Source organism: Phocoena phocoena, chromosome 19 (genome assembly GCF_963924675.1).
Source record: "Phocoena phocoena chromosome 19, mPhoPho1.1, whole genome shotgun sequence".
NCBI classification, from domain to species: domain Eukaryota; kingdom Metazoa; phylum Chordata; class Mammalia; order Artiodactyla; family Phocoenidae; genus Phocoena; species Phocoena phocoena.
In genome coordinates this window covers 59,981,407-60,053,495 of record NC_089237.1, presented here as the reverse complement: position 1 = coordinate 60,053,495, position 72,089 = coordinate 59,981,407, and positions in this window count along the sequence as shown.

The window sequence follows — 72,089 nt, the reverse complement described above, 5'->3', positions numbered from 1 at the left end:
TACGCTCACCCTAAACCATTGTCGTACCCTAACCTGTCCCCTAAACCGTCCCCGTCCCCGTCCCCTAACCCTAACCCTAACCCTAACACTTACCCGAAGCCTTACCCTAACCCGTCCCCTAATCCTAACCCGTACGCTACCACTAACCCATACCCTAACACGTACGCTCACCCTAAACCGTTGTCCTACTCTAACCTGTCCCCTAAACCGTCCCCGTCACCTAACACTAACCCTAACCCTAACCCTAAACCTAACCCTTACCCGAAGCCTTACCCTAACCCGTAACCTAATCCTAACACGTACGCAAACACTAACCCGTACCCTAAAACGTACGCTCATCCTAAACCGTTGTTGTACCCTAACCTGTCCCCTAAACCGATCCCGTCCCCTAACCCTAACCCTAACCCTAACCCTTACCCGAAGCCTTACCTTAACCTGTCCCCTAATCTTAACCCGTACGCTAACACTAACCCGTACCCTAACACGTACACTCACCCTAAACCGTTGCCGTACCCTAAACTGTGCCCTAAACCATCCCCGTCCCCTAACCCTAACCCTAACCCTAACCCTAACCCTAACCCTAATCCTTACCCGAAGCCTTACCCTAACCCCTCCCTAATCCTAACACATAACCTAACACTAACCCGTACCCTAACACGTACGCTCACCCTAAACCGTTGTCATACCCTAACATGTCCCCTAAACTGTCCCCGTCCCCTAACCCTAACCCTAACCCTAACCCTAACCCTTACCCGAAGCCTTACACTAACCCGTACCCTAATGCTAACCCGTAAGCTAACACTATCCCGTACACTAACACGTACGCTCACCCTAAACAATTGTCGTACACTAAACTGTCCCTTAAACCTTCCCCGTCCCGTAACCCTAACCCTAAACCTAACCCTAACCCTAACCCTAAACCTAACCCTTACCCGAAGCCTTACACTAACCCGTCCCCTAATCCTAACCCATACTCTAACACTAACCCGTACCCTAACACGTATGCTCACCCTAAAGAGTTGTCGTACCCTAACCTGTCCCCTAAACCGTCCCGGTCCCCTAACCCTAACCCTAACCCTAACCCTAAACCTAACGCTTACCCGAAGCCTTACCCTAACCCGTCCCTTAATCCTAACCCGTACGCTAACACTAATCCGTACCCTTACACGTACGCTTACCCTAAACCTTTGTCATACCCTAATCTGTCCCCTAAACCATCCCCGTCCACTAACCCTAACCCTAAACCTAGCCCTAAACCTAACCCTAACCCTAACCCTTACCCGAAGCCTTACCCTAACCCGTCCCCTAATCCTAAACCGTACGCTAACACTAACCCGTACCCTAACACATATGCTCACCCTAAACAGTTGTCGTACCCTAACCTGTCCCCTAAACCGTCCCGGTCCCCTAACACTAACCCTAACCCTTACCCTAAACCTAACCCTTACCCGAAGCCTTACACTAACCCGTCCCCTAATCCTAACCCGTACGCTAACACTAATCCGTACCCTAACACGTACGCTCAACGTAAACCGTTGTCGAACCCTAAACTGTCCCCTAAACCGTCCCCGTCCCCTAACCCTAACCCTAACCCTAACCCTAACCCTAAACCTAACCCTTACCCGAAGCCTTACCCTAACACGTCCCCTAACCCTAACCCATACGCTAATACTAACCCATACCCTAACACGTACGCTCACCCTAATCCGTTGTCGTACCATAACCTGTCCCCTAAACCGTCCCCGTCCCCGTCCCCTAACCCTAACCCTAAACCTAACACTAACCAGAAGCCTTACCCTAACCCGTCCCCTAATCCTAACCCGTACGCTACCACTAACCCATACCCTAACACGTACGCTTACCCTAAACCGTTGTCCTACCCTAACCTGTCCCCTAAACCGTCCCCGTCCCCTAACATTAACCCTAACCCTAACCCTAAACCTAACCCATACCAGAAGCCTTACCCTAACCCGTAACCTAATCCTAACACGTACGCTAACACTAACCCGTACCCTAACACGTACGCTCACCCTAAACCGTTGTTGTACCCTAACCTGTCCCCTAAACCGTCCCCGTCCCTAACCCTAACCTTAACCCTAACCCTAACCCTAACCCTTACCCGAAGCCTTACACTAAACCGTACCCTAATCCTAACCCATACTCTAACACTAACCCGTACCCTAACACATACGCTCACCCTAAACTGTTGTCGTACCCTAAACTGTCCCCTAAAACGTCCCCGTCCCCTAACCCTAACCCTAAACCTAACCCTAACCCTAAACATAACCCTTACCCGAAGACTTACACTAACCCGTCCCCTAATCCTAACCCGTACGCTAACACTAACCCGTACCCTAACATGTACCCTCACCCTAAACCGTTGTCGTACCCTAACGTGTCCCCTAAACTGACCCCGTCCCCTGCCCCGTCCCCTAACACTAACCCTAACCCTTACCCGTAGCCTTACCCTATACCGTCCCCTAATCCTAACCCGTACGCTAACACTAACCCGTACCCTAATATGTACGCTCACCCTAAAACGTTGTTGTACCCTAACCTGTCCCCTAAACCGTCCCCGTCCCCTAACCCAAACCCTAACTCTAACCCTAACCCTAACCCTTACCCGAAGCCTTACCTTTACCCGTCCCCTAATACTAACCCGTACGCTAACACTAACCCTTACCCTAACACGTACGCTCACCCTAAACCGTTGTTGTACACTAACCTCTCCCCTAAACTGTCCACGGCCCCTAACCCTAAACCTAACCCTAACCCTAACCCTAACCCTTACCCGAAGCCTTACCCTAACCCGTCCCCTAATCCTAACCCGTACTCTAACACTAACCCATACCCTAACACGTACGCTCACCCTAAACCGTTGTCGTACCCTAACCTGTCCCCTAAAGCGTCCCCGTCCTCTAACCCTAACCCTAACCCTAACACTAAAACTTACCCGAAGCCTTACCCCGTACCCTAACACGTATGCTCAGCCTAAACAGTTGTCGTACGCTAACCTGTCCCCTAAACCGTCCCGGTCCCCTAACCCTAACCCTAACCCTAAACCTAAACCTAACACTTACCCGAATCCTTACCCTAACCCGTCCCCTAATCCTAACCCGTACGCTAACACAAACCCGTACCCTAACACGTACGCTCACCCTAAACCGTTGTCGTACCTTAACCTGTCCCCTAAAACGTCCCCGTCCCCTAACCCTAACCCTAACCCTAAAACTAAACCTAACCCTTACCCGAAGCCTTACCCTAACCCGTCCCCTAATCCTAACCCGTACGCTAACACTAACCCATACCCTAACACGTACGCTCACCCTAAACCGTTGTCGAACCCTAACCTGTCCCCTAAACCGTCCCCGTAACCTAACCCTAACCCTAACCCTAACCCTAACCCTAAGCCTTACCCGAAGGCTTACCCTAACCCGTCCCCTAATCCTAATCCGTACGCTAACACTAACCCGTACCCTAACACGTACGCTCACGCTAAACGGTTGTGGTACCCTAACCTGTCCCCTAAACCGACACCGTCCCCGTCCCCGTCCCCTAACCCTAACCCTAACCCTAACCCTTACCCGAAGCCTTACCCTAACCCGTCCCCTAATCCTAACCCGTACGCTAACACTAACCCGTACCCTAATACGTACGCTCACACTAAACCATTGTCGTTCTCTAACCTGTCCCCTAAACCGTCCCCGTCCCCTAACACCAACCCTAACCCTAATCCTAACCCTAACGTGTCCCCTAAATCGTCCCCGTCCCCTAACCCTAACCCTAAACCTTACCCGAAGCCTTACCCTAACCCGTCCCCTAATCCTAACGCGTAGGCTAACACTAAACCGTACCCTAACAGGTAGGCTCACCCTAAACAGTTGTCGTACCCTAACCTGTTCCCTAAACCGTCCCGGTACCCTAACCCTAACCCTAACCCTAACCCTAATCCTATCCCTTACCCGAATCCTTACGCTAAACCGTCCCCTAATCCTAACCCGTACGCTAACACTAACCCATACCCTAACACGTACGCTCACCCTAAACCGTTGTCGTAACCTAACCTGTCCCCTAAGCCGTCCCCGTCCCCTAACCCTAAGCCTAACCAAAACCCTAACCCTAACCTTTACCCGAAGCCTTATCCTAAACCGTCCCCTAATCATAACCCGTACGGTAACACTAACCCGTACCCTAACACGTACGCTCACCCTAAACCGTTGTCATATGCTAACCTGTCCCCTAAACCGTCCCCGTCCCCTAACCCTAAACCTAAACCTAACCCTAAACCTAACCCTTACCCGAAGCCTTACCCTAACCCGTCCCCTAATCCTAACACGTACGCTAACACTAAACCGTACCCTAACACGTACGCTCACCCTAAACCGTTGTTGTACACTAACCTGTCCACTAAACCATCCCAGTCCCCTAAACCTAACCTTAACCCTAACCCTAAACCTATACCTTACCCGAAGACTTAATCTAAACCGTCCCGTAATCCTAACCCATACGCTAATACTAACCCTTACCCTAACACATACGCTCACCCTAAAGTGTTGTCGTACCCTAACCTGTCCCCTAAAACGTCCCCATCCCCTAACCCTAACCCTAACCCTAACCCTAAGCCTTACCCGAAGGCTGACCCTAACCCGTCCCCTAATCCTAACCCGTACGCTAACACTAACCCGTACCCTAACACGTACGCTCACCCTAAATCTTTGTCGTACCCTAATCTGTCCCCTAAACCGTCCCCGTCCACTAACCCTAACCCTAACCCTAACCCTAACCCTAACCCTAACCCTTACCCGAAGCCTTACCCTAACCCGTCCCCTAATCCTAAACCGTACGCTAACACTAACCCATACCCTAACACGTATGCTCACCCTAAACAGTTGTCGTACCCTAACCTGTCCCCTAAACTGTCCCGGTCCCCTAACCCTAACCCTAACCCTTACCCTAAACCTAAACCTAACCCTTACCCGAAGCCTTACACTAACCCGTCCCCTAATCCTAACCCGTACGCTAACACTAACCCGTACCCTAATATGTACGCGCAGCCTAAACCGTTGTTGTACCCTAACCTGTCCCCTAAACCGTCCCCGTCCCCTAACCCAAACCCTAACACTAAACCTAACCCTAACACTTACCCGAAGCCTTACCCTAACCCGTCCTCTAATCCTAACCCGTACGCTAACACTAACCCGTACCCTAACACGTACGCTCACCCTAAACCGTTGTTGTAAACTAACCTCTCCACTAAACTGTCCCCGTCACCTAACCCTAACCCTAACCCTAACCCTAACCCTAACCCTAACCCTTACCCGAAGCCTTACCCTAACCCGTCCCCTAATCCTAACCCGTACGCTAACACTAACCCATACCCTAACACGTACGCTCACCCTAAACCGTTGTCGTACCCTAACCTGTCCCCTAAATCGTCCCCGTCCCCTAACCCTAACCCTAACCCTAACCCTAACCCTAACCCTAAACCTAACCCTTACCCGAATCCTTACCCTAACACGTCCCCTAATCCTAACCCGTACGCTAACACTAACCCGTACCCTAACACGTACGTTCAACCTAAACCATTGTCGTACACTAACCTGTCCCCTAAACCGTCCCCGTCCCCTAACCCTAACCCTAACCCAAACCCTAACCCTAACCCTTACCCGAAGCCTTACCCTAACCCGACCCCTAATCCTAACCCGTATGCTAACACTAACCTGTACCATAATACGTACGATCAACCTAAACCGTTGTTGTACCCTAACCTGTCCCCTAAACCGTCCCCGTATCATAACCCTAACCCTAACGCTAACCCTAACCCTAACCCTTACCCGAAGCCTTACCCTAACCCGTCCCCTAAACCTAACCCGTACCCTAACTCTAACCCGTACCCTAACACGTACGCTCAGCCTAAATCATTGTTGTACCCTAACATGTCCCCTAAACTGGCCCCGTCCCCTAACCCTAAGCCTAACCCTAACCCTAACCCTTACTCGAAGCCTTACCCTAACCCGTCCCCTAATCTTAACCCGTACGATAACACTAACCCATACCCTAACACGTACGCTCACCCTAAACTTTTGTCTTACACTAACCTGTCCCCTAAAAAGTCCCCGTCCCCTAACCCTAACTCTAACCCTAACCTAACCCTAAACCTTACCCGAAGCCTTACACTAACCCGTCCCTTAATCCTAAACCGTACTTTAACACTAACATATACCCTAACACGTACGCTCACCCTAAACCGTTTTCGTACCCTAAACTGTCCCGTAAACCGTCCCCGTCTCCTAACCCTAACCCTAATCCTAACCCTAACCCTAACCCTTACCCGAAGCCTTACCCTAACACGTCCCCTAATCCTAAACCGTACGCTAACACTAACCCGTGCCCTACCATGTAGGCTCACCCTAAACCGTTGTCTTACCCTAACCTGTCCCCTAAACAGTCCCCATTCCCTAACCTTAACCCTAACCCTAACCCTAACCATAACCCTTACCCGAAGCCTTACCCTAAACCGTCCCCTAATCCTAACCCGTACGCTTACACTAACCCGTACCCTAACACGTACGCTCACCCTAAACCTATGTCGTACACTAACCTGTCCCCTAAACCGTCCCCGTTCTCTAACCCAAACCCTAACACTAACCCTTACCCTAACACGTACCCAAAGCCTTACCCTAACCCGTCCCCTAAACCGTCCCCGTCACCGTCTCCTATCCTTAACCTTAACCCTAACCCTAACCCTAACCCTTACCCGAAGACTTACACTAACCCGTCCCATAATCCTAACCTGTACACTAACACTAATCCTTACCCTAACACGTACGCTTACCCTAAACCGTTGTCATACACTTACCTGTCCCCTAAACCATCCCGGTCCCCTAACACTAACTCTAAACCTAACCCTAACCCTAACATTTACCGTAAGCGTTACCCTAACCCGTCCCCTAATCCTAAGCCGTAACCTAACACTAACCAGTACCCTAACACGTACGCTCACCCTAAATCGTTGTCGTACCCTAACCAGTCCCCTAAACCGTCCCCATCCCGTAACCCTAACCCTAACCGTAACCCTAACCCTTACCCGAAGCCTTACCCTAACCCGTCCCCTATTCCTAACCCGTACGCTAACACTAAATCATACCCTAACACGTACGCTTACCCTAAAACTTTGTCATACCCTAACCAGTGCCCTAAACCGTCCCCATCCCCTAACCCTAACCCTAAATCTTACCCGAATCCTTACCCTAACCCGTCCCCTAATCCTAACCCGTACGCTAACACTAACCCATACCCTAACACATACGCTCACCCTAAACTGTTGTCGTACCCTAACCTGTCCCCTAAATCGTCCCCGTCCCCTAACCCTAACCCTAAACCTAACCCTAACCCTAACCCGAAGCCTTACCCTAACCCGTCCCCTAATCCTAACCCGTAACCTAACACTACACCGTACCGTAACACGTACGCTCACCCTAAACCGTTGTCGTACCCTAACATGTCCCCTAAACCGTCCCCGTCCCCTAACCCAAATCCTAAACCTAACCCTAACCCTAACCCTTACCCGAAGACTTACCCTATCCCGTCCCCTAATCCTAACGCATACGCTAACACTAACCCGTACCCTAACACGTACGCTCACCCTAAACCGATGTTGTAACCTAACCTCGCCCCTAAACTGTCCCCGTCCCCTAACCCTAACCCTAACCCTAACCCTAACACTTACCCGAAGCCTTACCCTAACTCGTCCCCTAATCCTAACACGTACACTAACTCTAACCCGTACCCTAACACGTACGCTCACCCTAAACCGATGTTGTAACCTAACCTCGCCCCTAAACTGTCCCCGTCCCCTAACCCTAACCCTAACCCTAACCCTAACACTTACCCGAAGCCTTACCCTAACTCGTCCCCTAATCCTAACACGTACACTAACTCTAACCCGTACCATAATACGTATGATCAACCTAAACCGTTGTTGTAACCTAACCTGTCCCCTAAACCGTCCCCGTATCATAACCCTAACCCTAACGCTAACCCTAACCCTAACCCTTACCCGAAGCCTTACCCTAACCCGTCCCCTAAACCTACACCGTACCCTAACTCTAACCCATACCCTAACACGTACGCTCAGCCTAAATCATTGTTGTACCCTAACATGTCCCCTAAACTGGCCCCGTCCCCTAACCCTAAGCCTAACCCTAACCCTAACCCTTACTCGAAGCCTTACCCTAACCCGTCCCCTAATCCTAACCCGTACGCTAACACTAACCCGTACCCTAACACGTAAACTCACCCTAAACCGTTGCCGTACCCTAACCTGTGCCCTAAACCATCCCCGTCCCCTAACCCTAACCCTAACCCTAACCCTAACCCTAACCCTAATCCTTACCCGAAGCCTTACCCTAACCCCTCCCTAATCCTAACACGTAACCTAACACTAACCCGTACCCTAACACGTACGCTCACCCTAAACCGTTGTCATACCCTAACATGTCCCCTAAACTGTCCCCGTCCCCTAACCCTAACCCTAACCCTAACCCTAACCCTTACCCGAAGCCTTACACTAACCCGTCCCCTAATGCTAACCCGTAAGCTAACACTAACCCGTACACTAACACGTACACTCACCCTAAACAATTGTCGTACACTAACCTGTCCCCTAAACCGTCCCCGTCCACTAACCCTAACCCTAACCCTAACCCTAACCCTAACCCTAACCCTAAACCTAACCCTTACCCGAAGCCTTACACTAACCCGTCCCCTAATCCTAACCCGTACGCTAACACTAACCCGTACCCTAACACGTACGCTCACCTTAAACTGTTATCGTACCCTAACCTGTCCCCTAAACCGTCCCCGTCCCCATCCCCTAACCCTAACCCTAAACCTAACCCTAACCCTTACCCGAAGCCTTATTCTTACCCGTCCCCTAATCCTACTCCATATGTTAACACTAACCCGTACCCTAACACGTACGCTCAACCTAAACCGTTGTTGTACCCTAAACTGTCCCCTAAACTGTCCCCGTCCGCTAACCCTAACACTAACACTAACCCTAATCCTTACCCGAAGCCTTACCGTAACCCGTCCCCTAATACTAACCCGTACGCTAACAATAACACGTACCCTAACATGTACGCTCACACTAAACCATTATCGTACCCTAACCTGTCCCCTAAACCGTCCCCGTCCCCTAACCCTAAACCTAACCCTTACCCGAAGCCTTACCCAAAGCCTTACCCTAACCCGTCCCCTAATCATAACGCGTACACTAACACTAACCAGTACCCTAACACGTACGCTCACCCTATACCGTTGTCGTACCCTAACCTGTCCTCTAAAACGTCCCCATACCCTAACCCTAACCCTAGCCCTAAACCTAACACTTACCCGAAGCCTTACCTTAACCCGTCCCCTAATCCTAACCCGTACGCTAACACTAATCCGTACCCTAACACGTACGCTCACCGTAAACCGTTGTCGAACCCTAACCTGTCCCCAAACCGTCCCCGTCCCCTAACCCTAACCCTAACCCTAACCCTAAACCTAACCCTTACCCGAAGCCTTACACTAACACGTCCCCTAACCCTAACCCATACGCTAACACTAACCCGTACCCTAACACGTACGCTCACCCTAATCCGTTGTCGTACCATAACCTGTCCCCTAAACCGTCCCCGTCCCCGTCCCCTAACCCTAACCCTAACCCTAACACTAACCCGAAGCCTTACCCTAACCCGTCCCCTAATCCTAACACGTACGCTACCACTAACCCATACCCTAACACGTACGCTCACCCTAAACCGTTGATCTACCCTAACCTGTCCCCTAAACCGTCCCCGTCCCCTAACACTAACCCTAACCCTAACCCTAAACCTAACACTTACCCGAAGGCTTACACTAACCCGTCCCCTAATCCTAACCTGTACGCTAACACTAACCCGTACCCTAATATGTACGCTCACCCTAAACCGTTGTCGTACCCTAACGTGTCCCCTAAACCGACCCCGTCCCCTGCCCCGTCCCCTAACCCTAACCCTAACCCTTACCCGTAGCCTTACCCTAAACCGTCCCCTAATCCTAACCCGTACGCTAACACTAACCCGTACCCTAATATGTACGCTCACCCTAAAACGTTGTTGTACCCTAACCTCTCCCCTAAACCGTCCCCGTCCCCTAACCCTAAACCTAAACCTAACCCTAAACCTAACCCTTACCCGAAGCCTTACCCTAACCCGTCCCCTAATCCTAACACGTACGCTAACACTAAACCGTACCCTAACACGTACGCTCAACCTAAACCGTTGTTTTACACTAACCTGTCCCCTAAACCATCCCAGTCCCCTAAACCTAACCTTAACCCTAACCCTAAACCTAAACCTTACCCGAAGCCTTAATCTAAACCGTCCCGTAATCCTAACCCATACGCTAACACTAACACTTACCCTAACACATACGCTCACGCAAAACTGTTGTCGTACCCTAACCTGTCCACTAAAACGTCCCCGTCCCCTAACCCTAACCCTAACCATAACCCTAAGCCTTACCCGAAGGCTGACCCTAACCCGTCCCCTAATCCTAACCCGTACGCTAACACTAACCCGTACCCTAACACGTACGCTCACCCTAAACCGTTGTCGTACCCTAACCTGTCCCCTAAACTGTCCCGGTCCCCTAACCCTAACCCTAACCCTAAACCTAAACTTAACCCTTACCCGAAGCCTTACCCTAACCCGTCCCTTAATCCTAAACCGTACGCTAACACTAATCCGTACCCTTACACGTACGCTCACCCTAAATCTTTGTCGTACCCTAATCTGTCCCCTAAACCGTACCCGTCCACTAACCCTAACCCTAACCCTAACCCTAACCCTAACCCTTAACCGAAGCCTTACCCTAACCCGTCCCCTAATCCTAAACCGTACGCTAACACTAACCCATACCCTAACACGTATGCTCACCCTAAACAGTTGTCGTACCCTAACCTGTCCCCTAAACCGTCCCGGTCCCCTAACCCTAACCCTAACCCTTACCCTAAACCTAACCCTTACCCGAAGCCTTACACTAACCCGTCCCCTAATCCTAACCCGTACGCTAACACTAATCCGTACCCTAAAACGTACGCTCACCCTAAACCGTTGTCGAACACTAACCTGTCCCCTAAACCGTCCCCATCCCCTAACCCTAACCCTAACCCTTACCCTAACCCTAACCCTAACCCTTACCCGAAGACTTACCATAACCCGTCCCCTAATCCTAAACCGTACGCTAACACTAACCCGTACCCTAGCACGTACGCTCACCCTAAACCGTTGTCGTACCCTAACGTGTCCCCTAAACCGACCCCGTCACCTGCCCCGTCCCCTAACCCTAACCCTAACCCTAACCCTTACCCGAAGCCTTACCCTAACCCGTCCCCTAATCCTAACCCGTACGCTAACCCTAACCCGTACCCTAACACGTACGCTCACCCTAAACCGTTGTCGTATCCTAACCTGTCCCCTAAATCGTCCCCGTCCCCTAACCCTAACCCTAACCCTAACCCTAAATCTTACCCGAAGCCTTACCCTAACCCGTCCCCTATTCCTAACACGTACGCTAACACTAACCCGTACCCTAACACGTACGCTCACCTTAAAACATTGTCGTACACTAACCTGTCCCCTAAACCCACCCCGTCCCCTAACCCTAACCCTAACCCTAACCCTAACCCTAACCCTTACCCGAAGCCTTACCCTAACCCGTCACGGGATCCTAAACCGTACACTACCACTAACCCGTACCCTAACACGTACGCACACCATAAACGGTTGTCGTACCCTAACCTGTCCCCTAAACCGTCCCCGACCCCTAACACTAACCCTAACCCTAACCCTAACCCTAACCCTTACCCGAAGCCTTACACTAACCCGTGCCCTAATCCTAACCCGTACGCTAACACTAACCCATACCCTAACACGTACGCTCACCCTAAACTGTTGTCGTACCCTAACCTGTCCCCTAAACCGTCACCGTCCCCTAACCCTAACCCTAACCCTAACCCTAACCCTAACCCTTACCCGAAACCTTACGCTAACCCGTCCCCAATCCTAACCCGTATGCTAACACTAACCTGTACCCTAACACGTACGCTCAACCTAAACCATTTTCGTACCATAACCTCTCCCCTAAACCGTCCCCGTCCCTGTCCCCTAACCCTAACCCTAACCCTAACCCTGACCCGAAACCTTACACTAACCCGTACCCTAATCCTAACACGTACCCTAACACTAACCGGTACCCTAACACTTACGCTCACCCTAAACCTTTGTCGTACCCTAACATGTCCCCTAAAATGTCCCCGTCCCGTAACCCTAACCCTAACCCTAACCCTAAACCTTACCCGAAGCCTTACACTAACCCGTCCCATAATCCTAACCCGTACGCTAACACTAACGCGTACCCTAACACGTATGCTCACCCTAAACAGTTGTCGTACCCTAACCTGTCCCCTAAACCGTCCTGGTCCCCTAACCCTTACCCTAACTTAACCCTAAACCTAACCCTTACCCGAAGCCTTACCCTAACCCGTCCCTTAATCCTAACCCATACGTTAACACTAATCCGTACCCTAACACGTACGCTCACCCTAAACCTTTGTCGTACCCTAACCTGTCCCCTAAGCTGTCTCCGTCCCCTAACCCTAACCCTAACCCTAACCCTAACCCTAACCCTAACCCTTACCCGAAGCCTTACACTAACCCGTCCCCTAATCCTAAACCGTACGCTAACACTAACCCGTACCCTAACACGTATGCTCAACCTAAACAGTTGTCGTAACCTAACATGTCCCTTAAACCTTCCCGGTCTCCTAACCCTAACCCTAACCCTTACCCTAAACCTAACGCTTATCCGAAGCCTTACACTAACCCGTCCCCTAATCCTAACCCGTACTCTAACACTAATCCGGACCCTATCACGTACGCTCACCCTAAACCGTTTTCGTACCATAACCTGTCCCCTAAATCGTCCCCGTCCCCATCCCCTAGCCCTAACCCCAACCCTAAGCCTAACCCTTACCCGAAGCCTTACCCTAACCCGTCCCATAATCCTAACCCGTACGCTAACACTAACCCGTACCGTAATACGTACATTCACCCTAAACCGTTGTTGTACCCTAACCAGTCCCCTAAACCGTCCCCGTAACCTAACCCTAACCATAACCCTAACCCTAACCCTAACCCTTACCAGAAGCCTTACACTAACCCGTCCCCTAATGCTAACCAGTACCCTAACACTAACCCGTACGCTAACACGTACGCTCACCCTAAACCATTGTCGTACCCTAACATGTCCCCTAAACTGTCCCCGTCACCTAACCCTAACCCTAACCCTAAACCTAACCCTTACCCGAAGCCTTACACTAACCCGTCCCGTAATCCTAAACCGTACGCTAACACTAACCTGTACCCTAACACGTATGCTCAACCTAAACAGTTGTCGTAACCTAACATGTCCCTTAAACCTTCCCGGTCTCCTAACCCTAACCCTTACCCTAAACCTAACGCTTATCCGAAGCCTTACACTAACCCGTCCCCTAATCCTAACCCGTACACTAACACTAATCCGGACCCTATCACGTACGCTCACCCTAAACCGTTTTCGTACCATAACCTGTCCCCTAAATCGTCCCCGTCCCCATCCCCTAGCCCTAACCCCAACCCTAAGCCTAACCCTTACCCGAAGCCTTACCCTAACCCGTCCCATAATCCTAACCCGTACGCTAACACTAACCCGTACCGTAATACGTACATTCACCCTAAACCGTTGTTGTACCCTAACCTGTCCCCTAAACCGTCCCCGTAACCTAACCCTAACCATAACCCTAACCCTAACCCTAACCCTTACCCGAAGCCTTACACTAACCCGTCCCCTAATGCTAACCAGTACCCTAACACTAACCCGTACCCTAACACGTACGCTCACCCTAAACCGTTGTCGTATTCTAACCTGTCCCCTAAACAGTCCCCGTCTCCTAACCCTAACCCTAATCCTAAACCTAACCCTAACCCTTACCTGAAGCCTTAACCTAACCTGTCCCCTAATCCTAACCCGTATGCTAACACTAACACGTACCCTAACACGTACGCTCACCCTAAACCGTTGTCGTACACTAACCTGTCCGCTAAACCTTCCCCATCCCCTAACCCTAACCCTAACCCTAACCCTAAACCTAATCCTTACCCGAAGCCTTACCCTAACCCGTACCCTATTCCTAATCCGTACGCTAACACTAACCCGTACCCTAACACTTATGCTCACCCTAAACCGTTGTTGTACCCTAACCTGTCCCCTAAACCGTCCCCGTCCCCTAACCCTAACCCTAACCCTAACCCTAACCCTAACGCGAAGCCTTACCCTAACCCGTCCCCTAATCCTAACACGTACGCTAACACTAACCCGTACCCTAACACGTACACTCACCTTAAAAGGTTGTGGTACCCTAACCTGTCCCCTAAACCCACCACGTCCCCCAACCTTAACACTAACCCTAACCCTAACCCTAACCCTTACCCGAAGCCTTACCCTAACCCGTCCCCGGATCATAAACCGTACGCTACCACTAACCCGTACCCTAACACGTACGCACACCCTAAACGGTTGTCGTACCCTAACCTGTCCCCTAAACCGTCCCCGACCCCTAACACTAACCCTAACCCTAACCCTAACCCTAACCCTTACCCGAAGCCTTACACTAACCCATCCCCTAATCCTAACCCGTACGCTAACACTAACCCATACCCTAACACGTACGCTCACACTAAACTGTTGTCGTACCCTAACCTGTCCCCTAAACCGTCCCCGTAACCTAACCGTAAACCTAACCCTAACCCTAACCCTAAACCTTACCTGAAGCCTTACCCTAACCCGTCCCCTAATCCTAACCCATACCCTAACACTACTCCGTACCCTAACACGTACGCTCACCCTAAACCGTTGTCATACCCTAACATGTCCCCTAAACCGTCCCCGTCCCCTAACCCTAACCCTAACCCTAACCCTAACCCTAACTCTTACCCGAAGCCTTACCCTAACCCGTCCCCAATCCTAACCCGTATGCTAAAACTAACCCGTACCCTAACACGTACGCTCACCCTAAACCGTTTACGTACCATAACCTGTCCCCTAAACCGTCTCCATCCCCGTCCCCTAACCCTAACCCTAACCCTAACCCTTACCCGAAGCCTTACACTAACCCGTACCCTAATCCTAACACGTACCGTAACACTAACCGGTACCCTAACACGTACGCTCACCCTAAACCGTTGTCGTACCCTAACATGTCCCCTAAAATGTCCCCGTCCCGTAACCCTAACCCTAACCCTAAACCTTACCCGAAGCCTTACACTAACCCGTCCCATAATCCTAACCCGTACGCTAACACTAACCTGTACCCTAACACGTATGCTCACCCTAAACAGTTGTCGAACCCTAACCTGTCCACTAAACCGTCCCGGTCCCCTAACCCTTACCCTAACCTTAACCCTAAACCTAACCCTTACCCGAAGCCTTACCCTAACCCGTCCCTTAATCCTAACCCGTACGCTAACACTAATCCGTACCCTAACACGTACGCTCACACTAAAACTTTGTCATACCCTAACCTGTCCCCTAAACTGTCTCCGTCCCCTAACCCTAACCCTAACCCTAACACTAACCCTAACCCTAACCCTTACCCGAAGCCTTACCCTAACCCGTCCCCTAATCCTAAACCGTACGCTAACACTAACCCGTACCCTAACACGTATGCTCACCCTAAACAGTTGTCATACCCTAACCTGTCCCCTAACCGTCCCGGTCCCCTAACCCTAACCCTAACCCTTACCCTAAACCTAACGCTTACCCGAAGCCTTACACTAACCCGTCCCCTAATCCTACCCCGTACGCTAACACTAATCCGGACCCTATCACGTACGCTCACCCTAAACCGTTGTCGAACCCTAACCTGTCCCCTAAACCGTCCCCGTCCCCGTCTCCTAACCCTAACCCTAACCCTAACCCTTACTCAAAGACTTACCCTAACCCGTCCCCAATCCTAAACCGTACGCTATCACTAACCCGTACCCTAACACGTACGCTCACCCTAAACCGTTTTCGTACCATAACCTGTCCCCTAAACCGTCCCCGTCCCCGTCCCCTAACTCTAACCCTAACCCTAACCCTTACCCGAAGCCTTACCCTAACCCGTCCCCTAATCCTAACCCGTACGCTACCACTAACCCATACCCTAACACGCACGCTCACCCTAAACCGTTGTCCTACCCTAACCTGTCCCCTAAACCTTTCCCGTCCCCTAACCTTAACCCTAACCGTAACCCTAAACCGAACCCTTACCCGAAGCCTTACCCTAACCCGTCCCCTAATCCTAACACCTACGCTAACACTAACCCGTACCCTAACACATACGCTCACCCTAAATCGTTGTCGTATCCTAACCTGTCCCCTAAAACGTCCCTGTCCCCTAAACCTAACCCTAACCCTAACCTAAACCTAACCCTTTCCCGAAGGCTTACCCTAACCCATCCCCTAATCCTAAACCGTACACTAACACTAACCCGTACGCTAACACGTACGCTCACCCTAAACCATTGTCGTACCCTAACATGTCCCCTAAACTGTCCCCGTCACCTAACCCTAACCCTAACCCTAAACCTAACCCTTACCCAAAGCCTTACACTAACCCGTCCCGTAATCCTAAACCGTACGCTAACACTAAACCGTACCCTAACACGTACGCTCACCCTAAACCTTTGTCGTATTCTAACCTGTCCCCTAAACAGTCCCCGTCTCCTAACCCTAACCCTAACCCTAACCCTAACCCTAAACCTTACCCGAAGCCTTAACCTAACCAGTCCCCTAATCCTAACCCGTATGCTAACACTAACCCGTACCCTAACACGTACGCTCAGCCTAAACCGTTATCGAACCCTATCCTGTCCGCTAAACCTTCCCCATCCCCTAATCCTAACCCTAACCCTAACCCTAAACCTAATCCTTACCCGAAGCCTTACCCTTACCCGTACCCTAAACCTAATCCGTACGCTAAAACTAACCCATACCCTAACACTTATGCTCACCCTAAACCGTTGTTGTACCCTAACCTGTCCCCTAAACCGTCCCCGTCCCCGTCCCCTAACCGTAACCCTAACCCTAAACCTTACCCGAAGTCTTACCCTAATCCGTCCCCTAATCCTAACCCGTACGCTAACACTAACACGTACCCTAACACGTACGCTCACCCTAAACCGTTGTCGTACCGTCACCTGTCCCCTAAACCGTCCCCATCCCCTAACCCTAACCCTAACCCTAACCCTAACCCTTACCCGAAGCCTTACCCTAACCCGACCCCTAATCCTAACCCGTACGCTAACACTAACCCGTACCCTAACATGTACGCTCACCCTAAACCGTTGTCGTACCCTAACCTGTCCCCTAAACCGTCCCAGACCCCTAACCCAAACCCTAACCCTAACCCTAACCCTAACCCTTACCCGAAGCCTTAAACTAACACGTCCCCTAATCCTAAACCGTACGCTAACACTAACCCGTACACTAACACGTACGCTCACTCTAAACCGTTGTTGTACCCTTACCTCACCCCTAAACGGTCCCCGTCCCCTAACCCTAACCCTAACCATAACCCTAACCCTTACCCGAAGCCTTACCCTAACCCGTCCCCTAATCCTAACCCGTTCGCTAACACTAACCCGTACCCTAACATGAACGCTCACCCTAAACAGTTGTCGTACACTAACCTGTCCCTGAAACCGTCCCGGTCCCCTAACCCTAACCCTAACCCTAACCCTAAACCTAACTCTTACCCGAATACTTACCCTAACCCGTCCCCTAATCCTAACCCGTACGCTAACACTAACACGTACCCTAACACGTACGCTCACCCTAAACCGTTGTCGTACCCTAACCTGTACCCTAAAACGACCCCGTCCCCTAACCCTAACCCTAACCCTAACCCTAACCCTAACCCTTATCCGAAGCCTTACCCTAACCCGTCCCCTGATCCTAAACCGTACGCTACCACTAACCCGTACCCTAACACGTACGCACACCCTAAACCATTGTCGTACCGTAACCTGTCCCCTAAACCGTCCCCGACCCCTAACACTAACCCTAACCCTAACCCTAACCCTTACCCGAAGCCTTACCCTAAACCGTCCCCTAATCCTAACCCGTATGCTAACACTAACCCGTACCCTAACACGTACGCTCACACTAAACCGTTGGTATACACTAACCTGTCCCCTAAACCGTCCCCTTCCCCTAACCCTAACCCTAACCCTAACCTTAATCCATACTCGAAACCTTACACTAACCCGTACCTTAATCCTAACCCGTACGCTAACACTAACACGTACCCCAACACGTACGCTCACCCTAAATCGTTGTCGTACCCTAACCTGTCACCTAAACCATCCCCATCCCCTAACACTAACCCTAACCCTAACCCTAACCATAACACTTACCTGAAGCCTTACACTAACCCGTCCCGTAATCATAACACTTACGCTAACACTAAACCGTACCCTAACACGTACGCTCACCCTAAACCGTTGTCGCACACTAACCTGTCCCCTAAACCGTCCCCGTCCCCTAACCCTAACCCTAACCTGACCCTAACCCTTACCCGAAGCCTTACCCTAACCCGTCCCCTAATCCTAACCCGTACGCTACCACTAAACCGTACCCTAACACGTACGCTAACCCTAAACCGTTGTCCTACCATAACCTTGCCCCTAAACCGTCCCCGTCCCCTAACCCTAACCCTAACCCTAACCCTAACCCTAACAATTACCCGAAGCCTTACCCTAACCCGTACCCTAATCCTAACCCGTACGCTAACACTAACCCGTACCCTAACACGTACGCTCACCCTAAACAGTTGTCGTACCCTAATCTCTCCCCTAAACCGTCGCCTTCACCTAACACTCACCCTAACCCTAACCCTAACCCTTACCCGAAGCCTTAACCTAACCCGTCCCCTAATCCTAACCCGTATGCTAACACTAACCCGTACCCTAACACGTACGCTCACCCTAAACCGTTGTCGTACACTAACCTGTCTGCTAAACCTTCCCCATCCCCTAACCCTAACCCTAACCCTAACCCTAATCCTTACCCGAAGCCTTACCCTAACCCGTACCCTAATCCTAATCCGTACGCTAACACTAACCCGTACCCTAACACGTATGCTCACCCCAAACCGTTGTTGTACCCTAACCTGTCCCCTAAACCGTCCCCGTCCCCTAACCTTAAACCTAACCCTAACCCTAACCCTTACCCGAAGCCTTACGTTAACCCGTCCCCTAATCCTAACCCGTACGCTAACACTAACACGTACCCTAACACGTACGCTCACCATAAACCGTTGTCGTACCCTAACCTGTGCCCTAAACCGTCCCCATCCCCTAACCCTAACCCTAACCCTAACCCTAACCCTTACCCGAAGCCTTACCCTAACACGACCCCTAATACTAACCTGTACGCTAACACTAACCCATACCCTAACATGTACGCTCACCCTAAACCGTTGTCGTACCCTAACCTGTCCCCTAAACCGTCCCCTAACCCTAACCCTAAGCCTAACCCTAACACTAACCCTTACACAGAGCCTTACACTAACCCGTCCCCTAATCCTAAACCGTACGCTAACACTAACCCGTACCCTAACACGTACGCTCACCCTAAACCGTTGTCGTACACTAAACTGGTCCCTAAACCGTCCCCGTCCCCTAACCCTAAACCTAACCCTAACCCTAACCCTAAACCTTACCTGAAGCCTTACCCTAACCCGTCCCCGGATCATAAACCGTACGCTACCACTAACCCGTACCCTAACACGTACGCACACCCTAAACGGTTGTCGTACCCTAACCTGTCCCCTAAACCGTCACCGACCCCTAACACTAACCCTAACCCTAACCCTAACCCTAACCCTTACCCGAAGCCTTACACTAACCCATCCCCTAATCCTAACCCGTACGCTAACACTAACCCATACCCTAACACGTACGCTCACACTAAACTGTTGTCGTACCCTAACCTGTCCCCTAAACCGTCCCCGTAACCTAACCCTAAACCTAACCCTAACCCTAACCCTAAACCTTACCTGAAGCCTTACCCTAACCCGTCCCCTAATCCTAACCCATACCCTAACACTACTCCGTACCCTAACACGTACGCTCACCCTAAACCGTTGTCATACCCTAACATGTCCCCTAAACCGTCCCCGTCCCCTAACCCTAACCCTAACCCTAACCCTAACCCTTACCCGAAGCCTTACCCTAACCCGTCCCCAATCCTAACCCGTATGCTAAAACTAACCCGTACCCTAACACGTACGCTCACCCTAAACCGTTTACGTACCATAACCTGTCCCCTAAACCGTCTCCATCCCCGTCCCCTAACCCTAACCCTAACCCTAACCCTTACCCGAAGCCTTACACTAACCCGTACCCTAATCCTAACACGTACCGTAACACTAACCGGTACCCTAACACGTACGCTCACCCTAAACCGTTGTCGTACCCTAACATGTCCCCTAAAATGTCCCCGTCCCGTAACCCTAACCCTAACCCTAAACCTTACCCGAAGCCTTACACTAACCCGTCCCATAATCCTAACCCGTACGCTAACACTAACCCGTACCCTAACACGTATGCTCACCCTAAACAGTTGTCGAACACTAACCTGTCCACTAAACCGTCCCGGTCCCCTAACCCTTACCCTAACCTTAACCCTAAACCTAACCCTTACCCGAAGCCTTACCCTAACCCGTCCCTTAATCCTAACCCGTACGCTAACACTAATCCGTACCCTAACACGTACGCTCACCCTAAAACTTTGTCATACCCTAACCTGTCCCCTAAACTGTCTCCGTCCCCTAACCCTAACCCTAACCCTAACACTAACCCTAACCCTAACCCTTACCCGAAGCCTTACCCTAACCCGTCCCCTAATCCTAAACCGTACGCTAACACTAACCCGTACCCTAACACGTATGCTCACCCTAAACAGTTGTCATACCCTAACCTGTCCCCTAACCGTCCCGGTCCCCTAACCCTAACCCTAACCCTTACCCTAAACCTAACGCTTACCCGAAGCCTTACACTAACCCGTCCCCTAATCCTACCCCGTACGCTAACACTAATCCGGACCCTATCACGTACGCTCACCCTAAACCGTTGTCGAACCCTAACCTGTCCCCTAAACCGTCCCCGTCCCCGTCTCCTAACCCTAACCCTAACCCTTACTCGAAGACTTACCCTAACCCGTCCCCAATCCTAAACCGTATGCTATCACTAACCCGTACCCTAACACGTACGCTCACCCTAAACCGTTTTCGTACCATAACCTGTCCCCTAAACCGTCCCCGTCCCCGTCCCCTAACTCTAACCCTAACCCTAACCCTTACCCGAAGCCTTACCCTAACCCGTCCCCTAATCCTAACCCGTACGCTACCACTAACCCATACCCTAACACGCACGCTCACCCTAAACCGTTGTCCTACCCTAACCTGTCCCCTAAACCTTTCCCGTCCCCTAACCTTAACCCTAACCGTAACCCTAAACCGAACCCTTACCCGAAGCCTTACCCTAACCCGTCCCCTAATCCTAACACCTACGCTAACACTAACCCGTACCCTAACACATACGCTCACCCTAAATCGTTGTCGTATCCTAACCTGTCCCCTAAAACGTCCCTGTCCCCTAAACCTAACCCTAACCCTAACCTAAACCTAACCCTTTCCCGAAGGCTTACCCTAACCCATCCCCTAATCCTAAACCGTACACTAACACTAACCCATACCCTAACATGTACGCTCACCCTAAACCATAGTCGTACCCTAACCTGTCCCCTAAACCGTCCCCGTCCCCGTCCCCTAACGCTAACCCTAACCCTAACCCTAACCCTTACCCGAAGCCTTACCCTAACCCGTCCCGTAATCCTAACCCGTACGCTAACACTAACCCGTACCGTAATACGTACACTCACCCTAAACCGTTGTTGTACCCTAACCTGTCCCCTAAACCGTCCCCGTAACCTAACCCTATCCATAACCCTAACCCTAACCCTAAACCTTACTCGAAGCCTTACCCTAACCCGTCCCCTAATGCTAACCAGTACCCTAACACTAACCCGTACGCTAACACGTACGCTCACCCTAAACCATTGTCGTACCCTAACATGTCCCCTAAACTGTCCCCGTCACCTAACCCTAACCCTAACCCTAAACCTAACCCTTACCCAAAGCCTTACACTAACCCGTCCCGTAATCCTAAACCGTACGCTAACACTAAACCGTACCCTAACACGTACGCTCACCCTAAACCGTTGTCGTATTCTAACCTGTCCCCTAAACAGTCCCCGTCTCCTAACCCTAACCCTAACCCTAACCCAAACCCTAACCCTTACCCGAAGCCTTAACCTAACCAGTCCCCTAATCCTAACCCGTATGCTAACACTAACCCGTACCCTAACACGTACGCTCAGCCTAAACCGTTATCGAACCCTATCCTGTCCGCTAAACCTTCCCCATCCCCTAATCCTAACCCTAACCCTAACCCTAAACCTAATCCTTACCCGAAGCCTTACCCTTACCCGTACCCTAATCCTAATCCGTACGCTAAAACTAACCCATACCCTAACACTTATGCTCACCCTAAACCGCTGTTGTACCCTAACCTGTCCCCTAAACCGTCCCCGTCCCCGTCCCCTAACCCTAACCCTAAACCTAATCCTTACCCGAAGCCTTACCCTTACCCGTACCCTAATCCTAATCCGTACGCTAAAACTAACCCATACCCTAACACTTATGCTCACCCTAAACCGCTGTTGTACCCTAACCCGTCCCCTAATCCTAACCCGTACGCTAACACTAACACGTACCCTAACACGTACGCTCACCCTAAACCGTTGTCGTACCATCACCTGTCCCCTAAACCGTCCCCATCCCCTAACCCTAACCCTAACACTAACCCTAACCCTTACCCGAAGCCTTACCCTAACCCGACCCCTAATCCTAACCCGTACGCTAACACTAACCCGTACCCTAACATGTACGCTCACCCTAAACCGTTGTCGTACCCTAACCTGTCCCCTAAACCGTCCCAGACCCCTAACCCAAACCCTAACCCTAACCCTAACCCTAACCCTTACCCGAAGCCTTAAACTAACCCGTCCCCTAATCCTAAACCGTACGCTAACACTAACCCGTACACTAACACGTACGCTCACCCTAAACCGTTGTTGTACCCTTACCTCACCCCTAAACGGTCCCCGTCCCCTAACCCTAACCCTAACCATAACCCTAACCCTTACCCGAAGCCTTACCCTAACCCGTCCCCTAATCCTAACCCGTACGCTAACACTAACCCGTACCCTAACATGAACGCTCACCCTAAACAGTTGTCGTACACTAACCTGTCCCTGAAACCGTCCCGGTCCCCTAACCCTAACCCTAACCCTAACCCTAAACCTAACTCTTACCCGAATACTTACCCTAACCCGTCCCCTAATCCTAACCCGTACGCTAACACTAACACGTACCCTAACACGTACGCTCACCCTAAACCGTTGTCGTACCCTAACCTGTACCCTAAAACGACCCCGTCCCCTAACCCTAACCCTAACCCTAACCCTAACCCTAACCCTTATCCGAAGCCTTACCCTAACCCGTCCCCTGATCCTAAACCGTACGCTACCACTAACCCGTACCCTAACACGTACGCACACCCTAAACCATTGTCGTACCGTAACCTGTCCCCTAAACCGTCCCCGACCCCTAACACTAACCCTAACCCTAACCCTAACCCTTACCCGAAGCCTTACCCTAAACCGTCCCCTAATCCTAACCCGTATGCTAACACTAACCCGTACCCTAACACGTACGCTCACACTAAACCGTTGGTATACACTAACCTGTCCCCTAAACCGTCCCCTTCCCCTAACCCTAACCCTAACCCTAACCTTAATCCATACTCGAAGCCTTACACTAACCCGTACCTTAATCCTAACCCGTACGCTAACACTAACATGTACCCCAACACGTACGCTCACCCTAAATCGTTGTCGTACCCTAACCTGTCACCTAAACCATCCCCATCCCCTAACACTAACCCTAACCCTAACCCTAACCATAACACTTACCTGAAGCCTTACACTAACCCGTCCCGTAATCATAACACTTACGCTAACACTAAACCGTACCCTAACACGTACGCTCACCCTAAACCGTTGTCGCACACTAACCTGTCCCCTAAACCGTCCCCGTCCCCTAACCCTAACCCTAACCTGACCCTAACCCTTACCCGAAGCCTTACCATAACCCGTCCCCTAATCCTAACCCGTACGCTACCACTAAACCGTACCCTAACACGTACGCTAACCCTAAACCGTTGTCCTACCATAACCTTGCCCCTAAACCGTCCCCGTCCCCTAACCCTAACCCTAACCCTAACCCTAACCCTAACAATTACCCGAAGCCTTACCCTAACCCGTCCCCTAATCCTAACCCGTACGCTAACACTAACCCGTACCCTAACACGTACGCTCACCCTAAACAGTTGTCGTACCCTAATCTCTCCCCTAAACCGTCGCCTTCACCTAACACTCACCCTAACCCTAACCCTAACCCTTACCCGAAGCCTTAACCTAACCCGTCCCCTAATCCTAACCCGTATGCTAACACTAACCCGTACCCTAACACGTACGCTCACCCTAAACCGTTGTCGTACACTAACCTGTCTGCTAAACCTTCCCCATCCCCTAACCCTAACCCTAACCCTAATCCTTACCCGAAGCCTTACCCTAACCCGTACCCTAATCCTAATCCGTACGCTAACACTAACCCGTACCCTAACACGTATGCTCACCCCAAACCGTTGTTGTACCCTAACCTGTCCCCTAAACCGTCCCCGTCCCCTAACCTTAAACCTAACCCTAACCCTAACCCTAACCCTTACCCGAAGCCTTACGTTAACCCGTCCCCTAATCCTAACCCGTACGCTAACACTAACACGTACCCTAACACGTACGCTCACCATAAACCGTTGTCGTACCCTAACCTGTCCCCTAAACCGTCCCCATCCCCTAACCCTAACCCTAACCCTAACCCTAACCCTTACCCGAAGCCTTACCCTAACACGACCCCTAATACTAACCTGTACGCTAAAACTAACCCATACCCTAACATGTACGCTCACCCTAAACCGTTGTCGTACCCTAACCTGTCCCCTAAACCGTCCCCTAACCCTAACCCTAACCCTAAGCCTAACCCTAACACTAACCCTTACACAGAGCCTTACACTAACCCGTCCCCTAATCCTAAACCGTACGCTAACACTAACCCGTACCCTAACACGTACGCTCACCCTAAACCGTTGTCGTACACTAAACTGGTCCCTAAACCGTCCCCGTCCCCTAACCCTAACCCTAACACTAACCCAGCCCTAACACTTACGCAAAGCCTTACCCTAACCCGTCCCATAATCCTAACCCGTACGCTAACACTAACCCGTACCCTAAAACGTACACTCACCTTCAAACGTTGTCGTACCCTAACATGTCCCCTAAACCGACCCCGTCCCCTAACCCTAACCCTAACCCTAACCCTCACCCTAACCCTTACCCGAAGCCTTACCCTAACCCATCCCCTAATCCTAACCCGTACGCTTCCACGAACCCGTACCCTAAAACGTCCGCAAACCCTAAACCGATGTCGTACCCTAACCTGACCCATAAACCGTCCCCGTCCCCTAACCCTAACCCTAACACTAACCCTTACCCGAAGCCTTACCCTAACCCGTCCCCTATTCCTAACCCGTACGCTAACACTAACCCGTACCCTAACACGTATGCTCACCATAAACCGTTGTCGTACCCTAACCTGTCCCCTAAACCGTCCCCGTCCCCTAAACCTAACCCTAACCCTAACCCTAAACCTAACCCTTACCCGAAGCCTTACCCTAACACGTCCCCTAATCCTAACCCGTACGCTAACACTAAACCGTACCCTAAAAAATACGCACACCCTAAACCGTTGTTGTACCCTAACCTGTCCCCTAAACCGTCCCCGTCCCCATCCCCTAACCCTAACCCTAAACCTAACCCTAACCCTTACCCGAAGCCTTACCCTAACCCGTCCCATAATCCTAACCCGTACGCTACCACTAACCCATACCCGAAAACGTACGCTCCCCCTAAACCGTTGTCCTAACCTAACCTGTCCCCTAAACCTTCCCCATCCCCTAAACTTAACCCTAACCGTAACCCTAAACCTAACACTTACCCGAAGCCTTACCCTAACCCGTCCCCTAATCCTAACACGTATGCTAACACTAACCCGTACCCTAACACATACGCTCACACTAAATCGTTGTCGTACCCTAACCTGTCCCCTAAACCGTCCCCGTCCCCTAAACCTAACCCTAACCCTAACCTAAACCTAACGCTTTCCCGAAGGCTTACCCTAACCCATCCCCTAATCCCAAACCGTACACTAACACTAACCCGTACCCTAACACGTACGCTCACCCTAAACCGTTGTCGTATTCTAACCTGTCCCCTAAACAGTCCCCGTCTCCTAACCCTAAGCCTAACCCTAACCCTAACCCTTACCCGAAGCCTTAACCTAACCAGTCCCCTAATCCTAACCCGTATGCTAACACTAAGCCGTACCCTAACACGTACGCTCAGCCTAAACCGTTGTCGAACCCTAACCTGTCCGCTAAACCTTCCCCATCCCCTAACCCTAACCCTAACCCTAACCTTAAACCTAATCCTTACCCGAAGCCTTACCCGAACCCGTACCCTAATCCTAATCCGTACGCTAAAACTAACCCGTACCCTAACACGTACGCTCACCCTAAACCGTTGTCGTACTCTAACGTGTCACCTAAACCGTCCCCGTCCCCTAAAACTAACCCTAACCCTAACCCTTACCCGAAGCCTTACCCTAACCCGTCCCCTAATCCTAACACTTACGATAACACTAACCCGTACCCTAACACGTACGCTCACCCTAAACCGTTGTCGTACCCTAACCTGTCCGCTAAACCGTCCCCGTCCCCTAACCCTGACCCTAACCCTAACCCTAACCCTTACCCAAAGCCTTACCCTAAACCGTCCCATAATCCTAACCCGTACGCTAACACTACACCGTACCCTAACACATACGCACACCCTAAACCGTTGTCATACACTAACCTGTCCCCTAAACCGTCCCTGTCTCCTAACCCTAACCCTAACCCTAACCCTAACCCTAACCCTAACCCTGACCCGAAGCCTTATACTCACACGTCCTCTAATCCTAACCCGTACGCTAACACTAACCCGTACCCTAACACGTACGATCACCCTAAACCGTTGTCGTACCCTAACCTGTCGCCTAAACCGTCCCCGTCTCCTAACTCTAACCCTAACCCTAACCCTAACCCTTACCCGAAGCCTTACCCTAACCCGTCCCCTAATCCTAACCCGTCCGCTAACACTAACCCGTACCCTAACACGTACGCCCACCCTAAACCATTGTCGTACCCTAACCTGTCCCCTAAACCGTCACCGTCCCCTAAACCTAACCCTAACCCTAACCCTAACCCTAACCCTAACCCTTACCCGAAGCCTTACACTAACCCGTCCCCTAATCCTAACCCGTACGCTAACACTAACCCGTACCCTAACACGTACGCTCACCCTAAACCGTTGTCATATCCTAACCTGTCCCCTAAACCGTCCCCGTCCCCTAACCCTAACCCTAACCCTAACCCTAACACTAACACTTACCCGAAGCCTTACCCTTACCCGTCCCCTAATCCTAACCCATACGATAACACTAAACTGTACCCTAACCCGTACTCTCACCCTAAACCGTTGTCATACACTAACCTGTCCCCTAAACTTTCCCCGTCCCCTAACCCTAACCCTAACCCTAACCCTATCCCTAAACCTTACCCGAAGCCTTACCCTAACCCGTCCCCTAATCCTAACCCGTACGCTAACACTAACCCGTACCCTAACACGTACGCTCACCCTAAACAGTTGTCGTACACTAACCTGTCCCCTAAACCGTCCCCGTCCCCTAACCCTAACCCTAAACCTAACCCTAACCCTAACCCTTACCCGAAGCCTTACCGTAAACCGTCCCCTAATCCTAACCCATTCGATAACACTAACCCATACCCTAACACGTACGCTCACCCTAAACAGCTGTCGTACCCTAACCTGTCCCCTAAACCGTAACCGTCCCCTAAACCTAACCCTAACCCTAACACTAACCCTAACCCGAACGCTTACCCGAAGCTTTAACCTAAACCGTCCCCTAATCCTAACCTGTATGCTAACTCTAACCCGTACCCTAACCCGTACGCTCACCCTAAACAGTTGTCGTACCCTAACCTGCCCCCTAAACCGTCCCCGTTCCCTAACCCTAACCCTAACCCTAACTCTAACCCTAACCCTTACCCGAAGCCTTACCCTAACCCGTCCCCTTATCCTAACCCGTACGCTAACACTAACCCGTACCCTAACACGTACGCTCACCCTAAACCGTTGTCGTAACCTAAACTGTCCCCTAAACCGTCCCCGTCCCCTAACCCTAACCCTAACCCTAACACTAACACTAACCCTTACCCGAAGCCTTACCCTAACCCGTCCCCTAATCCTAACCCATACGATAACACTAACCTGTACCCTAACACGTACGCTCACCATAAACCGTTGTCGTACACTAACCTGTCCCCTAAACCGTCCCCGACCCCTAACACTAACCCTAACCCTAACCCTAACCCTAACCCTTACCCAAAGCCTTACACTAACCCATCCCCTAATCCTATCCCGTACGCTAACACTAACCCATACCCTAACACGTACGCTCACACTAAACTGTTGTCGTACCCTAACCTGTCCCCTAAACCGTCCCCGTAACCTAACCCTAAACCTAACCCTAACCCTAACCCTAAACCTTACCTGAAGCCTTACCCTAACCCGTCCCCTAATCCTAACCCATACCCTAACACTACTCCGTACCCTAACACGTACGCTCACCCTAAACCGTTGTCATACCCTAACATGTCCCCTAAACCGTCCCCGTCCCCTAACCCTAACCCTAACCCTAACACTAACCCTAACCCTTACCCGAAGCCTTACCCTAACCCGTCCCCAATCCTAACCCGTATGCTAAAACTAACCCGTACCCTAACACGTACGCTCACCCTAAACCGTTTACGTACCATAACCTGTCCCCTAAACCGTCTCCATCCCCGTCCCCTAACCCTAACCCTAACCCTAACCCTTACCCGAAGCCTTACACTAACCCGTACCCTAATCCTAACACGTACCGTAACACTAACCGGTACCCTAACACGTACGCTCACCCTAAACCGTTGTCGTACCCTAACATGTCCCCTAAAATGTCCCCGTCCCGTAAACCTAACCCTAACCCTAAACCTTACCCGAAGCCTTACACTAACCCGTCCCATAATCCTAACCCGTACGCTAACACTAACCCGTACCCTAACACGTATGCTCACCCTAAACAGTTGTCGAACCCTAACCTGTCCACTAAACCGTCCCGGTCCCCTAACCCTTACCCTAACCTTAACCCTAATCCTAACCCTTACCCGAAGCCTTACCCTAACCCGTCCCTTAATCCTAACCCGTACGCTAACACTAATCCGTACCCTAACACGTACGCTCACCCTAAAACTTTGTCATACCCTAACCTGTCCCCTAAACTGTCTCCGTCCCCTAACCCTAACCCTAACCCTAACACTAACCCTAACCCTAACCCTTACCCGAAGCCTTACCCTAACCCGTCCCCTAATCCTAAACCGTACGCTAACACTAACCCGTACCCTAACACGTATGCTCACCCTAAACAGTTGTCATACCCTAACCTGTCCCCTAACCGTCCCGGTACCCTAACCCTAACCCTAACCCTTACCCTAAACCTAACGCTTACCCGAAGCCTTACACTAACCCGTCCCCTAATCCTACCCCGTACGCTAACACTAATCCGGACCCTATCACGTACGCTCACCCTAAACCGTTGTCGAACCCTAACCAGTCCCCTAAACCGTCCCCGTCCCCGTCTCCTAACCCTAACCCTAACCCTAACCCTTACTCGAAGACTTACCCTAACCCGTCCCCAATCCTAAACCGTACGCTATCACTAACCCGTACCCTAACACGTACGCTCACCCTAAACCGTTTTCGTACCATAACCTGTCCCCTAAACCGTCCCCGTCCCCGTCCCCTAACTCTAACCCTAACCCTAACCCTTACCCGAAGCCTTACCCTAACCCGTCCCCTAATCCTAACCCGTACGCTACCACTAACCCATACCCTAACACGCACGCTCACCCTAAACCGTTGTCCTACCCTAACCTGTCCCCTAAACCTTTCCCGTACCCTAACCTTAACCATAACCGTAACCCTAAACCGAACCCTTACCCGAAGCCTTACCCTAACCCGTCCCCTAATCCTAACACCTACGCTAACACTAACCCGTACCCTAACACATACGCTCACCCTAAATCGTTGTCGTATCCTAACCTGTCCCCTAAAACGTCCCTGTCCCCTAAACCTAACCCTAACCCTAACCTAAACCTAACCCTTTCCCGAAGGCTTACCCTAACCCATCCCCTAATCCTAAACCGTACACTAACACTAACCCGTACCCTAACATGTACGCTCACCCTAAACCATAGTCGTACCCTAACCTGTCCCCTAACCATCCCCGTCCCCGTCCCCTAACGCTAACCCTAACCCTAACCCTAACCCTTACCCGAAGCCTTACCCTAACCCGTCCCGTAATCCTAACCCGTACGCTAACACTAACCCGTACCGTAATACTTACACTCACCCTAAACCGTTGTTGTACCCTAACCTGTCCCCTAAACCGTCCCCGTAACCTAACCCTATCCATAACCCTAACCCTAACCCTAACCCTTACTCGAAGCCTTACCCTAACCCGTCCCCTAATGCTAACCAGTACCCTAACACTAACCCGTACGCTAACACGTACGCTCACCATAAACCATTGTCGTACCCTAACATGTCCCCTAAACTGTCCCCGTCACCTAACCCTAACCCTAACCCTAAACCTAACCCTTACCCAAAGCCTTACACTAACCCGTCCCGTAATCCTAAACCGTACGCTAACACTAAACCGTACCCTAACACGTACGCTCACCCTAAACCGTTGTCGTATTCTAACCTGTCCCCTAAACAGTGCCCGTCTCCTAACCCTAACCCTAACCCTAACCCTAACCCTAACCCTTACCCGAAGCCTTAACCTAACCAGTCCCCTAATCCTAACCCGTATGCTAACACTAACCCGTACCCTAACACGTACGCTCAGCCTAAACCGTTATCGAACCCTATCCTGTCCGCTAAACCTTCCCCATCCCCTAATCCTAACCCTAACCCTAACCCTAAACCTAATCCTTACCCGAAGCCTTACCCTTACCCGTACCCTAATCCTAATCCGTACGCTAAAACTAACCCATACCCTAACACTTATGCTCACCCTAAACCGTTGTTGTACCCTAACCTGTCCCCTAAACCGTCCCCGTCCCCGTCCCCTAACCCTAACCCTAACCCTAAACCTTACCCGAAGTCTTACCCTAATCCGTCCCCTAATCCTAACCCGTACGCTAACACTAACACGTACCCTAACACGTACGCTCACCCTAAACCGTTGTCGTACCGTCACCTGTCCCCTAAACCGTCCCCATCCCCTAACCCTAACCCTAACCCTAACCCTAACCCTTACCCGAAGCCTTACCCTAACCCGACCCCTAATCCTAACCCGTACGCTAACACTAACCCGTACCCTAACATGTACACTCACCCTAAACCGTTGTCGTACCCTAACCTGTCCCCTAAACCGTCCCAGACCCCTAACCCAAACCCTAACCCTAACCCTAACCCTAACCCTTACCCGAAGCCTTAAACTAACCCGTCCCCTAATCCTAAACCGTACGCTAACACTAACCCGTACACTAACACGTACGCTCACCCTAAACCGTTTTTGTACCCTTACCTCACCCCTAAACGGTCCCCGTCCCCTAACCCTAACCCTAACCATAACCCTAACCCTTACCCGAAGCCTTACCCTAACCCGTCCCCTAATCCTAACCCGTACGCTAACACTAACCCGTACCCTAACATGAACGCTCACCCTAAACAGTTGTCGTACACTAACCTGTCCCTGAAACCGTCCCGGTCCCCTAACCCTAACCCTAACCCTAACCCTAAACCTAACTCTTACCCGAATACTTACCCTAACCCGTCCCCTAATCCTAACCCGTACGCTAACACTAACACGTACCCTAACACGTACGCTCACCCTAAACCGTTGTCGTACCCTAACCTGTACCCTAAAACGACCCCGTCCCCTAACCCTAACCCTAACCCTAACCCTAACCCTAACCCTTATCCGAAGCCTTACCCTAACCCGTCCCCTGATCCTAAACCGTACGCTACCACTAACCCGTACCCTAACACGTACGCACACCCTAAACCATTGTCGTACCGTAACCTGTCCCCTAAACCGTCCCCGACCCCTAACACTAACCCTAACCCTAACCCTAACCCTTACCCGAAGCCTTACCCTAAACCGTCCCCTAATCCTAACCCGTATGCTAACACTAACCCGTACCCTAACACGTACGCTCACACTAAACCGTTGGTATACACTAACCTGTCCCCTAAACCGTCCCCTTCCCCTAACCCTAACCCTAACCCTAACCTTAATCCATACTCGAAGCCTTACACTAACCCGTACCTTAATCCTAACCCGTACGCTAACACTAACACGTACCCCAACACGTACGCTCACCCTAAATCGTTGTCGTACCCTAACCTGTCACCTAAACCATCCCCATCCCCTAACACTAACCCTAACCCTAACGCTAACCATAACACTTACCTGAAGCCTTACACTAACCCGTCCCGTAATCATAACACTTACGCTAACACTAAACCGTACCCTAACACGTACGCTCACCCTAAACCGTTGTCGCACACTAACCTGTCCCCTAAACCGTCCCCGTCCCCTAACCCTAACCCTAACCTGACCCTAACCCTTACCCGAAGCCTTACCCTAACCCGTCCCCTAATCCTAACCCGTACGCTACCACTAAACCGTACCCTAACACGTACGCTAACCCTAAACCGTTGTCCTACCATAACCTTGCCCCTAAACCGTCCCCGTCCCCTAACCCTAACCCTAACCCTAACCCTAACAATTACCCGAAGCCTTACCCTAACCCGTCCCCTAATCCTATTCCGTACGCTAACACTAACCCGTACCCTAACACGTACGCTCACCCTAAACAGTTGTCGTACCCTAATCTCTCCCCTAAACCGTCGCCTTCACCTAACACTCACCCTAACCCTAACCCTAACCCTTACCCGAAGCCTTAACCTAACCCGTCCCCTAATCCTAACCCGTACGCTAACACTAACCCGTACCCTAACACGTACGCTCACCCTAAACCGTTGTCGTACACTAACCTGTCTGCTAAACCTTCCCCATCCCCTAACCGTAACCCTAACCCTAACCCTAATCCTTACCCAAAGCCTTACCCTAACCCGTACCCTAATCCTAATCCGTACGCTAACACTAACCCGTACCCTAACACGTATGCTCACCCCAAACCGTTGTTGTACCCTAACCTGTCCCCTAAACCGTCCCCGTCCCCTAACCTTAAACCTAACCCTAACCCTAACCCTAACCCTAACCCTTACCCGAAGCCTTACGTTAACCCGTCCCCTAATCCTAACCCGTACGCTAACACTAACACGTACCCTAACACGTACGCTCACCATAAACCGTTGTCGTACCCTAACCTGTCCCCTAAACCATCCCCATCCCCTAACCCTAACCCTAACCCTAACCCTAACCCTTACCCGAAGCCTTACCCTAACACGACCCCTAATACTAACCTGTACGCTAACACTAACCCATACCCTAACATGTATGCTCACCCTAAACCATTGTCGTACCCTAACCTGTCCCCTAAACCGTCCCCTAACCCTAACCCTAACCCTAAGCCTAACCCTAACACTAACCCTTACACAGAGCCTTACACTAACCCGTCCCCTAATCCTAAACCGTACGCTAACACTAACCCGTACCCTAACACGTACGCTCACCCTAAACCGTTGTCGTACACTAAACTGGTCCCTGAACCGTCCCCGTCCCCTAACCCTAACCCTAACACTAACCCAGCCCTAACACTTACGCAAAGCCTTACCCTAACCCGTCCCATAATCCTAACCCGTACGCTAACACTAACCCGTACCCTAAAACGTACACTCACCTTCAAACGTTGTCGTACCCTAACATGTCCCCTAAACCGACCCCGTCCCCTAACCCTAACCCTAACCCTAACCCTCACCCTAACCCTTACCCGAAGCCTTACCCTAACCCATCCCCTAATCCTAACCCGTACGCTTCCACGAACCCGTACCCTAAAACGTCCGCAAACCCTAAACCGATGTCGTACCCTAACCTGACCCATAAACCGTCCCCGTCCCCTAACCCTAACCCTAACACTAACCCTTACCCGAAGCCTTACCCTAACCCGTCCCCTATTCCTAACCCGTACGCTAACACTAACCCGTACCCTAACACGTATGCTCACCATAAACCGTTGTCGTACCCTAACCTGTCCCCTAAACCGTCCCCGTCCCCTAAACCTAACCCTAACCCTAACCCTAAACCTAACCCTTACCCGAAGCCTTACCCTAACACGTCCCCTAATCCTAACCCGTACGCTAACACTAAACCGTACCCTAAAAAATACGCACACCCTAAACCGTTGTCGTACCCTAACCTGTCCCCTAAACCGTCCCCGTCCCCATCCCCTAACCCTAACCCTAAACCTAACCCTAACCCTTACCCGAAGCCTTACCCTAACCCGTCCCATAATCCTAACCCGTACGCTAACACTAACCCATACCCGAAAACGTACGCTCACCCTAAACCGTTGTCCTACCCTAACCTGTCCCCTAAACCTTCCCCATCCCCTAAACTTAACCCTAACCGTAACCCTAAACCTAACACTTACCCGAAGCCTTACCCTAACCCGTCCCCTTATCCTAACACGTATGCTAACACTAACCCGTACCCTAACACATACGCTCACACTAAATCGTTGTCGTACCCTAACCTGTCCCCTAAACCGTCCCCGTCCCCTAAACCTAACCCTAACCCTAATTAAACCTAACCCTTTCCCGAAGGCTTACCCTAACCCATCCCCTAATCCTAAACCGTACACTAACACTAACCCGTACCCTAACACGTACGCTCACCCTAAACCGTTGTCGTATTCTAACCTGTCCCCTAAACAGTCCCCGTCTCCTAACCCTAAGCCTAACCCTAACCCTAACCCTTACCCGAAGCCTTAACCTAACCAGTCCCCTAATCCTAACCCGTATGCTAACACTAACCCGTACCCTAACACGTACGCTCAGCCTAAAACGTTGTCGAACCCTAACCTGTCCGCTAAACCTTCCCAATCCCCTAACCTTAACCCTAACCCTAACCTTAAACCTAATCCTTACCCGAAGCCTTACCCTAACCCGTACCCTAATCCTAATCCGTACGCTAAAACTAACCCGTACCCTAACACGTACGCTCACCCTAAACCGTTGTCGTACTCTAACGTGTCACCTAAACCGTCCCCGTCCCCTAAAACTAACCCTAACCCTAACCCTTACCCGAAGCCTTACCCTAACCCGTCCCCTAATCCTAACACTTACGATAACACTAACCCGTACCCTAACACGTACGCTCACCCTAAACCGTTGTCGTACCCTAACCTGTCCGCTAAACCGTCCCCGTTCCCTAACCCTAACCCTAACCCTAACCCTAACCCTTACCCGAAGCCTTACCCTAACCCGTCCCCTAATCCTAAACCGTACGCTAACACTAACCCGTACCCTAACACGTACGCTCACCCTAAACCTTTGTCATACACTGACCTGTCCCCTAAATCGTCCCCGTCCCCGTCCCCTAACCCCAACTTTAACCCTAACCCTAACACTTACCCGAAGCCTTACACTAACCCGTCACCTAATCCTAACCCGTACGCTAACACTAACCCGTACCCTAACACGTACGCTCACCCTAAACCGTTGTCGTACCTTAACCTGTCCCCTAAACCGTCCCCGTCTCCTAACACTAAACCTAACCCTAAGCCTAACCCTTACCCGAAGCCTTACACTAACCCATCCCCTAATCCTAACCCGTACGCTAACACTAACCCTTAGCCTAACACGTACGCTCACCATAAACCGTTGTTGTACCATAACCTGTCCCCTAAACCGTCCCCGTCCCCGTCCCCTAACCCTGACCCTAACCCTAACCCTTACCCAAAGCCTTACCCTAAACCGTCCCATAATCCTAACCCGTACGCTAACACTACACCGTACCCTAACACATACGCACACCCTAAACCGTTGTCATACACTAACCTGTCCCCTAAACCGTCCCTGTCTCCTAACCCTAACCCTAACCCTAACCCTAACCCTAACCCTAACCCTGACCCGAAGCCTTATACTCACACGTCCTCTAATCCTAACCCGTACGCTAACACTAACCCGTACCCTAACACGTACGATCACCCTAAACCGTTGTCGTACCCTAACCTGTCGCCTAAACCATCCCCGTCTCCTAACTCTAACCCTAACCCTAACCCTAACCCTTACCCGAAGCCTTACCCTAACCCGTCCCCTAATCCTAACTCGTCCGCTAACACTAACCCATACCCTAACACGTACGCCCACCGTAAACCATTGTCGTACCCTAACCTGTCCCCTAAACCGTCACCGTCCCCTAAACCTAACCCTAACCCTAACCCTAACCCTAACCCTAACCCTTACCCGAAGCCTTACATTAACCCGTCCCCTAATCCTAACCCGTACGCTAACACTAACCCATACCCTAACACGTACGCTCACCCTAAACCGTTGTCGTATCCTAACCTGTCCCCTAAACCGTCCCCGTCCCCTAACCCTAACCCTAACCCTAACCCTAACACTAACACTTACCCGAAGCCTTACCCTTACCCGTTCCCTAATCCTAACCCATACGATAACACTAAACTGTACCCTAACCCGTACTCTCACCCTAAACCGTTGTCATACACTAACCTGTCCCCTAAACTTTCCCCGTCCCCTAACCCTAACCCTAACCCTAACCCTATCCCTAAACCTTACCCGAAGCCTTACCCTAACCCGTCCCCTAATCCTAACCCGTACGCTAACACTAACCCGTACCCTAACACGTACGCTCACCCTAAACCGTTGTCGTACACTAACCTGTCCCCCAAACCGTCCCCGTCCCCTAACCCTAACCCTAACCCTAACCCTAACCCAAAACCTAACCCTAAACCTAACCCATACCCGAAGCCTTACCGTAAACCGTCCCCTAATCCTAACCCATACGATAACACTAACCCGTACACTAACACGTACGCTCACCCTAAACCGTTGTCGTACCCTAACCTGTCCCCTAAACCGTCCCCGTCCCCTAACCCTAACCCTAACCCTTACCCGAAGCCTTACCCTAACCCGTCCCCTAATCCTGACCCGTACGCTAACACTAACCAGTACCCTAACACGTACGCTCACCCTAAACTGTTGTCGTACCCTAACCTGTCCCCTAAACCGTCCCCATCCCCTAACCCTAACCCTAACCCTAACCCTAACCCTTACCCGAAGCCTTACCCTAACCCATCCCCTAATCCTAACCCGTACGCTAACACTAACCCGTAGCCTAACACGTACGCTCAACATAAACCGTTGTCGTACCATAACCTGTCCCCTAAACCGTCCCCGTCCCCTAACCCTAACCCTAACCCTAACCCTAATCCTAACCCTTACCCGAAGCCTTACCCTAACCCGTCCCCTAATCTTAACCCGTACGCTAACACTAAACCGTACCCTAACACATACGCACACCCTAAACCGTTGTCATACACTACCCTGTCCCCTAAACCGTCCCCGTCTCCTAACCCTAACCCTAACCCTAACCCTAACCCTAACCCTTACCCGAAGCCTTACTCTAACACGTCCTCTAATCCTAACCCGTACGCTAACACTAACCATTACCCTAACACGTACGCTCACCCTAAACCGTTGTCGTACCCTGACCTGTCCCCTAAACCGTCCCCGTCCCCTAACCCTAACCGTAACCCTTACCCGAACCCTTACCCGAAGCCTTACTCTAACCCGTCCCCTAATCCTAAACCGTACGCTAACACTAACCCGTACCCTAACACGTACGCTCACACTAAACCGTTGTCGTACCCTAACCTGTCCCCTAAACCGTCACCGTCCCCTAAACCTAACCCTAACCCTAACCCTAACCCGAACCCTTACCCGAAGCCTTAAACTAAACCGTCCCCTAATCCTAACCCGTATGCTAAATCTAACCCGTACCCTAACACGTACGCTCACCCTAAACCGTTGTCGTACCCTAACCTGTCCCCTAAACCGTCCCCGTTCCTTAACCCTAACCCTAACCCTAACCCTAACCCTAACCCTTACCCGAAGACTTACCCTAACCCGTCCCCTAATCCTAACCCGTACGCTAACACTAACCCGTACCCTAACACGTACGCTCACCCTAAACCGTTGTCGTACCCTAACCTGTCCCCTAAACCGTCCCAGTCCCCTAACCCTAACCCTAACCCTAACTCTAACACTAACCCTTACCCGAAGCCTTACCCTAACCCGTCCCCTAATCCTAACCCATACGATAACACTAACCTGTACCCTAACACGTACGCTCAACATAAACCGTTGTCGTACACTAACCTGTCCCCTAAACCGTCCCCATCCCCTAACCCTAACCCTAACCCTAACCCTAGCCCTTACCTGAAGCCTTACCCTAACCCGTCCCCTAATCCTAACCCGTACGCTAACACTAACCTGTACCCTAACACGTACGCTCACCCTAAACCGTTGTCGTACCCTAACCTGTCCCTTAAACCGTCCCCGTCCCCTAACCCTAACCCTAACCCTAACCCTAACCCTAACCCTTACCCGAAGCCTTACCCTAACCCGTCCCCTAATCCTAACCCGTATGCTAACTCTAACACGTACCCTAACACGTACGCTCACCCTAAACCGTTGTCGTACCCTAACCTGTCCCCTAAACCGTCCCCATTCCCTAACACTAACCATAACCCTAACCTTAACCCTAACCCTTACCCGAAGCCTTACCCTAATCCGTACCCTAATCCTAACCCGTACGCTAACACTACACCCTACCCTAACACATACGCACACCCTAAACCGTTGTCATACACTAACCTGTCCCCTAAACCGTCCCCGTCCCCTAACCCTAACCCTAACCCTAAGCCTAAACCTAAACCTGACCCGAAGCCTTATACTAACACGTCCTCTAATCCTAACCCATACGATAACACTAACCCGTACCTTAACACGTACGCTCAACCTAAACCCTTGTCGTACCCTAACCTGTCCCCTAAACCGTCCCAGTTCCCTCACCCTAACCCTAACCCTAACCCTTACCCGAAGCCTTACCCTAAACCGTCCCCTAATCCTAACCCGTGCGCTAACACTAACCCGTACCCTAACACGTACTCTCACCCTAAACCGTTGTCGTACCCTAACCTGTCCCCTATACCGTCCCCGTCCCCTAACCCTAACCCTAACCCTAACCCTAACACTAACCCTTACCCGAAGCCTTACCCTAACCCGTCCCCTAATCCTAACCCATACGATAACACTAACCTGTACCCTAACACGTACTCTCACCCTAAACCGTTGTCATACACTAACCTGTCCCCTAAACTGTCCCCGTCCCCTAACCCTAACCCTAACCCTAACCCTAAACCTTACCCGAAGCCTTACCCTAACCCGTCCCCTAATCCTAACCCGTACGCTAACACTAACCCGTACCCTAACACGTACGCTCACCCTAAACCGTTGTCGTACACTAACCTGTCCCCTAAACCGTCCCCGTCCCCTAACCCTAACCCTAAACCTAACCCTAACCCTAAACCTTACCCGAAGCCTTACCGTAAACCGTCCCCTAATCCTAACCCATTCGATAACACTAACCCGTACCCTAAAACGTACGCTCACCCTAAACAGTTGTCGTACCCTAACCTGTCCCCTAAACCGTCACCGTCCCCTAAACCTAACCCTAACCCTAACACTAACCCTAACCCGAACGCTTACCCGAAGCTTTAACCTAAACCGTCCCCTAATCCTAACCTGTATGCTAACTCTAACCCGTACCCTAACCCGTACGCTCACCCTAAACAGTTGTCGTACCCTAACCTGCCCCCTAAACCGTCCCCGTTCCCTAACCCTAACACTAACCCTAACTCTAACCCTAACCCTTACCCGAAGCCTTACCCTAACCCGTCCCCTTATCCTAACCCATACGATAACACTAACCTGTACCCTAACACGTACGCTCACCATAAACCGTTGTCGTACACTAACCTGTCCCCTAAACCGTCCCCATCCCCTAACCGTAACCCTAACCCTAACCCTAACCCTAGCCCTTACCTGAAGTCTTACCCTAACCCGTCCCCTAATCCTAACCCGTACGCCAACACTAATCTGTACCCTAACACGTACGCTCACCCTAAACCGTTGTCGTACCCTAACCTGTCCCTTAAACCGTCCCCGTCGCCTAACCCTAACCCTAACCCTAAACCTAACCCTAACACTTACCCGAAGCCTTACCCCAACCCATCCCCTAATCCTAACCCGTATGCTAACTCTAACCCGTACCCTAACACGTACGCTCACCCTAAACCGTTGTCGTACCCTAACCTGTCCCCTAAACTGTCCCCATTCCCTAACACTAACCCTAACCTTAACCCTAACCCTTACCCGAAGCCTTACACTAACCCATACCCTAATCCTAACTCGTACGCTAACACTAACCCGTACCCTAACACGTACGCTCACCCTAAACAGTTGTCGTACCCTAACCTGTCCACTAAACCGTCCCCGTCCCCTAACCCTAACCCTAACCCTAACCCTAACCCTTACCCGAAGCCTTACCCTAACCCGTCCCCTAATCCTAAACCGTACGCTAACACTAACCCGTACCCTAACACGTACGCTCACCCTAAACAGTTGTCATACACTGACCTGTCCCCTAAACCATCCCCGTCCCCATCCCCTAACCCTAACTCAACCCTAACCCTAACCCTTACCCGAAGCCTTACCCTAACCCTCCCCTAATCCTAACCCGTACGCTAACACTAACCCGTACCCTAACACGTACGCTCACCCTAAACCGTTGTCGTACCCTAACCTGTCCCCTAAACCGTCCCCGTCCCCTAACCCTAACCCTAACCCTAACCCTAACCCTAACCTTTACCCGAAGCCTTACCCTAACCCATTCCCTAATCCTAACCCGTACGCTAACACTAACCCGTAGCCTAACACGTACGCTCACCATAAACCGTTGTCGTACCATAACCTGTCCCCTAAACCGTCCCCGTCCCCTAACCCTAACCCTAACCCTAACCCTAACCCTTACCCGAAGCCTTACCCTAACACGTCCTCTAATCCTAACCCGTACGCTAACACTAACACGTAACCTAACACGTACGCTCACCCTAAACCGTTTTCGTACCCTAACCTGTCCCCTAAACCGTCCCCGTTCCCTAACCCTAACCCTAACCCTAACCATAACCCTTACCCGAAGCCTTACCCTAACCCTTCCCCTAATCCTAACCCGTACGCTGACACTAACCCGTACCCTAACACGTACGCTCACCCTAAACCGTTGTCGTACCCTAACCTGTCCCCTAAACCGTCCCCGTCACCTAACCCTAACCCTAACCCTAACCCTAACCCTAAACCTAACCCTAACCCTTACCCGAAGCCTTACCCTAACCCGTCCCCTAATCCTAACCCATACGATAACACTAACCTGTACCCTAACACGTACGCTCACCCTAAACCGTTGTCATACACTAACCTGTCCCCTAAACTGTCCCCGTCCCCTAACCCTAACCATAACCCTAACCCTAAACCTTACCCGAAGCCTTACCCTAACCCGTCCCCTAATCCTAACCCGTACGCTAACACTAACCCGTACCCTAACACGTACGCTCACCCTAAACCGTTGTCGTACAGTAACCTGTCCCCTAAACGGTCCCCGTCCCCTAACCCTAACCCTAAACCTAACCCTAACCCTTACCCGAAGCGTTACCGTAAACCGTCCCTTAATCCTAACCCATACGATAACACTAACCCGTACCCTAACACGTACGCTCACCCTAAACCGTTGTCGTACCCTAAACTGTCCCCTAAACCGTCCCCGTCCCCTAACCCTAACCCTAACCCTAAACCTTACCCGAAGCCTTACCATAACCCGTCAACTAATCCTAACCAGTATGCTAACACTAACCCGTACCCTAACACGTACGCTCACCCTAAACCGTTGTCGTACACTAACCTGTCCCCTAAACCGTCCCCGTCCCCTAACCCTAACCCTAACCCTAACCCTAACCCTTACCACAAGCCTTAACGTAACCCATCCCCTAATCCTAACCCATACGATAACACTAACCCGTACCCTAACACGTACGCTCACCCTAAACCGTTGTCGTACCCTAACCTGTCCCCTAAACCGTCCCCGTCCCCTAACCCTAACCCTAACCCTAGCCCTAACCCTTACCCGAAGCCTTACCCTAACCCGTCCCCTAATCCTAACCCGTACGCTAACACTAACCCGTACCCTAACACGTACGCTCACCCTAAACCGTTGTCGTACACTAACCTGTCCCCTAAACTGTCCCCGTCCCTGTCCCCGTCCCCTAACCCTAACCCTAACCCTAACCCTAACCCTTACCCGAAGCCTTACCCTAACCCATCCCATAATCCTAACCCGTACGCTAACACTAACCCGTACCCTAACACGTACGCTCACCCTAAACCGTTGTCGTACCCTATCCTGTCCCCTAAACTGTCCCCGTCCCCTAACCCTAACCCTAAACCTAACCCTAACCCTTACCCAAAGCCTTACTCTAACCCGTCACCTAATCCTAAACCGTACGCTAACACTAACACATAGCCTAACACTTACGCTCACCCTAAACCGTTGTCGTACCCTAACCTTCCCCTAAACCGTCCCCATCCCCTAACCGTAACCCTAACCTTAACCCTAACCCTTACCTGAAGCCTTACCCTAACCCGTCCCCTAATCCTAACCCGTACGTTAACACTAAACCGTATCCTAACACATACACACACCCTAAACCGTTGTTGTACACTAACCTGTCCCCTAAACCGTTCCCGTCTCCTAACTCTAACCCTAACCCTAACCCTAACCCTTACCCGAAGTCTTACCCTAACACGTCCTCTAATCCTAACCCGTACGCTAACACTAACCCGTACCCTAACACGTACGCTCAACGTAAACCGTTGTCGTACCCTAACCTGTCCCCTAAACCGTCCCCGTCCGCTAACCCTATCCCTAACCCAGCCCTAACCCTGACCCGAAGCCTTACCCTAACCCGTCCCCTAATCCTAACCCGTACGCTAACACTAACCCGTATCCTAACACGTACACTCACCCTAAACCTTTGTTGTACCCTAACCTGTCCCCTAAACCGTCCCCGTCCCCTAAGCCTAACACTAAACCTAACTCTAACCCTTACCCGAAGCCTTACCCTAAACCGTCCCCTAATCCTAACCCGTACGCTAACACTAACCCATACCCTAACACGTACGCTCACCCTAAACCGTTGTCGTACCCTAAGCTGTCCCTTAAACCGTCCCCATCCCCTAACCCTAACCCTTACCCTAACCCTAAACCTTACCCGAACCCTTACCCTAACCCGTCCCCTAATCCTAACCGGTATGCTAACTCTAACCCATACCCTAACACGTACGCTCACCCTAAACCGTTGTCGTACCCTAACCTGTCCCCTAAACCGTCCCTGTTCCCTAACTCTAACCCTAACCCTAACCTTAACCCTAACCCTTATCCGAAGCCTTACCCTAACTCGTCCCCTAATCCTAACTCGTACGCTAACACTAACCTGTACCCTAACACGAACGCTCACCCTAAACCGTTGTCGTACTCTAACCTGTCCCCAAAACCGTCCCCGTCCCCTAACCCTAACCCTAACCCTAACCCTAACCCTAAACCTTTCCCGAAGCCTTACACTAACCCGTCCCCTAATCCTAACCCTTACGATAACACTCAACCGTACCCTAACACATACGCTCACCCTAAACCGTTGTCGTACCCTAACCTGTCCCCTAAACCGTCCCCGTCCCCTAACCCTAACCCTAACCCTAACCCTAACCCTTACCCGAAGCCTTACCCTAACCCATCCCCTAATCCTAACCCGTACGCTAACCCTAAACTGTAGCCTAACACGTACGCTCACCATAAACCGTTGTTGTACCATAACCTGTCCCCTAAACCGTCCCCGTCCCCTAACCCTAACCCTAACCCTAAACCTAACCCTAACCCTTACCCGAAGCCTTACCCTAACACGTCCTCTAATCCTAACCCGTACGCTAACACTAACCCGTAACCTAACACGTACGCTCACCCTAAACCGTTGTCGTACCCTAACCTGTCCCCTAAACCGTCCCCATCCCCTAACCCTAACCATAACACTAACGCTAACCCTTCCCCGAAGCCTTACCCTAACCCATCCCCTAATCCTAACCCATACGATAACACTAACCCGTACCCTAACACGTACGCTCACCCTAAACCGTTGTCGTACACTAACCTGTCCCCTAAACTGTCCCCGTCCCTGTCCCCGTCCCCTAACCCTAACCCTAACCCTAACCCTAACCCTTACCCGAAGCCTTACCCTAACCCATCCCATAATCCTAACCCGTACGCTAACACTAACTCGTACCCTAACACGTAGGGTCACCCTAAACCGTTGTCGTACCCTAACCTGTCCCCTAAACCGTCACCGTCCCCTAAACCTAACCCTAACCCTAACCCTAACCCTAGCCCTAAACCTTACCCGAAGACTTACCCTAACCCGTCCCCTAATCCTAACCCGTACGCTAACACTAAACTGTACCCTAACACGTACGCTCACCCTAAACCTTTGTCGTACACTAACCTGTCCCCTAAACCGTCCCCGTCCCCTAAGCCTAAACCTAACCCTAACCCTTACCCAAAGCCTTACCCTAACCCGTCCCCTAATCCTAAACCGTACGCTAACACTAACCCATAGCCTAACACGTACGCTCACAATAAACCGTTGTCGTACCCTAACCTGTCCCCTAAACCGTCCCGATCCCCTAACCCTAACCCTAACCCTAACCCTAACCCTTACCTGAAGCCTTACCCGAACCCGTCCCCTAATCCTAACCCTTACGCTAACACTAAACCGTATCCTAACACATACACACACCCTAAACCGTTGTTGTACACTAACCTGTCCCCTAAACCGTCCCCGTCTCCTAACCCTAACCCTAACCCTAACCCTAACCATAAACCTTACCCGAATCCTTACCCTAACACGTCCTCTAATCCTAACCCGTACGCTAACACTAACCCGTACCCTAACACGTACGCTCAACGTAAACCGTTGTCATACCCTAACCTGTCCCCTAAAACGTCCCCGTCCCCTAACCCTATCCCTAACACTAACCCTAAACCTGACCAGAAGCCTTACCCTAACCTGTCCCCTAATCCTAACCCGTACGCTAACACTAACCCGTACCCTAACACGTACGCTCACCCTAAACCGTTGTCGTACTCTAACCTGTCCCCTAAACCGTCACCATCCCCTAACCCTAACCCTAACCCTAAACCTAACCCTAAACCTTACCCGAAGCCTTACCCTAACCCGTCCCATAATCCTAACCCTTACGATAACACTAAACCGTACCCTAACACGTACGCTCACCCTAAACCGTTGTCGTACACTAACCTGTCCCCTAAACCGTCCCCGTCCCCTAACCCTAACCCTAACCCTAGCCCTAACCCTTACCCGAAGCCTTACCCTAACCCGTCCCCTAATCCTAACCCGTACGCTATCACTAACCCTTACCCTAACACGAACGCACACCCTAAACCGTTGTCGTACACTAACCTATCCCCTAAACTGTCCCCGTACCCGTCCCCGTCCCCTAACCCTAACCCTAACCCTAACCCTAACCCTAACCTGTCCCCTAAACTGTCCCCGTCACCTAACCCTAACCCTAACCCTAACCCTAACCCTAAACCTTACCCGAAGCCTTACAGTAAACCGTCCCCTAATCCTAACCCATACGATAACACTAACCCGTACCCTAACACGTACGCTCACCCTAAACCGTTGTCGTACCCTAACCTGTCCCCGAAAACGTCCCCGTCCCCTAACCCTAACCCTAACCCTAATCCTTACCCGAAGCCTAACACTAACCCATCCCCTAATCCTAACCCGTACGCTAACCCTAACCCGTACCCTAACACGTACGCTCACCCTAAACCGTTGTCGTACACTAACCTGTCCCCAAAACCGTCCCCGTCCCCTAACCCTAACCCTAACCCTAACCAAAACCCTAATCCTTACCCGAAGCCTTACCCTAACCCTTCCCCTAATCCTAACCCATACGATAACACTAACCTGTACCCTAACACGTACGGTCACCGTAAACCGTTGTCATACACTAACCTGTCCCCTAAACCATCCCTGTCCCCTAACCCTAACCCTAACCCTATCCCTAACACTTACCCGAAGCCTTACCCTAACCCGTCCCCTAATCCTAACCCGTACGCTAACACTAACCCATAGCCTAACACGTACGCTCACCCTAAACCTTTGTCGTACCCTAACCTGTCCCCTAAACCGTCTCCGTCCCCGTCCCCTAACCCTAACCCTAACCGTAACCCTAACCCTTACCCGAAGCCTTACCCTAACCCGTCCCCTAATCCTAAAACATACACTAACACTAACCCGTACCCTAACACGTACACTCAACCTAAATCGTTGTCGTACCCTAACCTGTCCCGTAAACCGTCCCTGTCCCCTAACCCTAACCCTAACCCTAACCCTAAACCTTACCCGAAGCCTTACCCTAACCCATCCCCTAATCCTAACCCGTATGCTAACACTAACCCGTAGCCTAACACGTACGCTCACCATAAACCGTTGTCGTACCATAACCTGTCCCCTAAACGGTCCCCGTCCCCTAACCCTAACCCTAACCCTAACCCTAACCCTGTCCCTTACCCGAAGCCTTACCCTAACCCGTCCCCTAATCCTAACCCGTACGCTAACACTAAACCGTACCCTAACACATACGCACACCCTAAACCGTAGTCGTACACTAACCTGTCCCCTAAACCGTCCCCGTCTCCTAACCCTAACCCTAACCCTAACCCTAACCCTAACCTTTACCCGAAGCCTTACCCTAACACGTCCCCTAATCCTAACCCGTACGCTAACACTAAGCCGTACCGTAACACGTACGCTCACCCTAAACCGTTGTCGTACCCTAACATGTCCCCTAAACAGTCCCCGTCCCCTAACCCAAACCCTAAACCTAACCCTAACCCTAACCCTTACCCGAAGCCTTACCCTATCCCGTCCCCTAATCCTAACGCATACGCTAACACTAACCCGTACCCTAACACGTACGCTCACCCTAAACCGATGTTGTAACCTAACCTCGCCCCTAAACTGTCCCCGTCCCCTAACCCTAACCCTAACCCTAACACTTACCCGAAGCCTTACCCTAACTCGTCCCCTAATCCTAACACGTACACTAACTCTAACCCGTACCCTAACACGTACGCTCACCCTAAACCGTTGTCGTACCCTAACCTGTCCCCTAAATCGTCCCCGTCCCCTAACCCTAACCCTAAACCTAACCCTAACCCTAACCCGAAGCCTTACCCTAACCCGTCCCCTAATCCTAACGCATACGCTGACAATAACCCGTGCCCTAACACATACGCTCACTCTAAACAGTTGTCGTACCCTAACCTGTCCCCTAAACCGTCCCGGTCCCCTAACCCTAACCCTAACCCTAAACCTAACCCTTACCCGAATCCTTACCCTAACACGTCCCCTAATCCTAACCCGTACGCTAACACTAACCCGTACCCTAACACGTACGTTCAACCTAAACCATTGTCGTACACTAACCTGTCCCCTAAACCGTCCCCGTCCCCTAACCCTAACCCTAACCCAAACCCTAACCCTAACCCTTACCCGAAGCCTTACCCTAACCCGACCCCTAATCCTAACCCGTACGCTAACACTAACCCGTACCATAATACGTACGATCAACCTAAGCCGTTGTTGTACCCTAACCTGTCCCCTAAACCGTCCCCGTATCATAACCCTAACCCTAAAGCTAACCCTAACCCTAACCCTTACCCGAAGCCTTACCCTAACCCGTCCCCTAAACCTAACCCGTACCCTAACTCTAACCCGTACCCTAACACGTACGCTCAGCCTAAATCATTGTTGTACCCTAACATGTCCCCTAAACTGGCCCCGTCCCCTAACCCTAAGCCTAACCCTAACCCTAACCCTTACTCGAAGCCTTACCCTAACCCGTCCCCTAATCCTAACCCGTACGCTAACACTAACCCGTACCCTAACACGTAAACTCACTCTAAACCGTTGCCGTACCCTAACCTGTGCCCTAAACCATCCCCGTCCCCTAACCCTAACCCTAAACCTAACCCTAACCCTAACCCTAATCCTTACCCGAAGCCTTACCCTAACCCCTCCCTAATCCTAACACGTAACCTAACACTAACCCGTACCCTAACACGTACGCTCACCCTAAACCGTTGTCATACCCTAACATGTCCCCTAAACTGTCCCCGTCCCCTAACCCTAACCCTAACCCTAACCCTAACCCTTACCCGAAGCCTTACACTAACCCGTCCCCTAATGCTAACCCGTAAGCTAACACTAACCCGTACACTAACACGTACGCTCACCCTAAACAATTGTCGTACACTAACCTGTCCCCTAAACCGTCCCCGTCCACTAACCCTAACCCTAACCCTAACCCTAACCCTAACCCTAAACCTAACCCTTACCCGAAGCCTTACACTAACCCGTCCCCTAATACTAACCCGTACGCTAACACTAACCCGTACCCTAACACGTATGCTCACCCTAAAGAGTTGTCGTACCCTAACCTGTCCCCTAAACTGTCCCGGTCCCCTAACCCTAACCCTAACCCTAACCCTAAACCTAACCCTTACCCGAAGCCTTCCCCTAACCCGTCCCTTAATCCTAACCCGTACGCTAACACTAATCCGTACCCTTACACGTACGCTCACCCTAAACGTTTGTGATACCCTAATCTGTCCCCTAAACCGTCCCCGTCCACTAATCCTAACCCTAACCCTAGCCCTAACCCTAACCCTAACCCTAACCCTAACCCTTTCCCGAAGCATTACCCTAACCCGTCCTCTAATCCTAAACCGTACGCTAACACTAACCCGTACCCTAACACATATGCTCACCCTAAACAGTTGTCGTACCCTAACCTGTCCCCTAAACCGTCCCGGTCCCCTAACCCTAACCCTAACCCTAACCCTAAATCTTACCCGAAGCCTTACCCTAACCCGTCCCCTATTCCTACCACGTACGCTAACACTAACCCGTACCCTAACACGTACGCTCACCTTAAAACGTTGTCGTACACTAACCTGTCCCCTAAACCCACCCCGTCCCCTAACCCTAACCCTAACCCTAACCCTAAACCTTACCCGAAGCCTTACCCTAACCCGTCACCGGATCCTAAACCGTACGCTACCACTAACCCGTACCCTAACACGTACGCACACCCTAAACGGTTGTCGTACCCTAACCTGTCCCCTAAACAGTCCCCGACCCCTAACACTAACCCTAACCCTAACCCTAACCCTAACCCTTACCCGAAGCCTTACACTAACCCGTGCCCTAATCCTAACCCGTACGCTAACACTAACCCATACCCTAACACGTACGCTCACCCTAAACTGTTGTCGTACCCTAACCTGTCCCCTAAATCGTCACCGTCCCCTAACCCTAACCCTAACCCTAACCCTAACCCTAACCCTTACCCGAAACCTTACGCTAACCCGTCCCCAATCCTAACCCGTATGCTAACACTAACCTGTACCCTAACACGTACGCTCAACCTAAACCATTTTCGTACCATAACCTGTCCCCTAAACCGTCCCCGTCCCTGTCCCCTAACCCTAACCCTAACCCTAACCCTGACCCGAAACCTTACACTAACCCGTACCCTAATCCTAACACGTACCCTAACACTAACCGGTACCCTCACACTTACGCTCACCCTAAACCTTTGTCGTACCCTAACATGTCCCCTAAAATGTCCCCGTCCCTTAACCCTAACCCTAACCCTAACCCTAAACCTTACCCGAAGCCTTACACTAACCCGTCCCATAATCCTAACCCGTACGCTAACACTAACGCGTACCCTAACACGTACGCTCACCCTAAACCTTTGTCGTACCCTAACCTGTCCCCTAAGCTGTCTCCGTCCCCTAACCCTAACCCTAACCCTAACCCTAACCCTAACCCTTACCCGAAGCCTTACACTAACCCGTCCCCTAATCCTAAACCGTACGCTAACACTAACCCGTACCCTAACACGTATGCTCAACCTAAACAGTTGTCGTAACCTAACATGTCCCTTAAACCTTCCCGGTCTCCTAACCCTAACCCTAACCCTTACCCTAAACCTAACGCTTATCCGAAGCCTTACACTAACCCGTCCCCTAATCCTAACCCGTACTCTAACACTAATCCGGACCCTATCACGTACGCTCACCCTAAACCGTTTTCGTACCATAACCTGTCCCCTAAATCGTCCCCGTCCCCATCCCCTAGCCCTAACCCCAACCCTAAGCCTAACCCTTACCCGAAGCCTTACCCTAACCCGTCCCATAATCCTAACCCGTACGCTAACACTGACCCGTACCGTAATACGTACATTCACCCTAAACCGTTGTTGTACCCTAACCAGTCCCCTAAACCGTCCCCGTAACCTAACCCTAACCATAACCCTAACCCTAACCCTAACCCTTACCCGAAGCCTTACACTAACCCGTCCCCTAATGCTAACCAGTACCCTAACACTAACCCGTACGCTAACACGTACGCTCACCCTAAACCATTGTCGTACCCTAACATGTCCCCTAAACTGTCCCCGTCACCTAACCCTAACCCTAACCCTAAACCTAACCCTTACCCGAAGCCTTACACTAACCCGTCCCGTAATCCTAAACCGTACGCTAACACTAACCCGTACCCTAACACGTATGCTCAACCTAAACAGTTGTCGTAACCTAACATGTCCCTTAAACCTTCCCGGTCTCCTAACCCTAACCCTAACCCTTACCCTAAACCTAACGCTTATCCGAAGCCTTACACTAACCCGTCCCCTAATCCTAACCCGTACTCTAACACTAATCCGGACCCTATCACGTACGCTCACCCTAAACCGTTTTCGTACCATAACCTGTCCCCTAAATCGTCCCCGTCCCCATCCCCTAGCCCTAACCCCAACCCTAAGCCTAACCCTTACCCGAAGCCTTACCCTAACCCGTCTCATAATCCTAACCCGTACGCTAACACTAACCCGTACCGTAATACGTACATTCACCCTAAACCGTTGTTGTACCCTAACCTGTCCCCTAAACCATCCCCGTAACCTAACCCTAACCATAACCCTAACCCTAACCCTAACCCTTACCCGAAGCCTTACACTAACCCGTCACCTAATGCTAAACAGTACCCTAACACTAACCCGTAACCTAACACGTACGCTCACCCTAAACCGTTGTCGTATTCTAACCTGTCCCCTAAACAGTCCCCGTCTCCTAACCCTAACCCTAACCCTAAACCTAACCCTAACCCTTACCTGAAGCCTTAACCTAACCTGTCCCCTAATCCTAACCCGTATGCTAACACTAACACGTACCCTAACACGTACGCTCACCCTAAACCGTTGTCGTACCCTAACCTGTCCGCTAAACCTTCCCCATCCCCTAACCCTAACCCTAACCCTAACCCTAAACCTAATCCTTACCCGAAGCCTTACCCTAACCCGTACCCTATTCCTAATCCGTACGCTAACACTAACCCGTACCCTAACACTTATGCTCACCCTAAACCGTTGTTGTACCCTAACCTGTCCCCTAAACCGTCCCCGTCCCCTAACCCTAACCCTAACCCTAACCCTAACCCTTACGCGAAGCCTTACCCTAACCCGTCCCCTAATACTAACACGTACGCTAACACTAACACGTACCCTAACACGTACGCTCACCTTAAAACGTTGTGGTACCCTAACCTGTCCCCTAAACCCACCACGTCCCCCAACCTTAACACTAACCCTAACCCTAACCCTAACCCTTACCCGAAGCCTTACCCTAACCCGTCCCCGGATCATAAACCGTACACTACCACTAACCCGTACCCTAACACGTACGCACACCCTAAACGGTTGTCGTACCCTAACCTGTCCCCTAAACCGTCCCCGACGCCTAACACTAACCCTAACCCTAACCCTAACCCTAACCCTTACCCGAAGCCTTACACTAACCCATCCCCTAATCCTAACCCGTACGCTAACACTAACCCATACCCTAACACGTACGCTCACACTAAACTGTTGTCGTACCCTAACCTGTCCCCTAAACCGTCCCCGTAACCTAACCCTAAACCTAACCCTAACCCTAACCCTAAACCTTACCTGAAGCCTTACCCTAACCCGTCCCCTAATCCTAACCCATACCCTAACACTACTCCGTACCCTAACACGTACGCTCACCCTAAACCGTTGTCATACCCTAACATGTCCCCTAAACCGTCCCCGTCCCCTAACCCTAACCCTAACCCTAACCCTAACCCTAACCCTTACCCGAAGCCTTACCCTAACCCGTCCCCAATCCTAACCCGTATGCTAAAACTAACCCGTACCCTAACACGTACGCTCACCCTAAACCGTTTACGTACCATAACCTGTCCCCTAAACTGTCTCCATCCCCGTCCCCTAACCCTAACCATAACCCTAACCCTTACCCGAAGCCTTACACTAACCCGTACCCTAATCCTAACACGTACCGTAACACTAACCGGTACCCTAACACGTACGCTCACCCTAAACCGTTGTCGTACCCTAACATGTCCCCTAAAATGTCCCCGTCCCGTAACCCTAACCCTAAACCTAAACCTTACCCGAAGCCTTACACTAACCCGTCCCATAATCCTAACCCGTACGCTAACACTAACCCGTACCCTAACACGTATGCTCACCCTAAACAGTTGTCGAACCCTAACCTGTCCACTAAACCGTCCCGGTCCCCTAACCCTTACCCTAACCTTAACCCTAAACCTAACCCTTACCCGAAGCCTTACCCTAACCCGTCCCTTAATCCTAACCCGTACGCTAACACTAATCCGTACCCTAACACGTACGCTCACCCTAAAACTTTGTCATACCCTAACCTGTCCCCTAAACTGTCTCCGTCCCCTAACCCTAACCCTAACCCTAACACTAACCCTAACCCTAACCCTTACCCGAAGCCTTACCCTAACCCGTCCCATAATCCTAAACCGAACGCTAACACTAACCCGTACCCTAACACGTATGCTCACCCTAAACAGTTGTCATACCCTAACCTGTCCCCTAACCGTCCCGGTCCCCTAACCCTAACCCTAACCCTTACCCTAAACCTAACGCTTACCCGAAGCCTTACCCTAACCCGTCCCCTAATCCTAACACCTACGCTAACACTAACCCGTACCCTAACACATACGCTCACCCTAAATCGTTGTCGTATAATAACCTGTCCCCTAAAACGTCCCTGTCCCCTAAACCTAACCCTAACCCTAACCTAAACCTAACCCTTTCCCGAAGGCTTACCCTAACCCATCCCCAAATCCTAAACCGTACACTAACACTAACCCGTACCCTAACATGTACGCTCACCCTAAACCATAGTCGTACCCTAACCTGTCCCCTAAACCGTCCCCGTCCCCGTCCCCTAACGCTAACCCTAACCCTAACCCTAACCCTTACACGAAGCCTTACCCTAACCCGTCCCGTAATCCTAACCCGTACGCTAACACTAACCCGTACCGTAATACGTACACTCACCCTAAACCATTGTTGTACCCTAACCTGTCCCCTAAACCGTCCCCGTAACCTAACCCTATCCATAACCCTAACCCTAACCCTAACCCTTACTCGAAGCCTTACACTAACCCGTCCCCTAATGCTAACCAGTACCCTAACACTAACCCGTACGCTAACACGTACGCTCACCCTAAACCATTGTCGTACCCTAACATGTCCCCTAAACTGTCCCCGTCACCTAACCCTAACCCTAACCCTAAATCTAACCCTTACCCAAAGCCTTACACTAACCCGTCCCGTAATCCTAAACCGTACGCTAACACTAAACCGTACCCTAACACGTACGCTCACCCTAAACCGTTGTCGTATTCTAACGTGTCCCCTAAACAGTGCCCGTCTCCTAACCCTAACCCTAACCCTAACCCTAACCCTAATCCTAAGCCTTACCCGAATACTTACCCTAACCCGTCCCCTAATCCTAACCCGTACGCTAACACTAACACGTACCCTAACACGTACGCTCACCCTAAACCGTTGTCGTACCCTAACCTGTACCCTAAAACGACCCCGTCCCCTAACCCTAACCCTAACCCTAACCCTAACCCTAACCCTTATCCGAAGCCTTACCCTAACCCGTCCCCTGATCCTAAACCGTACGCTACCACTAACCCGTACCCTAACACGTACGCACACCCTAAACCATTGTCGTACCCTAACCTGTCCCCTAAACCGTCCCCGACCCCTAACACTAACCCTAACCCTAACCCTAACCCTTACCCGAAGCCTTACCCTAAACCGTCCCCTAATCCTAACCCGTATGCTAACACTAACCCGTACCCTAACACGTACGCTCACACTAAACCGTTGGTATACACTAACCTGTCCCCTAAACCGTCCCCTTCCCCTAACCCTAACCCTAACCCTAACCTTAATCCATACTCGAAGCCTTACACTAACCCGTACCTTAATCCTAACCCGTACGCTAACACTAACACGTACCCCAACACGTACGCTCACCCTAAATCGTTGTCGTACCCTAACCTGTCACCTAAACCATCCCCATCCCCTAACACTAACCCTAACCCTAACCCTAACCATAACACTTACCTGAAGCCTTACACTAACCCGTCCCGTAATCATAACACTTACGCTAACACTAAACCGTACCCTAACACGTACGCTCACCCTAAACCGTTGTCGCACACTAACCTGTCCCCTAAACCGTCCCCGTCCCCTAACCCTAACCCTAACCTGACCCTAACCCTTACCCGAAGCCTTACCCTAACCCGTCCCCTAATCCTAACCCGTACGCTACCACTAAACCGTACCCTAACACGTACGCTAACCCTAAACCGTTGTCCTACCATAACCTTGCCCCTAAACCGTCCCCGTCCCCTAACCCTAACCCTAACCCTAACCCTAACAATTACCCGAAGCCTTACCCTAACCCGTCCCCTAATCCTATTCCGTACGCTAACAGTAACCCGTACCCTAACACGTACGCTCACCCTAAACAGTTGTCGTACCCTAATCTCTCCCCTAAACCGTCGCCTTCACCTAACACTCACCCTAACCCTAACCCTAACCCTTACCCGAAGCCTTAACCTAACCCGTCCCCTAATCCTAACCCGTATGCTAACACTAACCCGTACCCTAACACGTACGCTCACCCTAAACCGTTGTCGTACACTAAACTGGTCCCTAAACCGTCCCCGTCCCCTAACCCTAACCCTAACACTAACCCAGCCCTAACACTTACGCAAAGCCTTACCCTAACCCGTCCCATAATCCTAACCCGTACGCTAACACTAACCCGTACCCTAAAACGTACACTCACCTTCAAACGTTGTCGTACCCTAACATGTCCCCTAAACCGACCCCGTCCCCTAACCCTAACCCTAACCCTAACCCTCACCCTAACCCTTACCCGAAGCCTTACCCTAACCCATCCCCTAATCCTAACCCGTACGCTTCCACGAACCCGTACCCTAAAACGTCCGCAAACCCTAAACCGATGTCGTACCCTAACCTGACCCATAAACCGTCCCCGTCCCCTAACCCTAACCCTAACACTAACCCTTACCCAAAGCCTTACCCTAACCCGTCCCCTATTCCTAACCCGAACGCTAACACTAACCCGTACCCTAACACGTATGCTCACCATAAACCGTTGTCGTACCCTAACCTGTCCCCTAAACCGTCCCCGTCCCCTAAACCTAACCCTAACCCTAACCCTAAACCTAACCCTTACCCGAAGCCTTACCCTAACACGTCCCCTAATCCTAACCCGTACGCTAACACTAAACCGTACCCTAAAAAATACGCACACCCTAAACCGTTGTCGTACCCTAACCTGTCCCCTAAACCGTCCCCGTCCCCATCCCCTAACCCTAACCCTAAACCTAACCCTAACCCTTACCCGAAGCCTTACCCTAACCCGTCCCATAATCCTAACCCGTACGCTACCACTAACCCATACCCGAAAACGTACGCTCACCCTAAACCGTTGTCCTACCCTAACCTGTCCCCTAAACCTTCCCCATCCCCTAAACTTAACCCTAACCGTAACCCTAAACCTAACACTTACCCGAAGCCTTACCCTAACCCGTCCCCTTATCCTAACACGTATGCTAACACTAACCCGTACCCTAACACATACGCTCACACTAAATCGTTGTCGTACCCTAACCTGTCCCCTACACCGTCCCCGTCCCCTAAACCTAACCCTAACCCTAACCTAAACCTAACCCTTTCCCGAAGGCTTACCCTAACCCATCCCCTAATCCTAAACCGTACACTAACACTAACCCGTACCCTAACACATACGCTCACCCTAAACCGTTGTCGTATTCTAACCTGTCCCCTAAACAGTCCCCGTCTCCTAACCCTAAGCCTAACCCTAACCCTAACCCTTACCCGAAGCCTTAACATAACCAGTCCCCTAATCCTAACCCGTATGCTAACACTAACCCGTACCCTAACACGTACGCTCAGCCTAAACCGTTGTCGAACCCTAACCTGTCCGCTAAACCTTCCCCATCCCCTAACCTTAACCCTAACCCTAACCTTAAACCTAATCCTTACCGGAAGCCTTACCCTAACCCGTACCCTAATCCTAATCCGTACGCTAAAACTAACCCGTACCCTAACACGTACGCTCACCCTAAACCGTTGTCGTACTCTAACGTGTCACCTAAACCGTCCCCGTCCCCTAAAACTAACCCTAACCCTAACCCTTACCCGAAGCCTTACCCTAACCCGTCCCCTAATCCTAACACTTACGATAACACTAACCCGTACCCTAACACGTACGCTCACCCTAAACCGTTGTCGTACCCTAACCTGTCCGCTAAACCGTCCCCGTTCCCTAACCCTAACCCTAACCCTAACCCTAACCCTTACCCGAAGCCTTACCCTAACCCGTCCCCTAATCCTAAACCGTACGCTAACACTAACCCGTACCCTAACACGTACGCTCACCCTAAACCTTTGTCATACACTGACCTGTCCCCTAAATCGTCCCCGTCCCCGTCCCCTAACCCCAACTTTAACCCTAACCCTAACACTTACCCGAAGCCTTACACTAACCCGTCACCTAATCCTAACCCGTACGCTAACACTAACCCGTACCCTAACACGTACGCTCACCCTAAACCGTTGTCGTACCTTAACCTGTCCCCTAAACCGTCCCCGTCTCCTAACACTAAACCTAACCCTAAGCCTAACCCTTACCCGAAGCCTTACACTAACCCATCCCCTAATCCTAACCCGTACGCTAACACTAACCCTTAGCCTAACACGTACGCTCACCATAAACCGTTGTTGTACCATAACCTGTCCCCTAAACCGTCCCCGTCCCCGTCCCCTAACCCTGACCCTAACCCTAACCCTTACCCAAAGCCTTACCCTAAACCGTCCCATAATCCTAACCCGTACGCTAACACTACACCGTACCCTAACACATACGCACACCCTAAACCGTTGTCATACACTAACCTGTCCCCTAAACCGTCCCTGTCTCCTAACCCTAACCCTAACCCTAACCCTAACCCTAACCCTAACCCTGACCCGAAGCCTTATACTCACACGTCCTCTAATCCTAACCCGTACGCTAACACTAACCCGTACCCTAACACGTACGATCACCCTAAACCGTTGTCGTACCCTAACCTGTCGCCTAAACCGTCCCCGTCTCCTAACTCTAACCCTAACCCTAACCCTAACCCTTACCCGAAGCCTTACCCTAACCCGTCCCCTAATCCTAACCCGTCCGCTAACACTAACCCGTACCCTAACACGTACGCCCACCCTAAACCATTGTCGTACCCTAACCTGTCCCCTAAACCGTCACCGTCCCCTAAACCTAACCCTAACCCTAACCCTAACCCTAACCCTAACCCTTACCCGAAGCCTTACATTAACCCGTCCCCTAATCCTAACCCGTACGCTAACACTAACCCGTACCCTAACACGTACGCTCACCCTAAACCGTTGTCGTATCCTAACCTGTCCCCTAAACCGTCCCCGTCCCCTAACCCTAACCCTAACCCTAACCCTAACACTAACACTTACCCGAAGCCTTACCCTTACCCGTTCCCTAATCCTAACCCATACGATAACACTAAACTGTACCCTAACCCGTACTCTCACCCTAAACCGTTGTCATACACTAACCTGTCCCCTAAACTTTCCCCGTCCCCTAACCCTAACCCTAACCCTAACCCTATCCCTAAACCTTACCCGAAGCCTTACCCTAACCCGTCCCCTAATCCTAACCCGTACGCTAACACTAACCCGTACCCTAACACGTACGCTCACCCTAAACCGTTGTCGTACACTAACCTGTCCCCCAAACCGTCCCCGTCCCCTAACCCTAACCCTAACCCTAACCCTAACCCTAAACCTAACCCTAAACCTAACCCATACCCGAAGCCTTACCGTAAACCGTCCCCTAATCCTAACCCATACGATAACACTAACCCGTACACTAACACGTACGCTCACCCTAAACCGTTGTCGTACCCTAACCTGTCCCCTAAACCGTCCCCGTCCCCTAACCCTAACCCTAACCCTTACCCGAAGCCTTACCCTAACCCGTCCCCTAATCCTAAACCGTACGCTAACACTAACCCGTACCCTAACACGTACGCTCACCCTAAACTGTTGTCGTACCCTAACCTGTCCCCTAAACCGTCCCCATCCCCTAACCCTAACCCTAACCCTAACCCTAACCCTTACCCGAAGCCTTACCCTAACCCATCCCCTAATCCTAACCCGTACGCTAACACTAACCCGTAGCCTAACACGTACGCTCAACATAAACCGTTGTCGTACCATAACCTGTCCCCTAAACCGTCCCCGTCCCCTAACCCTAACCCTAACCCTAACCCTAATCCTAACCCTTACCCGAAGCCTTACCCTAACCCGTCCCCTAATCTTAACCCGTACGCTAACACTAAACCGTACCCTAACACATACGCACACCCTATACCGTTGTCATACACTACCCTGTCCCCTAAACCGTCCCCGTCTCCTAACCCTAACCCTAACCCTAACCCTAACCCTTACCCGAAGCCTTACTCTAACACGTCCTCTAATCCTAACCCGTACGCTAACACTAACCATTACCCTAACACGTACGCTCACCCTAAACCGTTGTCGTACCCTGACCTGTCCCCTAAACCGTCCCCGTCCCCTAACCCTAACCGTAACCCTAACCCTAACCCTTACCCGAAGCCTTACTCTAACCCGTCCCCTAATCCTAAACCGTACGCTAACACTAACCCGTACCCTAACACGTACGCTCACACTAAACCGTTGTCGTACCCTAACCTGTCCCCTAAACCGTCACCGTCCCCTAAACCTAACCCTAACCCTAACCCTAACCCTAACCCGAACCCTTACCCGAAGCCTTAAACTAAACCGTCCCCTAATCCTAACCCGTATGCTAAATCTAACCCGTACCCTAACACGTACGCTCACCCTAAACCGTTGTCGTACCCTAACCTGTCCCCTAAACCGTCCCCGTTCCTTAACCCTAACCCTAACCCTAACCCTAACCCTAACCCTTACCCGAAGACTTACCCTAACCCGTCCCCTAATCCTAACCCGTACGCTAACACTAACCCGTACCCTAACACGTACGCTCACCCTAAACCGTTGTCGTACCCTAACCTGTCCCCTAAACCGTCCCAGTCCCCTAACCCTAACCCTAACCCTAACTCTAACACTAACCCTTACCCGAAGCCTTACCCTAACCCGTCCCCTAATCCTAACCCATACGATAACACTAACCTGTACCATAACACGTACGCTCAACATAAAACGTTGTCGTACACTAACCTGTCCCCCATACCGTCCCCGTCCCCTAACCCTAACCCTAACCCTAACCCTAAACTGTCCCTTAAACCGTCCCCGTCCCCTAACCCTAACCCTAACCCTAACCCTAACCCTTACCCGAAGCCTTACCCTAACCCGTCCCCTAATCCTAACCCGTATGCTAACTCTAACACGTACCCTAACACGTACGCTCACCCTAAACCGTTGTCGTACCCTAACCTGTCCCCTAAACCGTCGCCATTCCCTAACACTAACCATAACCCTAACCTTAACCCTAACCCTTACCCGAAGCCTTACCCTAATCCGTACCCTAATCCTAACCCGTACGCTAACACTACACCCTACCCTAACACATACGCACACCCTAAACCGTTGTCATACACTAACCTGTCCCCTAAACCGTCCCCGTCCCCTAACCCTAACCCTAACCCTAAGCCTAAACCTAAACCTGACCCGAAGCCTTATACTAACACGTCCTCTAATCCTAACCCATACTCTAACACTAACCCGTACCCTAACACGTACGCTCACCCTAAATCGTTGTCGTACCCTAACCTGTCCCCTAAACCGTCCCCGTCCCCTAACCCTAACCCTAACCCTTACCCTAACCCTTACCCGAAGCCTTACCCTAACCCGTCCCCTAATCCTAACCCTAACCCTAACCCTAACCCTAACCCTAACCCTAACCCTAACCCTAACCTGTCCCCTAAACCGTCACCGTCCCCTAAACCTAACCCTAACCCTAACCCTAACCCGAACCCTTACCCGAAGCCTTACCCTAAACCGTCCCCTAATCCTAACCCGTATGCTAACTCTAACCCGTAACCTAACACGTACGCTCAACCTAAACCCTTGTCGTACCCTAACCTGTCCCCTAAACCGTCCCAGTTCCCTCACCCTAACCCTAACCCTAACCCTAACCCTAACCCTTACCCGAAGCCTTACCCTAACCCGTCCCCTAATCCTAACCCATACGATAACACTAACCTGTACCCTAACACGTACTCTCACCCTAAACCGTTGTCATACACTAACCTGTCCCCTAAACTGTCCCCGTCCCCTAACCCTAACCCTAACCCTAACCCTAAACCTTACCCGAAGCCTTACCCTAACCCGTCCCCTAATCCTAACCCGTACGCTAACACTAACCCGTACCCTAACACGTACGCTCACCCTAAACCGTTGTCGTACACTAACCTGTCCCCTAAACCGTCCCCGTCCCCTAACCCTAACCCTAACCCTAACCCTAACCCTAACCCGAACCCTTACCCGAAGCCTTACACTAACCCGTCCCCTAATCCTAATCCGTACGCTAACACTAACCCGTACCCTAACACGTACGCTCACCCTAAATTTTTGTCGTACCCTAACCTGTCCCCTAAACCGTCCCCGTCCCCTAACCCTAACACTAACCCTAACCCTAACCCTAACCCTTACCTGAAGCCTTACCCTAACCCGTCCCGTAATCCTAAACCGTACGCTAACACTAAGCCATACCCTAACACGTACACTCACCCTAAACAGTTGTCGTACACTAACCTGTCCCCTAAACCCTCCCCGTCCCCTAACCCTAAGCCTAAGCCTTACCCTAACCCTTACCCGAAGCCTTACCCTAACCCTTCCCCTAATCCTAACCCGTACGCTAACACTAACCTGTAGCCTAACACGTACGCTCACCCTAAACCGTTGTCGTACACTAACCTGTCCCCTAAACCGTCCCCGTCCCCGTCCCCTAACCCTATCCCTAACCCTAACCCTAACCATTACCCGAAGCCTTACCCTAACCCGTCCCCTAATCCTAACCCGTAGGCTAACACTAACCCATACCCTAACACGTATGCTCACCCTAAACCGTTGTCCTACCCTAACCTGTCCCCTAAACCGTCCCCGTCCCCTAACCCTAACCCTAACCCTAACCCTTACCTGAAGCCTTACCATAACCCGTCCCCTAATCCTAACCCGTACGCTAACACTAACCCGTACCCTAACACGTACGCTCACCCTAAACCTTTGTCGTACCCTAACCTGTCCCCTAAACCGTCCCCGTCCCCGTCCCCTAACCCTAACCCTAACCCTAACCCGAAGCCTTACCCTAACCCGTCCCCTAATCCTAACCCGTACGCTAACACTAAACCATACCCTAACACGTACGCTCACCCTAAACCGTTGTCGTACACTCACCTGTCCCCTATACCGTCCCCGTCCCCGTCCCCTAACCCTAACCCTAACCCTAACCCTAACCCTTACCCGAAGCCTTACCGTAACCCATCCCCTAATCCTAACCCGTACGCTAACACTAAACCGTACCCTAACACATACGCACACCCTAAACCGTTGTCGTACACTAACCTGTCCTCTAAACCGTCCCCGTATCCTAACTCTAACCCTAACCCTAACCCTAACCCTGACTCTTACCCGAAGCCTTACCCTAACCCGTCCTCTAATCCTAACCCGTACGCAAACACTAATCCGTACCCTAACAAGTACGCTCAGGCTAAACCGTTGTCGTACCCTAACCTGTCCCCTAAACCGTCCCCGTCCCCTAACCCTAACCCTAACCCTAACACTTACCCGATGCCTAACCCTAACCCGTCCCCTAATCCTAAACCGTACGCTAATAATAACCCGTACCCTAACACGTACGCTCACCCTATACCGTTTTAGTACACTAACATGTCCCCTAAACCGTCGCCGTCCCCTAACACTAACCCTAACCCTAACCCTAACCCTAACCCTTACCTGAAGCCTTAACCTAACCCGTCCCTTAATCCTAACCCGTACGCTAACACTAACCTGTACCCTAACACATACGCTCACCCTAAACCGTTGTCGTACCCTAACCTGTCCCCTAAACCATACCCGTCCCCTAACACTAACCCGAATCCTAACCCTAACCCTAACCCTTATCCGAAGCCTTACCATAAACCGTCCCCTAAACCTAACCCGTACGCTAACACTAACCCATAACCTAACACGTACGCTCACCCTAAACCGTTGTCGTACCCGGACCTGTCCCCTAAACCGTCCCCGTCCCCTAACCCTAACCCTAACCCTAACCCTAACCCTTACCCGAAGCCTTACACTAACCCGTCCCCTATTCCTAACCCGTACGCTAACACTAACCAGTACCCTAACACGTACGCTCACCCTAAACCGTTGTCGTACCCTAACCTGTCCCTGAAACCGTCACCGTCCCCTAAACCTAACCCTAACCCTAACCCTAACCGAACCCTTACCCGAAGACTTACCCTAACCCGTCCCCTAATCCTAACCCGTACGCTAACACTAACCCGTACCCTAACACGTACGCTCTCCCTAAACATTTGTCGAACCCTAACCTGTCACCTAAACCGTCCCCGTCCTCTAACCCTAACCCTATCCCTAACCCTAAACCTTACCCGAAGCCTTACCCTAACCCGTCCCCTAATCCTTACCCGAATGCTAACACTAATCCATACCCAAACACGTACGCTCACCCAAAACCGTTGTTGTACCCTAACCTGTCCCATAAACCGTCCCCTAACCCTAACCCTAACCCTAACCCTAACACTTACTCGAAGCCTTACCCTAACCCGTCCCCTAATCCTAACCCGTATGCTAACTCTAACCCGTACCCTAACACGTACGCTCACCCTAAATCGTTGTCGTACCCTAACCTGTCCCCTAAACCGTCCGCATTACCTAACCCTAACCCTAACCCTAACCAAAACCCTAAACCTTACCCGAAGCCTTACATTCACCCGTCTCCTAATCCTAAACCGTACGCTAACACTAACCTGTACCCTCACACGTACGCTCACCCTAAACCGTTGTCGTACACTAACCTGTCCCCTAAACCGTCCCCGTCCCCTAACCCTAACCCTAACCCTAACCCTAACCTAACACTTACCCGAAGCCTTACCCTAACCCGCCCCCTAATCCTAACCCATACGATAACACTAACCCGTACCCTAACACGTACGCTCACCCTAAACCGTTGTCATACACTAACCTGTCCCCTAAACCGTCCCATTCCCTAAACCTAACCCTAACCCTAACCAAAACCCTAAACCTTACCCGAAGCATTACACTCACCCGTCCCCCAATCCTAACCCGTACGCTAACACTAACCTGTACCCTCACACGTACGCTCACCCTAAACAGTTGTCGTACCCTAACCTGTGCCCTAAACCGTCCCCGTCCCCTAAACCTAACCCTAACCCTAACCCTAACCCTTACCCGAAGCCTTACACTAACCCGTCCCCTAATCCTAACCCGTACGCTAACACTAACCCGTACCCTCACACGTACGCTCAGCCTAAACATTTGTCGTACCCTAAGCTGTCCCCTAAACCGTCCCCGTCCCCTAACCCTAACACTAACCCTAACCCTAAACCTAACCCTTACTCGAAGCCTTACCCTAACCCGTCCCGTAATCCTAACCCTTACGCTAACACAAACCCGTACCCTAACACGTACACTCACCCTAAACAGTTGTCGTACACTAACCTGTCCCCTAAACCGTCGCCGTCCCCTAACCCTAACCCTAACCCTAACCCTAACCCTAAACCTTACCTGAAGCCTTAACCTAACCCGTCCCTTAATCCTAACCCGTACGCTAACACTAACCCGTACCCTAACATGTCCGCTCACCACAACCGTATTCGTACCCTAACCTGTCCCCTAAACCATCCCCGTCCCCTAACCCTAACCCTAAACCTAACACTAACCCGCACCCTTACCCGAAGCCTTACCCTTACCTGTCCCCTAATCCTAACCCGTACGCTAACACTAACCCATACCCTAACACGTAAGCTCACCCTAAACATTTGTCGTACCCTAACCTGTCCCCTAAATCCTCCCCGTCCCCTAACCCTAACACTAACCCTAACCCTAACCCTTACCCAAAGCCTTACCCTAACCCGTCCCCTAATCCTAAATCGTACGCTAACAGGAACCCGTACCCTAACACTTACGCTCACCCTAAACCGTTATCGTACATTAACCTCTCCCTTAAACCGTACCCATCCCCTAACACTAACCCTAACCCTAAACCTAAACCTAACACTTACCCGAAGCCTTACCCTAACCCGTCCCATAATCCTAACCCGTACGCTAACAATAACCCGTACCCTAACACGTACGCTCACCCTAAACCGTTGTCGTACCCTAACCTGTCCCCTAAACCGTCCCCATTCCCTAACCCTAACCCTAACCCTAACCATAACCCTAAACCTTACCCGAAGCCTTACACTCACCCGTCCCCTAATGCTAACCCGTACGCTAACACTAACCCGTACCCTAACACGTACGCTCACCCTAAACCGTTGTCGTACCCTAACCTGTCCCCTAAACCGTCCCCGTCCCCTATCCCTAACCCTAACCCTAACCCTAACCCAAACCCGAACACTTACCCGAAGCCTTACACTAACCCGTCCCCTAATCCTAATCCGTACGCTAACACTAACCCGTACCCTAACACGTACGCTCAGCGTAAATTTTTGTCGTACCCTAACCTGGCCCCTAAACCGTCCCCGTCCCCTAACCCTAACACTAACCCTAACCCTAACCCTAACCCTTACCTGAAGCCTTACCCTAACCCGTCTCGTAATCCTAAACCGTACGCTAACACTAACCCATACCGTAACACGTACACTCACCCTAAACAGTTGTCGTACACTAACCTGTCCCCTAAACCCTCCCCGTCCCCTAACCCTAAGCCTAAGCCTTACCCTAACCCTTACCCGAAGCCTTACCCTAACCCGTCCCCTAATCCTAACCCGTACGCTAACACTAACCTGTAGCCTAACACGTACGCTCACCCTAAACCGTTGTCGTACACTAACCTGTCCCCTAAACCGTCCCCGTCCCCGTCCCCTAACCCTATCCCTAACCCTAACCCTAACCATTACCCGAAGCCTTACCCTAACCCGTCCCCTAATCCTAACCCGTAGGCTAACACTAACCCATACCCTAACACGTATGCTCACCCTAAACCGTTGTCCTACCCTAACCTGTCCCCTAAACCGTCCCCGTCCCCTAACCCTAACCCTAACCCTAACCCTTACCTGAAGCCTTACCCTAACCCGTCCCCTAATCCTAACCCGTACGCTAACACTAACCCGTACCCTAACACGTACGCTCACCCTAAACCGTTGTCGTACCCTAACCTGTCCCCTAAACCGTCCCCGTCCCCTAACCCTAACCCTAACCCTAACCCGAAGCCTTACCCTAACCCGTCCCCTAATCCTAACCCGTACGCTAACACTAAACCGTACCCTAACACGTACGCTCACCCTAAACCGTTGTCGTACACTCACCTGTCCCCTATACCGTCCCCGTCCCCTAACCCTAACCCTAACCCTAACCCTAACCCTAACCCTTACCCGAAGCCTTACCGTAACCCATCCCCTAATCCTAACCCGTACGCTAACACTAAACCGTACCCTAACACATACGCACACCCTAAACCGTTGTCGTACACTAACCTGTCCTCTAAACCGTCCCCGTCTCCTAACTCTAACCCTAACCCTAACCCTAACCCTGACTCTTACCCGAAGCCTTACCCTAACCCGTCCTCTAATCCTAACCCGTACGCAAACACTAATTCATACTCTAAAAAGTACGCTCACGCTAAACCGTTGTCGTACCCTAACCTGTCCCCTAAACCGTCCCCGTCCCCTAACCCTAACCCTAACCCTAACCCTTACCCGAAGCCTAACCCTAACCCGTCCCCTAATCCTAAACCGTACGCTAATAATAACCCGTACCCTAACACGTACGCTCACCCTATACCGTTTTAGTACACTAACCTGTCCCCTAAACCGTCGCCGTCCCCTAACACTAACCCTAACCCTAACCCTAACCCTAACCCTTACCTGAAGCCTTAACCTAACCCGTCCCTTAATCCTAACCCGTACGCTAACACTAACCCGTACCCTAACACATACGCTCACCCTAAACCGTTGTCGTACCCTAACCTGTCCCCTAAACCATACCCGTCCCCTAACACTAACCCGAATCCTAACCCTAACCCTAACCCTTATCCGAAGCCTTACCATAAACCGTCCCCTAAACCTAACCCGTACGCTAACACTAACCCATAACCTAACACGTACGCTCACCCTAAACCTTTGTCGTACCCGGACCTGTCCCCTAAACCATCCCCGTCCCCTAACCCTAACCCTAACCCTAACCCTAACCCTTACCCGAAGCCTTACACTAACCCGTCCCCTATTCCTAACCCGTACGCTAACACTAACCAGTACCCTAACACGTACGCTCACCCTAAACCGTTGTCGTACCCTAACCTGTCCCTTAAACCGTCACCGTTCCCTAAACCTAACCCTAACCCTAACCCTAACCGATCCCTTACCCGAAGCCTTACCCTAACCCGCCCCCTAATCCTAACCCATACGATAACACTAACCCGTACCCTAACACGTACGCTCACCCTAAACCGTTGTCTTACCCTAACCTGTCCCCTAAACCGTCCCATTCCCTAAACCTAACCCTAACCCTAACCAAAACCCTAAACCTTACCCGAAGCATTACACTCACCCGTCCCCCAATCCTAACCCGTACGCTAACACTAACCTGTACCCTCACACGTACGCTCACCCTAAACAGTTGTCGTACCCTAACCTGTGCACTAAACCATCCCCGTCCCCTAACCCTAACCCTAACCCTAACCCTTACCCGAAGCCTTACACTAACCCGTCCCCTAATCCTAACCCGTACGCTAACACTAACCCGTACCCTCACACGTACGCTCAGCCTAAACATTTGTCGTACCCTAAGCTGTCCCCTAAACCGTCCCCGTCCCCTAACCCTAACACTAACCCTAACCCTAAACCTAACCCTTACTCGAAGCCTTACCCTAACCCATCCCGTAATCCTAACCCTTACGCTAACACAAACCCGTACCATAACACGTACACTCACCCTAAAGAGTTGTCGTACCCTAACCTGTCCCCTAAACCGTCGCCGTCCCCTAACCCTAACCCTAACCCTAACCCTAAATCTTACCTGAAGCCTTACCCTAACCCGTCCCTTAATCCTAACCCGTACGCTAACACTAACCTGTACCCTAACACGTACGCTCACCCTAAACCTTTGTCGTACCCTAACCTATCCCCTAAATCATCACCGTCCCCTAACCCTAACCCTAATACTAACCCTTACCCTAACCCTTACCCGAAGCCTTACACTAACCCGTCCCCTAATCCTAACCTGTACGCTAACACTAACCCGTAGCCTAACACGTACGCTCAACCTAAACCGTTGTCGTACCCTAACCTGTCCCCTAAACCATCACCGTCCCCTACCCCTAACCCTAACCCTAACCCTTACCCTTACCCGAAGCCTTACCCTAAACCGTCCACTAATCCTAACCGGTACGCTAACACTAACACGTACCCTAACACGTACGCTCACGCTAATACGTTGTCGTACCATAACCTGTCCCCTACACCGTCCCCGTCCCCTAACCCTAACCCTAACCCTAACCCTAACCTTAACCCTAACACTTACCCGAAGCCTTACCCTAACTCGTCCCATAAGCCTAACCCGTACGCTAACACTAACCCATACCCTAACACGTATGCTCACCCTAAACCGTTGTCGTACACTAACCTTTCCCCTAAACCGTCCCCGTCCCCTAGCCCTAACCCTAACCCTAACCCTTACCCGAAGCCTTACTCTAACCCGTCCCCTAATCCTAACCCGTACGCTAACCTTAACCAGTACCCTAACACGTACACTCACCCTAAACCGTTGTCGTACCCTGAACTGTCCCCTAAACCGTCCCCGTCCCGTAACCCTAACCCTAACCCTAACCCTAACCCTTACCCGAAGCCTTACGCTAACCCGTCCCCTAATCCTAACCCGTACGCTAACACTAACCCGTAGCCTAACACGTACGCTCAGCCTAAACCGTTGTCGTACCCTAACCTATCCCCTAAACAGTCCCCGTCCCCTAACACTAACCCTAACCCTAACCCTGACCCTAATCCTTACCTGAAGCCTTACGCTAACTCGTCCCGTAATCCTAACCCGTACGCTAACACTAACCCGTACCCTAACACGTACGCTCACCCTAAACTGTTGTCTTACCCTAACATGTTCCCTAAACCGTCCCCGTCCCCTAACCCTAACCCTAAACCTAACCCTAACGCTAACCCTTACCCGAAGCCTTACACTAACCCGTCCCCTAATCCTAACCCGTACGCTAATAATAACCCGTACCCTAACACGTACGCTCACCCTAAACGGTTGTCGTACCCTAACCTGTCCCCTAAACCGTCGCCGTCCCGTAACACTAACCCTAACCCTAACCCTAACCCTAACCCTAACCTTTACCTGAAGCCTTAACCTAACCCGTCCCTTAATCCTAACCCGTACGCTAACACTAACCCGTACCCTAACACGTACGCTCACACTAAACCGTTGTCGTACCCTAACCTGTCCCCTAAACCATCCCCGTCCCCAAACACTAACCCTAATCCTAACCCTAACCCTAACCCTTATCTGAAGCCTTACCCTAAACCGTCCCCTAAACCTAACCAGTACGCTAACACTAACCCGTACCCTAACACGTACGCTCACCCTAAACCATTGTCGTACCCGGACCTGTCCCCTAAACCGTCCCCGTCTCCTAACTCTAACCCTAACCCTAACCCTAACCCTGACTCTTACCCGAAGCCTTACCCTAACCCGTCCTCTAATCCTAACCCGTACGCAAACACTAATCCATACTCTAAAAAGTACGCTCACGCTAAACCGTTGTCGTACCCTAACCTGTCCCCTAAACCGTCCCCGTCCCCTAACCCTAACCCTAACCCTAACCCTTACCCGAAGCCTAACCCTAACCCGTCCCCTAATCCTAAACCGTACGCTAATAATAACCCGTACCCTAACACGTACGCTCACCCTATACCGTTTTAGTACACTAACCTGTCCCCTAAACCGTCGCCGTCCCCTAACACTAACCCTAACCCTAACCCTAACCCTAACCCTTAACTGAAGCCTTAACCTAACCCGTCCCTTAATCCTAACCCGTACGCTAACACTAACCCGTACCCTAACACATACGCTCACCCTAAACCGTTGTCGTACCCTAACCTGTCCCCTAAACCATACCCGTCCCCTAACACTAACCCGAATCCTAACCCTAACCCTAACCCTTATCCGAAGCCTTACCATAAACCGTCCCCTAAACCTAACCCGTACGCTAACACTAACCCATAACCTAACACGTACGCTCACCCTAAACCTTTGTCGTACCCGGACCTGTCCCCTAAACCATCCCCGTCCCCTAACCCTAACCCTAACCCTAACCCTAACCCTTACCCGAAGCCTTACACTAACCCGTCCCCTATTCCTAACCCGTACGCTAACACTAACCAGTACCCTAACACGTACGCTCACCCTAAACCGTTGTCGTACCCTAACCTGTCCCTTAAACCGTCACCGTTCCCTAAACCTAACCCTAACCCTAACCCTAACCGATCCCTTACCCGAAGCCTTACCCTAACCCGCCCCCTAATCCTAACCCATACGATAACACTAACCCGTACCCTAACACGTACGCTCACCCTAAACCGTTGTCTTACCCTAACCTGTCCCCTAAACCGTCCCATTCCCTAAACCTAACCCTAACCCTAACCAAAACCCTAAACCTTACCCGAAGCATTACACTCACCCGTCCCCCAATCCTAACCCGTACGCTAACACTAACCTGTACCCTCACACGTACGCTCACCCTAAACAGTTGTCGTACCCTAACCTGTGCACTAAACCATCCCCGTCCCCTAACCCTAACCCTAACCCTAACCCTTACCCGAAGCCTTACACTAACCCGTCCCCTAATCCTAACCCGTACGCTAACACTAACCCGTACCCTCACACGTACGCTCAGCCTAAACATTTGTCGTACCCTAAGCTGTCCCCTAAACCGTCCCCGTCCCCTAACCCTAACACTAACCCTAACCCTAAACCTAACCCTTACTCGAAGCCTTACCCTAACCCATCCCGTAATCCTAACCCTTACGCTAACACAAACCCGTACCATAACACGTACACTCACCCTAAAGAGTTGTCGTACCCTAACCTGTCCCCTAAACCGTCGCCGTCCCCTAACCCTAACCCTAACCCTAACCCTAAATCTTACCTGAAGCCTTACCCTAACCCGTCCCTTAATCCTAACCCGTACGCTAACACTAACCTGTACCCTAACACGTACGCTCACCCTAAACCTTTGTCGTACCCTAACCTATCCCCTAAATCATCACCGTCCCCTAACCCTAACCCTAATACTAACCCTTACCCTAACCCTTACCCGAAGCCTTACACTAACCCGTCCCCTAATCCTAACCTGTACGCTAACACTAACCCGTAGCCTAACACGTACGCTCAACCTAAACCGTTGTCGTACCCTAACCTGTCCCCTAAACCATCACCGTCCCCTACCCCTAACCCTAACCCTAACCCTTACCCTTACCCGAAGCCTTACCCTAAACCGTCCACTAATCCTAACCGGTACGCTAACACTAACACGTACCCTAACACGTACGCTCACGCTAATACGTTGTCGTACCATAACC